Genomic DNA, 72089 nt, shown 5'->3' on the forward strand with positions numbered 1-72089 from the left:
AAGATTGGCTTAATAACCCAGTGAACCTCTTTGATTAATTTTATCAGAGGCAAATGAAGTCATTGGAGGAAGAGTAAATGCTGGTTTAGTTCAGAGGAAGCCCCTGATCTAGGTTACTTAAAGCTGTGGGTTTTTTTTTTTTTTTTTTTTGGTGGTGGTTGTTGTTTATTTTATTTTGAAATAAATTCAAAGTTATAGGAACAGTTGCAAAAACAATACAAACCATGCATGGGGTTCTAACTTGTTGCTGTGAGTGGCTCTATAGTCTGTGTCCAGCTTCTCCTTCAGTATAATCTTCTAATATGGGACTTGAAGGATACGAATTATCTGTCCCAGTTATAATAAGGCCTTTCTACCTTTTATCATTTGGAAATTGTACTTGACTGTTTTTAGGTTAAACTTGTATTGATTATGCTTTTGTATCAGAAGGAATAACTGGTTCTTCACTATCAGAACAGGAAACATCAGGTGGTATATGAGAACAGCATAGAGAGAAGGAATCGGCATTCTCATTATTAGATAGATCCCTTAGTAGAGATGTTATCCTGTGATATGTTCCTGGTTTAGTTATTATTACTCTCATTCCTGAAAATATCACTTAATTTCTCCCTATGTCAGTCTTATCATATATAAATGAAGACAATGGGACAGTTAGTCTCAGCCTAAACTTACATTAGCTTTCAAAAATATTTATGCCTATGCTCCACTTTACAGTAATTCGGTCAGAACTTGGGTGGAGTCATGGCAACAGGATTTTTTTAAAGTTCTCTTTGAGACTCTGATATGCAGTCCAGGTTGAGAACCACTAGATTAGATAGTATTTGAAGTATCTTCCCAATGATTCTGGTATCAAGAATACTATTGTAAAAGTATTTCCCTAGAATTAGAATCACAATGTTTCAGACAATCTTTTACTTTAGAAATAGTGGATGGAATCATTTTCCTCTTCTCTTAAAATACTTTTTCCTTGATGGAAATGTATATATTGGAGTACAAGAATTTGACTTTAAGAATTTTACTAAAGAAATGCCCCAACTATGATTTTCATATTTGTTGGAATGTTTACTTTTACTTTTATGGGTTCATTTTCTTAAGATGAGTTTACTTATGCTTGATAAAAACCACTTTGTGGTTTTATTCCATTAATTAGAGAAATAAACCACATGTCTTATTGGATCACTTTAAGAGATTCCTCTTCTCTTCCTTGGACTTCTGTGATGCGTTCAACTAGCAACAGGTTTTTGATGTACCAACATTCTACTGGCAAATCGTTCAGGGCAGCCACTCATATTGGGCAATTCAGGTTTCTTCTGGGAATTGACATTGGATTTGGAATTTTCTCTTGTACCTGATATGGTAAAAATTTGTGATTTTTGGTTTATGCTAGAGGAAGCATAGCATACTGTATCTTTATAATCTGAAGTATTGATAAATCTTTTGAGTGTATAAAAATAGAATAGGCATGTACAAACCTAAAATTGTTGTATTTTTCTAGGGTTGGTTTTGAAAAACAATATTATCACCATCTGTATAAATTTATTTTAAATTAATTTTTTCTGTTGCTTTCTTTAGTTGTTCAACCTATCTATTTTGATGCCTGCTATGAGATGATACAGATGAATCAGAACTAGATTTTGTACTAGGACTAGTAAGGGAGGTAAGATTTGTACATAATATGCAATTTGAAATGAGGTAAAAAAAGAAAGTTATACATCAGATACCATAAGAAATAGGAGGAGAGAAATTATCTTTACTTTCTAGGTATCAAGGAAAATTTCTTGGAGGACCTGGTACTTGAACTAATAACGAAGGATTTAAATGTAAATTTTCAAGCTTCTGGTGATACACTTTGGTCCACACAAATAGCTTGATGTTTCTTAGAGGCAATATGAGTGAAAGTTGTTATGGATACTTGTTTTTAATAGAGTACAAGATTCACAACATGGCAAGGAAATAAAAATGAAAGTAAAGAGCTTTGCCTCCAGTACCTTTCTAGTTCCAGGAGTAAGGAACAATTTCTTCTCCCTTTACATCCACAAAATCTAAGTTGTTCTTTGATTATCAGGTTCTTAGACAAGAAATTGTTATAGTAATGATCTTAGGTATCAAATAAGGACAGTGGGGAAGTGACTGAAATTTCATTAAGAGATAATTGCATTTAAATAGTTGCCTTTAATATCTATTTATGTAAAGAGTCAGTTAATAGAGGCATTTCCAAAAGGACTGCAGGGTTAGTGAAGAAACTATTTTTGACCCAAGGCTTTTCTCTACGCTTTCTGTTCCACATTCCTCAAACTCACAATCCTGATTTTTTTCTCCTTTTGTGAAAATTCCTCTCATTCTGGGATGGTTCTATTTTCTGTGAGATACCATCTAGCAAAGGAAACATATATTGTAGCACTTCTAGTGCCCAGTTTTTAAATTTTACTGCTTTTTTTTTTTTCTTCTCCAGAATATATTCCTTTATCTTAAAAAAAAAAGATCTCCATTCTATTGCTTGATAAACCATATGAATATTAGTTTGGATGATGCTTTTCCTCTATTTCTTTTAATTTCACTTTTAAAAAGAACGATAATATGTTGAGTTGAACTGGTTAGGAAAATGGGTTTAAGGCAGTTCTGAAGATCTTGGGAACGTGAATTTATAAAAACTATAATGTAAGGTTATGTTTTCTCTTTCTCTAGAGCAAAAAGAGCATTATGAGCTATCACATGCTACATTGTTAACTCATGTTTGCCTTTTTATCTTTGGGCTGAATCTTGAGGGATATGGTTAGTGTTTCTGGTAGACTGAGAAAGTGAAAATAAAGGAAATTTACAAGTCAGGTATCCAAAGATATGATTAACAAGTAACATTTAAGTATGATATTATGAGGGATATATGTATATTGGCCGGTTGCTTCAACCATTTATAATCTAAACAGTGTTCTGACACTCTTCTTAGAAACCAGGTACGTCTTGTCTCCAAGCAGTACATATTCAGCCGTCAGCTGCCTCTGAGGTCTGGCTAAGCAGTGAGGGGCTGCAGTGGACCCTCCCTGAAGACATCGCTGTTGGTGCTGGGCAGACCTCAGCATCCTTGCCCGACTGCCATATGCAAACACCCCTTGGAAGTACCTTGAGTCACCATTTCTAGGCCCATTTCATTCTCCTTGTATCTCTGGCATGTCGGACCCTCAGGTTTTAAACCACTCAGATCCAGGACAACTTACTACCAAGCAAAGCAAAGAGCCCCAGGAGGCTATGCGATCAGAAGTCAAGCATCTGTCATCTCACATATCTTGGAAAAATAGGCCAGTGGTGAGTCATGTACTTTGCATTTGTATTTTCCCCATTTTTAGAAAGTGATGGTAAAACAGTCTCCCACACAGTGGAAAGCTAGAAGGAGCATAAAGGCCAGTTCTGTTTGCCCATTTGCCTGTGCTAGCTCCCAACCATGCTTTGCTAGTGAATGATGCAAGATATGAAGTTAAGTGAGCTCCCACCTCTTCATTCCTTGACTAGACTCTAGAATACATAGCAGTGAAGCATCTGAATCTAAATGGATTTTATTTATTTTCACCCTTTTGGTGGTTCTAACATTTCACTGAGATCCACAATCACAAAACAATAGAATAATGGACTGTAAAGGATCTCTGAGTTAATTTGGTCCACTCCAGTCATTTTGCAGATTAGAAAAGTAATCACTAGAGAGAGGTCACAGCAGTTTAGTGGCAGAACCAAGTAGTCTAACTCCTATTGTCTTTCTAGTGTACCATAGTACCCCCTAGGTTACATCTTGTTTTGTTAGGGCTAGGCCCTTCTGGAGATTAAATATCTTCTTATATCAGAGGGTGCCCCTTCCGTTAATCCCCCTTAGGAGTAGTATTCTGCCTCAAGGGTTTTTTTTGTTTTTTTTTTTTAGTTTTTTTAAAATTCAGTTTTATTGAGATATATTCACATACCGTACAAACTATCCGCAGTGACTGGCTCACATAAGTTGACCCATCCATTGATACTTTTAAAGCCACTAGAAAGAGCCATCCAGGCTTTAGTTTGTATCTCCTAGGAGATTAAGTCGGAGCTGGGGGTGAGGATGGGGGTTAGGGGGTGGTTTATATCCTTCCCTGGTGGCTTTAAATGAGTGACAAGCCTAGTGGTTTTTTTTGCTAGGAAGGGAAACATATTACATTAAAGGTAATTAAAAGTTCTTACATTGTGTTAATTCAAAATTCAAGTGGGTTATGCTTATGACTTTTAATTTTTCTATTTAATTCAGACACATAGAAAAGTACCCTTTACCCACCATCCAAGTTTAATAAATGTTGGCATTCCCCACCCCCTGCCAAGTTTGTTCCACTTTTTTAAAGAAATAAACCTTCACTGATAACAGTTGAATTCCCTTTTGTCTCTTTGACCCCTGCCCCACCCCCCATCTTGGGATGGATTGTATGCTGCCTATTAAAATATGCACAAAATAAAGTGGCATCAGTTTTAAGATACACCCAAATTTTAGAGATAAGAAAACGTGAAAAAATGTGCCTCTTACAATCAATGAAATATGATGTTTTTCTTTGCACATTAAAGATATAATTCCATAGTTTTCTGGTTTTTGAATCACTGTTGAGAATTCAGCCATCAATATAATTATGTTTCTTTGTAATTGTGTCTCTCCTGTTGACAGCTTTTAATATCTCTTTCTTTGGTGTTCTGCAGTTTCATTATTGGGGTATAGATGAGGAATTCTTTTTTATTTATTCTTCTTGGGATTTGGTAGACCACTTAGATTGGTTTCTTTCAATAATTCTGAAAAATTCAATCATTATTTCTTCAAGTATTGCCTTGTCCCCATTCTCTACAATATATTCTTCTTTGACTACAATTAGATATTAGACTTTCTCACTTTATTCTGTCTTTAATCTCTCCTTCATATTTAACATTTATTTTTTTCTCTATATGCTGTCCTCTTGATAATTCCTTCAGATATATCTAAGTTCATTCATTCTTCAGCTGGGTCTAATCTGCTTTCTAATGTGTCCTTTGAATTTTAAATAGAAATTATTAGTTTTTATTTTTAGTTTTTATTTGGTTGCTTTTTCCAACACCTTTAGTTATTATTTGTGGACTTTCGTGACTTACTTGTATTTTCAAAGTTTTCTTTTATTTCTTTAGATGTTGAAACAGTTATTTTATAATCTGTTGCGCAAGTCCTTATTCATAGGCATGTTCTTTTAATCTTTTAACTTTAGAAAAATTTATTTTATGCCTTTAGTACATTAAGCACTATGTGATGCATTTAAACACTTTTTTTAGCAGTTTAGGTTAATAATGCACTTTTTCTTGGTTTCATTTAAATTATATAAACTTTGTATTGAAATTTATACTAGTAACTTGTTAGAATATTTACACCCTTTTGACAATATGGGGAGATACTGAAGTTCAGGTAGATACTCCCTCACTTTGATGCATGATTTTTTTTTTTTTAACTCTTAATTTAGGTATGGCAGAAACAAAATTGATGCTGATCTACTGAACTCAGGTTCTACTTTTTTTGGTTTTTTTTGTGTGTGTGTGTTTTTGTGTGTGTGTGTCAATTTGTGTGAAGATACATTGCATGGTATCTTTATAACCAAAAATAAAGCATATACTGGGAAAATTTTCATCAAACACCTTCTAACAGTTCTAGTTTCTATAAAGTTTTTATTAAATGTGAAGTAACATTTCCTCAGTTATTTTGTGTGTGTTTTCATGATACATCAGAAGTTACGGTTATTCAGATGTGCTGCATTTACTTAAGGCTGATGTTATAAATTGTCAGGTCACATGTCACTTGCTATTTTCCTGAGACCTACTGGGTTTGTTAGGTCAAAATGAATATTTTGTGCTTGCATCCCATTTACAGGTTCTTGATTTAGCTTTGTGTAGACCAGAACTTTTTTTATATATATACAATTGATTTTGAGCTATAGGGCTGCTCAAGCACATGTGTAGGTATTAATTGCGATTTCTCTTTGCAGGCTAATTTTGATCCATCTCTTAAAGTGATTCCCACCAGGAACCTAGCCACAAACAACAAAAAGGCAGCTGACACAGGCCATCCTGATCTTGGTGGTTTGTTGGTGAAAAACAAGAATCTTTTAGCTGAGGTATATGGATTATCTAAAAATAAAACACTATGGGAAATTATATCCTTTGTAAAAGTATGGAAAGAACATTCCAATAAAAATCTCAAAATATTATCTTAACTCCATTTTTATTTTTTATCAATATTAAACTCTGTCAACATTAAGGAACACTAAGACCTAAATTTGTCTTTGCCCAAGAACCCACTTTTGAAAATGGTGCATAGCTAAGTGCTTTTGAATTGACTGCTAAATGCTGGTGTGTTAACGTTGCTTAATGACTGACATGCTCAAAATTTATGTTATAATAACCAGCTACATGTATTAGACATTTTTAATGGAAATGATGAGTTCTCATTTTAATAGACCACTAGCATATCTGTTAGTCTTATTTAATACTTGATAAAACCTCTGAGTAGCCTCAATAAATCAAAAGACATTTATGGGAAATACCTTGACTTATTCCCTGTGATGAAGACTGGAGTGCTTATAGAAATTCTTTAGTTGAGCCCAACTACCCTCAGAACATTACTGAAAAAGACAATCTCATGGGTAACCAAGGTTGGAAGTCGAAAGGCAGTTGTCATTATTCATGGTACTATGATATGGTTGTTTATGTCTGTACTGCCTCTATGGTTACCCATCAGTAAACTTCTCAGAATGCTTCCATATTTGGCTCACTGACCAGCCCATTGCATAAGTAGCTTTCTAGGATGGCCTTATTCTCCAGATCCTCTTTCTGCCTAGGATCTTATTAATTTTTTTCCTACTATCTCATCTACCAATAGCCTGATTCCAGGTTTCATTTAAATAGATGTAAATATAGATATATAGATAAATATACAATTTTACGTATGCTAATGCTTACCCTCATTTAGCATACAGAGGTGAATGGTGCTTGAATTTAAATGGAGTTTATATAGACACAGTAAATATTACATCTTTGAGAAATCTCTTACTTTTGTTTTTTCTTTTAGAAAAATGTGATGCCAATCTCTGAAATCTGGCAATTTTAAAAATTATTGGTAGCATCCTTATTCTCCTCTACAGTAAAACTTACTATTAGTACTTAACACGTTTGGGCTTTTTGATAATTTTGATTTAATTAAAGTTTGTGGCTCTGCATACTTCATAAAAAAAAATTAAAAACAAATTGTCAAAGATTATGTACCTTTTTAAAATAAATTATGTAAACTATTTTTTAAGAACTACAAAATACTTTTTAAAAGCAACTGTCTACATGCACATAAATCACATAATTATGAATATTTTTTGTCTGTTAGTCAAACAGGTATCTGAAAGGCTCTACAAGGTCACATTTTGGCTTGGTTTTAGAAACTATATGTACTTTAAAAGTATTCCTTAGTTCATATTGGCATTTTCTACATTTAATACAGATTCATGATGTTTATTGCATGGTTTCCTGTGTTAAGGTTACTTTTTTAACTTAACAGAATACCCGAACTTCAGCATTAGTCATCTTTTCCTTTTTCTGTTATTTAATCCCACAGAAACACAAATTGTCTTGATAATGCAGTTTTTCTCTTCATTGCATATATTTTTAATTTTTTTGTTATAATTAACTTTATCTCTTTGAAGGACATACAGAAATAGTCATCATGTCTTTCTTCCTAGTAATAGAGAAACAGCTGCAAGAAAGCTATTTGAGACAAGCCAGATATAGAAGGGATAAATATTATATATTCAGTTGGTGATTGTGGTGTCTTAGTTTAGGCAATATGATATTGGGCTTAAAACCCTTGCATAGTGCTCTGTGGGCTGCTGTGGTAATATGAGTTAAAATACGTTGGAAAAATGTTACTGATATGGTGTATTAAGGCCAAGTATATTAAATTTAAGAGAAATTTAATGTGTTGTGCCAGTATTTTTTAGTTTGGTTCTCACTGAAACTTTTATCTGTGAGAGCAATATGACTATGTTTATGTAAATAAGCTGTTTTTTTTCCTTTAGCTTAGTAACGAAGAGACTAGTAAAAACCTAGTAGGTGCAGGCAGCTCTGGAGAAGGTGAATGGAGGCAATACAAATTTTGCAGTTAAGAAAGTATATATCAGAATCTACTATTTTTTAATTGAAAAATTTATTGAGATAGTTATAGATTTACTTGCAGTTGTAAGAAATAATGCATAGAGACTTCTTGTATGTCTTGTATGCTTTGTCCGGTTTACAAAATACAGTATAATAAAACAACCAGAATATTGACATTGCTCACCTTATTCATATCTCCCCAGCTTTACTTGTACTTAACTGGTGTGTGCATGTGTATGTGTGTGTATTAAGGTCTATACAATTTTAATATCTGTAAAGGTCTGTACATTCACTATTGCAGTGAAGATGCTAAACAATTCTGATACCACAAGGATCACACATTTTGCCCTTTTATATCCTTGCCCACTTCCTCCCTTCTCTAATCCCAGACAACCACTGTTTGTGCCTCCATTTCTAAAATTTTGTCATTTCAAAAATGTTACCATGTGACCTAGCAATTCCACTCCTGTGTATATACACAAGAGAAATGAAAAGATATGTCCACATAAAAATTTGTACAAGAATGTTCATGGTATTATTCATAAAACCAAAAAAGTGGAAACAACCCAAATGTCCATAAATTTATGTATAGATAAGCAAAAATAAATGATACATATGCTACAACATGGACAAACCTTGAAAACGTGACACAAAAGGCCACATATTGTATTATTCCATTCATATGAAATGTCTAAAATAGGTAAATTCATGGAGACAAAAAGTATATTAGTGGTTGCCAGGGGCTAAGGGGAGCTGTAAGAATGGGAGAGACAGCTAGTGGGTTTGGGGTTTCTTTGGGGAGTGGTGAAAATGTTCTGGAATAATATAGTGGTGATGGTTGCACAAACGTGTGAATATATACTAAAACCCACTAACTGTACACTTTAAATGGGTGAATTCTATGGTATATGCATTATATCTCAATAAACAAAAATGGAACAAAAGCAATCCAATATGACTGCACAATTCTGTGAATATACTAAACCCCACTCAACTATACCCTTTAAGTGGGTGGATTTATTAATTATATCTCAATAAAGCTGTGTTTAAAATATTATATAAATGGAATTATACATTTGTAAACTTTTGGACTGGTTTTTTCACTCAGTATTATTCCCTGGAGGGAATAAGTTGTTGGATGAATCAGCAATTCTTTCCTCTTTTTGCTGAGCAGTATTCTATGATATGGATGTACCACAGTTTAACCATTCCCCTGTTGATGGATATCTGGGAGATTCCAGTTTTGGGCTATTACAAATAATTACAAATAAAAGTTCTGAACATTCATGTACAGGTTTTTGTGTAAACGTAAGTCATTATTTCTCTGGGATAAATGCCTAAGAGTGCAATTGCTAGGTCATATGGTAGTTGCATGTTTAGTTATATAAGAAACTGCCAAACTGTTTTCCAGAGTGGTTGTACCATTTTACCTTGCCACCATCAAGGTATGAGTGATCCAGTTCTCTATAGCCTAGAAGCATTTGGTGTAGTCATTTTTTTATTTTAGATGATCTGATACATGTTTAGCGGTATTTCATTTTGGGTTTAATTTGCATATCCCTAGTGGCTGACAATATTGAACATATTGTATTGAAATATGATGATGTGATGAAAATTTAAAAAGGTAATTGCCATTTGTATATCCTTTATGGTAAAATTTCTATTCAAGTATGTTGTCCATTTTCCTTATTGGATTGTTTGTTTTCTTACTATTCAGTTTAGAGAGTTCTTTATATATTCTAGATAAAAGTCCTTTGTTGAACAATTCATTTTTATCAACACGCTGCATCTCAGTTTTTCAGGTAGCCTGAATTTAGCTAAGTGCTGAACATATTTCTGGGTTATTATCTTCAAATCCAACATCAAATTATTGGAAGTTTGAGTTCTTTGACATAAAAAATAATACAGGACTGATTTTAAATCGTAGAGTTTGCAAATAAGGAGAAAATAGAAAACTAGAACTAGTAAGTCCTTTGCAAGGCTAATTGACATCATGTGGTCATTAAAAGTGAAATTAAACTAGATCTAGAAGTCAATGCTGTGGCTAGTCTTCTGACTTTGAGATTCCTGCTTTACTTAGATACTTTCCAAGAAACCGATAGAGTGTTTTAACTCTACCTAAGATTGCCTAAAAGGTTAAGTGGTTAGCATAGCTCTAATAAGGCCACTGCATTTTGCAACTCCAGGAGGCATTATTTACATGGTTTCTTATATGAATGGTAACCACTGCAGAACAGAGAATCCCCTAAACCCAAGCATTACCCCGAGGTGATGCTGAAGGACTTGAGCAATGACTGTGAATACCAGAAGTTGGGATCCATAATAATTTTGACAGGAATAGATTTTTTTTAAATTTTATTTTGAAATAAATTCAAACTTACAGGAACAGTTGCAAAAACAATACAAACTCCATACGTAGAACTCCAGCATACCCCGACCCCCTGCCCCTGATACCCCGATCGACCAACTTTAACATCTTGTCACACCACCATTTCTTTCTTTCCCTACCCCCCATCTATCATCCATCATCTATTGCTCTGTCTTCTGAACATATGAGAGCAAGCTGCACACATCCTTGAACAAACATTATAATTCACATATACATTTCCCATGAACAAGAACATGGTTTTATGCAATCCCATTAAGTGCAGCTAAGAAGTTCAAGAAATTCAACATTGATACAAAGCTTACATTCTATATTTCCTTTTTTTTTTCCTTATGTCCCATCTGTGTCCCTTTAAGCCTCCTTTCCTCCATTCTCAGATCCTACCCAGGATCATCCTTGGCATTCAATTGCAATCTATTTAGACTGTCTTTTTTTTTTTCCAATTGTAGAAACATATATACAGTCTAAATCTTCCCATTCCAACCCCTCCCTATCCTTCCATTAGTGGAATTAATCTCATTTAGAATGTTGCAATGCTATCACCTTCCCACCATCCATTACTAGAAATTTCCCTTCAACCCAAACAGAAACCCTACACTCAATTTTTAACTCCCCATTGCCCCTTCCCCCATTTCTCATAACCCATGCTCTACTTTTCATCTCTCTGGTCATATTCTCTTATACTTTCTTTGTGTTTATCGTGGGGCTAAAATTTAACCTCTTAAATCTGTAACAATCTTGTTTTTCTTTGATACCAACTTAACTTCAATAAGACGCATGAACTATGTTCCTATACTCCTCCATTCCCCCACCTTTATGTAGTTCTTGTCAAAAATTATGTATTTTACATTGAGTCCAAAACCACTGATTTCTCATTACAGTTTATGTATTTTAGATCCTGTAGGAAGTAAATAGTGGAGTTACAAATCAAAAATACAGTAGTATTGGTATTTATATTTACCATGTGATCTTTACTGGAAATCTTTATTTCTTCATGTAGTTTCAGTCAATTGTTTAGTGTCCCTTCCTTTCAGCCTGCTCAACTCCCTTTAGCATTTCTTATAGGACTGCTGTACTGGAAATGAAGTCCCTCAGCTTTTGATTATGTGGGAATGTTTTCATCTCCCCCTCATTTTTACCCTCCAGATGTTTGTGAATTCTCCAAGTCTCTGATGGTTATTGACTTCTATTTGTATTCCATTGTGGTCAGAGAATGTGCTTTGAACAAATTCAATTTTTTTTTTAATTTATTGAGGCTGTTTTATGTCCCAGCATATGGTCCATTCTGGAGAAAGATCTGTGAATACTAGAGAAGAATGTGTGTCCTGGTGACCTGGGATGTAATATTCTATATATGTCTGTTAAATTTCTCTATATCTCTCTCTCCTTTCTTTGTTTCTCTGTCAGTAGGGCTCCCTTTAGCATCTGAAGCAGGGCAGGTCTTTTATTAGCAAAATCTCTCAGCATTTGTTTGTCTGTGAAAAATTTAAGCTATCCCTCAAATTTGAAGGAGAGTTTTGCTGGATAAAGTATTCTTGGTTGGAAATTTTTCTCTCTCAGAATTTTAAATATGTCATGCCACTGCCTTCTCACCTCTGTGGTGGCCGCTGAGTAGTCACTACTTAGTCTTACGTTGTTTCCTTTGTATGTGGTGAATTGCTTTTCTCTTGCTGCTTTCAGAACTTGCTCCTCTTCAGTATTTGACAGTCTGATCAGAATATGTCTTGGAGTGGGTTTATTTGGATTTATTCTATTTGGAGTTCTCTGGGCATTTATGCTTTGTGTATTTATATTGTTTAGAAGGTTTGGGGAATTTTCCCCAACAATTTCTTTGAATACTCTTTCTAGACCTTTACCCTTCTCTTCCCCTTCTGGGACACCAATGAGTCTTAAATTTGGACATTTTATTTTATCTGTCATATCCATGAGATCCATTTTGATTTTTTCTATTTTTTTCCCCATTCTTTCTTTTGTTCTTTCATTTTCCATTCTGTAGTCCTTGAGGACACTGTGTCATTGTTCAACTTTCTCTAATCTTGTATTATAAGTATCCAGAGTCTTTTTAATTTGGTCAACAGTTTCTTTTACTTCCATAAGATCTTCTGTTTTTTTTATTTACTCTTGCAATTTCTTCTTTATGCTCTTCTAGGGTCTTCTTTATGTCCTTTATATCCTGTGCCATGCTCTTCTTCATGTCCTTTATATCCTGTGCCATGCTTTTGTTGTTTGTCTTTAGTTCTTTGATTAATTGCGCCAAGTACTGTGTCTCTTCTGATCTTTTGATTTGGGTGTTTGGGTTTGGGTTCTCCATATCATCTGGTTTTATCATATGCTTTAAGATTTTCTGTTGTTTTTGGCCTCTTGGCATTTGCTTTACTTGATAGGTTTCTTTCAGGTTATAAAAAATACCAATCTCTAATTTGTCAGATCTACAGCTTGGTGGTGTACACTTTCTCTAACTAACCAGCAGATGGTGTCCACGAGTCACCTATTCCCCTCAAGTCAGTTCTCCCCAACTTTGTCTTTGTGGTGTGTGGGGATCTGATTCTTGTAGGATTCAACTGGTGCATTAAGTTTGGGTGTGTTGTTGGTGCTGTCCGCCCTGAATGTGGGGCATGTGTCTGGGTGGTTAGGGAGGCAGAGCGGCTTTAATAATCAAACCTCCCAGGTGTTCCTGGAGATTTAAGGCTGTTGCAAGAGTCTAAGCCTTCATTTCAGTCCTGCCACTTTTGTCTTTGCTGCTGACCCACAAGTCCTTGGTATTGGCGTAGGGTCCCTGGGATTTCTGAGCAGGTCCCCCTTCTCAGCTGTGCTCTTCCAGGACCTCTGCTGAGGGAAGGTTGTGCCACATCACAAGTGCGCACCGACCCTCCAGGGAAGCCCTGGGCTGCTGGGCCATGCAGGAGCATTCCCAGACTGATGTAAAGATGGTTGAATGGGGTGTGTTGATTTTCCCCTTTTCGCACAGCTCTGCCTTCCCAGCTCTGGGACAGTTAGCTGTGGGTGCACTAAAGGCCACTGTCCATGGCCGATATTGTGGCATGTGTGTGGTGCTGCGGAAACGCTCCCTGTCACACTGGGTTTCTTGATGCGGCTCTGGGCTGTGGGTCTGGCCCCGGGCAGGAGTATCCCCAGCCCGCCGGGGAGATGGCTGCAAGGGGTGTGGTTTTTTCTCCTTTTGGCTCCCCTCTTCCCCCTGGCCCCGAGACAATCAGCAGTGGGTGTGGGAAGGGCTATACTCCACTCCAGACACTGAGGTGTTGGTACAGCCCACTCTTGCCATGCTTTGCTGTGCGGTTCTCCCTGTTGTATCTGCAGCCGCTCCTGCGTTGTTTTTTTTTTTTTTTTTTAAAGAACTAGTCCATCTCCACATGCCAACCCATGGTTTCCCCACACTGCAGTGTGGTTGCCGGACTTTCAGCTGGCTCACTCACTTGTTTCAGAATGCAGACTCCCAGTTTCACCAAATGCATGGTCCCGGTGGATTTAACAGCCCTTGTCTGGCTGGTGCATCACTGGAACTGGTGTTCTGGGTCACATTCTGGTTTTTATCTAGTATTTTTCACAGAGGTGTTTTTTTGCCCTGTCTCACCTAGCCGCCATGTTAGGTTCCTCCCTGACAGGAATAGGTTTTTAACTCAACATTTACTGAGGTTCTGTCATGTGCAAAGTACTAAAATGAGGCACTTGGAGGGTGGGGATAGAAAAATAAATGGTCCTCATCAAGAAAATTAGAAAGTGGGAAGACAGACAAACAATGAGAGAAAACACAATGCTAGGTATGAATGTCTGGAGTTCCAGGTAGAGGATAAGCTTCTTGAAGATGTTGTGGCTGTTAAGGTGAACTTTGAAGGATATAAAGGATTTTACAGAGGTTGAAGAAAAGAGTGTAGGACTGTAAAAGTAGATTAGAGCCAATGAAGGAGCTAGATAACATATTTTGAGTTTGTAGTCAGTGGGGAATTATCCCAGATTTTTGAGAAGAGTGATATAAGATCTGAAATGACAACTGAAAGCAGAATTGGATAGACTTTGCATGTGTTCTTGGGGGCATTCTGTTCATACCAATATTATTGTATCTGTTAGGGTTTATTCTATTTGTTTTCAAATTTGTCTCCCTGGCCAAGCTTGGAAAATTTTGAGAGTTCTTAACCTTCTTTGGATCTCTAGAGCCTAGCACATGCCTGGAACATAGAAGGCAGTAAGACTTATTGTAGAATGAGTGAAAAGATGGCATAGATTTGTGCAAGATTAGAGGCAGGGAAAACATCTTAGTGGCACATCGACAAAGGCAGCTGGCATGGGAAGGAAGGAGTAGATATGAAAGACATAGTAAGCAACATAGTAGAGATGTAATTAACAGACTTAGAGACTTGAGGGGGAGGATAAAGGAAAAGGGTGAATCAAGAATGATTCTGATTTCATTAATATATCTTAAAATATATAAATGAATTTAAAACTTTCCATTTATGAAACATTTGATCTTGTTTTTTAAAAGGAGATCTTTCTTGATCAATTTCAGACAATATTTCAACTATTCTCAGGAAATTAATTTACAATTAAATAAGCAGGTCTTAAAATAGAGTCTGATTTGTAATATGCAGATGAGGAAAATCATATATTTTGATAATAATTAGAGACTGACAAATGAATGCCTGAGGGGAAGGACTAAATGCTCAAGAAGTGCTTATTTTATAGCTCCTTTGCAATTGGTAAGACTAGGAATGAAAAGTTTCCCTCATGTGAAAAGGAAAGAAGGGGGAAAATATATGATCCTGAAGTTTAGCTGAAGTTCAAAGATTTCAAAGCACTTCATTATCAAATAATGTTATGTGAGGCAGTGTTTGCTCCTTGCTCTAGAGAGACTTGGCCAAGTTTCTTATTTTACTAATCATTGGATGCTGTAATTTTTTAAAGGTCTTCTGTCCACACTATTTCAGACATTGAAACTGATTTCTCTTCAGAATTTTGCCAGAACATCCTAAAAAACTGACTGCAGATTATAAGTCCTTTACCATTTCCATTTTCTCTGTAGTAGGAAGAGTGCAATTATTCTATGAGATTGCTTAAGGATCTTGACTATAGAGCAGCTGTTAATACGCATATTTTTGGTGAAATGGAACAATATTTTTGAAAGAAAAGTGCCACTCCCAGCACTTTTGTGTCAAACTGTGTATTCATACGAAACTGGAGTTTAGTTTTCTCTCTTAAAATAATGCAGATTGTTGATCTGTTCTTAATGAAAGGTTATAAAAAGTTGGCCTTAACCATCTGAGTATTCTGTCTAAAAGACAAAGATCCTATGTCATATCAGAATAATATCCTTGTTGATGTTTATGTTGACCTTATCATCCTTAATTTTGGAGGATAAGTTTTTCTCATTTTAAAATGAACTAAGTCTTTTTCTTACAAACATATTAACTCCTGTTTTACTGTTTGTTGTCACTTTGGTTAAATAAGAAACCAAATAGTTTCACGGTAACCCATTCTCCTGTTTAACATTTTAACATAATGTTCAAACGTAACAACTTTTGATATTTTTCCCTCCCAAAATCAACCCTAAAGGATATCTTTTTATTTCAAATTGTTGCAAAGGATTTGTTCTTCCACCTTGTAAAGATGAGGTGTTACAAATAGTTAATATATTACATGAGATGTGTTTGGGAACTGTTACCAAAGTTAAAAGGGATTTTCTGACTTTCTGTTGGTTAAATTTGTATGGGAAAAATATTATTCATATATTTAGAGATTGTGTACAATTTCTAAAGACTTGACAGTGTTCTCACTGTCCTGATACTGGTCTGCATGATGTTAAACAACAATATGATGTTGTTAGTCATGGTTTTAGATATTCTTAGAAGAATGTTACAAATCATGGAAACAACCATATTTCATTGTCAGTTATACTACTTTGCACTAATGCTTCTTTAAAAGTACATGTGGTCAGCTATAAGTTATCTTCAACAAAAAGGGATTTAGAAAAGAAGCAAGGCAAGTATATAAATTATGTTAAGGAACAGTGCCCAACTGAATGTGACAACCCTGGTAAATGTGTGAAGGGAAGACGGCAAAATTTCTGCTATATAAGTCAACTGTCAAATGTTTTTAATTCTGGAAATGGCTTCATTTAGAAAATGCTTAGAAGAAAATTAGTACACAGATAGTAAGCTCTTACAATAGTCACATGTATTCCTGAGCTTTAACTGTTATTTCTAAATTCTGAGATACCTTGCTCTTTGTGTATTACGTGGTAGCTCCTGGAACTTTGGGTATCTGTGTGAAACCTGAGACTCAGACTCAGAGTTCTACAACTCTGGAAGTGCTAAAGGATTAACATTACTCCATACAGCAACTGTTAAAGAAGCTGAAAAAAGATCAACTGCGATTAGGGATGTAAATGAGGCTGATCTGGTTAAGACTAAGGTAAGTTAGAATACAGGGTAAAAGATGATATTGTCCATATTTTAAGACTTTAATTTCCATGTGAGACCAAAGGAAGAGAGATTTGTTTTGTCCAAAATATAAATTTTGTGTAGCACACTAATCTAATTTGACTTGTCTGGTCAGTTTATTTAAACAACCAATGAAGCTTTATTTGACATGGAACTTAGAATAGGGAATGAGATCTTAGTATTCTGTACAAGTTGATATAATACCCTGATGCATTTCAGGAGGAATTGGGGAAAAAGTGTGGAAATATTAAACTTCTTCACCTGGGGAATTCCAACCATTCTCTCAAGCAATAGGGACTCCCAATTTGCTCTAAAATATATGAGCCCTGTCAAATAAAAGGAAAACTTATTTCTATAATGATGCAATGCCTAAGAGTCACCTCCATGAAAATCTCCATGTTGCTCAAATGTGGTCTCTCTAAGCCAGACTCTGCAAATAAACTCACTACCCTGACCTCTGCGTGGGACATGACTTCCAGGGGTAACCTCCCTGACACTATAGGATTGGCAATAGATTCATGATCTAAAGGGGAAAAAGAAGTAAAAAAAGTTTCAACAGCTGAGATTTCAAATTGAGTCAGGAGATCATTCGGAAGGTTAATCTTATGCAGGTCTCAGCCAGATATTGCCACATATTCCTGAAAACCCAAAGAATGCCCCAGGTTCTATCTAAAATCTATAAAAAGTTATTTCCCCAATGTAACATAGTTATACCACCTAATCGTAATCTTTCTACTCCTTTTATTTAAGCCTATAATTTTCCATTTATTTAAGTTTATTTTTCAGAGACTTAAAGCCTCCAGTTTGTTCTTATGCCAGTTAAGCCCTGAAACCAGAAGTACCAGTATCTCCAAGTATGACAACCAGTTTCATTCCTTGATCCCATAAAGTTGATGCCCCTTTTCAGCATGAAGAAGTTAGAAAGGTTGCCACCCAGATATCCCTCAAGATTCAGGAATTGACAAAAGCAAAAGGGAGGAATTAAACCAAGAAATTAAAAATTAACAAATGATTCTGGTTAATGAATCATGATATAGCTGTTCTTTTTCCTTCTAGTATATTGTAGAATAGCCAAAATTTAATACATGAAATTACTGAAACTGGGTTCAGCCTTGTTTATACTTACTATTGTGATGTTTTTTCTAGCCTAGTTTCAGTTCTATTTATACTTATTATTGTGATGGTTATTATAGCCTAGTCTCAGTATACTTGCTATTATAATGGTAACAACTCCATCTCCCCTTGTTTGAGTCCATAAAAACCCTGAATTCCTTAGACTCTTGGAGATAGATTTTTGGATCAATAGGCCATCTGATATCCTGCTTCCCACTTAACAATAAACTCTTTATTTCTATGGAAAAAAAAAAAGCACCCTTAGGGATGAAGTCAGGGCATCTCTGAGGCCATGCATGCTGGCCATGATAAGTTCATTGAATTCCAGGGACTCTTCCTCACCCTAAGGAAAATTCATCTGACTTCCAAACTGTAAGATGCATTTTTAAAAAACTGCATTTACATATTTTGTGTTGTTTAAGGTAAAAAACATAATATAGAATTTGTCATATTCAGTTAGGCACTGTTCCTTAATATTGTCATAACACTTCCAGAAGTATTGTATAGATGTAGACATTTGAAATGTTGCTTTTATGTATGCATGGTGTGCATGCAAGTGAACTAAGTTTTCTTAAACTTTATTTTTTCTGGTATATCTTTGTAAATAAATGACAGTTAACTGAAAATGAGTCATCACACTGGTTTACATATATATCTTGTTTATTGCCATCTGGCCTCAACAAATTGAAAAGTAGAATGTGTTGGTGTTTTATGTTTTTAGTATTGGATGCTTCTGGGGCATTTGTTTTGTTTTCATAATAAAAAGCAACAAAAAAGTGCAAAAAATATTTCTAAGAATGACAGTACTATTCATTGAAAGAGGGAACATAGGAAGAAGAACATATTGGGAGTGGGGCTGGAGAAAATAATTTTGAATACCCATATGCAAGAGAAAAAGAAGTACAGAAAACAGAAAAGAAGTAAACAGGAACAGTAGAAAGAAACTGCCAGTTTCATGTAAGTGGAGGGGAAAAAAGTTGTGAAGGGGGTTGTATCAGTCTTGGATTTGCTGTAGAAAACAGAAAACTTTCCAGGTATTTCAAGCAGAAAAATGATTGAATACAGGAAAGTATGTGTTTACAAAATTGACTGGAAGGTCTGGGTGTGGGAGTTGGGGCCAAAGGACTCTAAACTGCAGCAGTGAAGGGGAGAAATGCATTTTTGACTTGAGCTCAAATCTTACAACTTCCTCTTCATGACTTTGTCCATGCCCTCTAGCACTTCTGCTGCATTTCAGATAGTTGTCTCAATGACTTAGTTGCTTCTGCAATTAATTAGGGAAGTTTGTGGCATGCTTTTGGATGACTTCATTGGAAGTTCCTAGGGAGCACAAACTTCAATTTAATGTACTAATAATATCTATAATTTTTGAGGGTTTAATTTGTGCCAGTTACTATGCTAGTAACTTGATTACTTGGCTTTAATTCTTGAAACCACCCTGTAAGATGGGGAAGAAAATTTCACTGATTTGCCTATGGCCAGAGTCTATGTTGTTTCTCCCAAGCATGAAGTCTTTCTACTATTTGTAAACTCTGCATTCACCTAGGGGTGTGGGTGTGTGTAAAATGGCAATGTAATAAAAAACAAGACATGAGGGTATGTTTTGAGTGAGAACATAAAAATGTCATTTTAATTTCATAGATTTCATATATATGTATATGTATGGCACCATATACGCATACTGGACTAAAGACTTATTTTAAAATACTTGGTCTTCATACTGCATTTGCTGGTAGAAATTATAGCACGTCTAATTAATGCAATTTCTTTCAGTAACAAAATATTCCTGATCTTTTCCTAGTTATTAAGCTAATGCTCTTTTATAATGCCCAGTAAAACCAAATATGTCTTTTTTTTTTTTCTGTTTTCACTCTGATCCTACTGTCAGGATCAAATGCAGCCTGTTAAAAAATGTGATTGACAAACTAGATTAAAAGTTAATGATTAACGGGCACCTGAATGTAGCAATACCTCAGTTTTTGTTTAACTGATGTAGTTTGTTCACTTATCAGACGGAAGAGCAGAGACTTTTAAAATTCTAACCAAAGATGTATCTGTCACCTCAGAGCAGCAGTGGCCCCATCCTTCTAATACTACTTGGGGTCTTCCTCAAACAGCAGCGTGTGCTAGCTCTCCTGTGTCACTTCCTTTTCACAAACCATCACTCTTGCTTCCCTTCACAACTAACTTTATGATCTCTTCTTTCCTTTATTTGGCTTTTATTTTTTTATTTTTTAATATTTCAATTTTATTGAGATATATTCACATACCATGTAGTCATACATAGTTGCCTTTTAAAAATATGTAATCAGTTTTAGCCTTGCTTAACTTTCTTGACTCCCTTCTCCACCCATTTCTCTGATGAGCTCAAGTAAGGCCAGGAACCAAGTGGTATAAACACAGACCCTCTTTAGAAGAGAGGATTGTGAATACATTGCCCTTGTGAACACATGTCTTGAAGCAAAATATTTATGGCCCAAAGTATCAAGTATTTTTTTTTCTGTTCAAATTATGGAATTAACAATTGGTACAATTTACTCTAGTAAAACAGCAATTTTAATGCTTATGAGTATAAAACCACTTATTCCAATCACTATGTGCCAATTTGATTTTACTTTTAAATTATATTGAGCACTGGAATATTGGGATATACTGTTTAATTTGATAGGTTTCATTTTATTGTATGATAATGTATAACTTAGATACCCATCATGAATTTAAATTATGAATTTTAAAAAATCAAAATTATAAATGATTTTAAGTAACATTTTGCCTTTCTCTTTAGGTCAGGAATCTTCAAAACAAACTTCTCATAAAAGAAACTTCATTGCAAGAGATGAAGTCTGAGCTAAAAAGTTACAAAGAAAATAATGCCCAACAATCTTCCCAGATAACGTCCCTCAAAGATGATATCAAGGACTTAAAGGAACTTAATGCTTCTCTAACAAGAATTAAGACTTTGAAAAATACCAATATTCAGATTCTTGAAAGAGGCAACTGGGATTTAACTGAACGAATTAAGGAACTAGAAAACCATGTAAGGTAGGGAATTCTCTACTTTGTTTTCAAACATGTCTCTTGTTACAGCTTGTAAATAGTAAATGCAGTCTATACTCCTGATTCATCACAGAATTTAAATCTGGAAGACTTTCACTTAATAAGTGATCCAATGTTATTACATTTTGTAAAAATATTTTTTTCAAGATATAATTCACATACCATAAAATTCATCCTTTTAAAGTGTATGATTCAGTGGTTGTGCAACCATTACCACCATCTAACATTTTTATCACCCCAAAGAGAACCCCCATATAATATGTAGCCTTTTGTGTCTGACTTCTTTCACTTAGCATAATGTTTTCAAGGATCATCCATGTTATAGCATGTATCAAAACTTCATTCCTTTTTTTTTAATGGAAATAAATTCACATAACATAAAAACTATTTTAAAGAGAACAATTCATTGGCATTTAGTACTTTCACAATGTTGTGCAACTACCATCTCTCTATAGTTCCAAAACATTTTCATCACCCCAAAAGGAAACCCCATTTTCATCAATTATTCCTTATGCCCCCGTCCTCCAGCCCCTGGCAACCACCAATCTGCTTTCTTTCTGTCTCTATGAATTTACCTATTCTGGACTTCACATATAGATGGAGTCACACAACATATGACCTTTTGTATCTGGCTTCTTTTACGTAGTCTAATGTTTTTGAGGTTCAACCAAGTTGAAGCATATTATCAGTACATCATTCCTTTTTATATATGAATAATATTCCATTTTATGTATGTACCACAATTTATCCATTCGTCCATTGATGGACACATGAGCTGTTTCCACCTTTTTGCTATTGTGTCACTATGAATATACATGTATTTATTTGACTACTTGTTTCCAGTCTTTTGGATATATATACCTAGGAGTGGGATTGTTGGGTCATATTGTGTTTCTGTTTAACTTTTTGAGGAACTGCCAAACTATTTTCCAGAGTGGTTTCACCATTTTATATTCCCACCGGCAATGTATGAGGATTCCAGTTTTGCCACATTCTTACCAACAATTGTGTTCTTCCTTTAAAAAAAAAAATTATAACCATCCTAGTGATTGTGAAGTGGTTTCTCATTGTGGTTTTGATTTGAATTTTCCTAATGACTAAAAACACTGAGCATCTTTTCATGTGCTTATCTTTTTTGGAGAAATGTCTATTCAAGTCCTTTGCCAATTTTTAAATTGGGGTTGTTTATCTTTTTGTTTTTGAGTTATAATAGTTCTTTATATGTTCTGGATACTAGACCTTTATGATATGATTTCCAAATATTTTATCCCTTTCCATAGGTTGTCCTTTCATTCTCTTGATAATGTCTATATTTTTTATTGTGGTAACATATATACAACACAAAATTGTCCATTTTAACCACTTTCATGTGTACAATTCAGTGTTATTAATTACATTCAAAACTTAGTGCTACCATTACCACCATCCATAACCAAAAATTTTTCATTACCCCAACAGAAACCCTGTACCCATTAAACAATAACTCCCCATTCCCTACCACCACCACCACTGGTCCCTAGTAACCTGTAATCTACTTTCTGTCTCTATGAATGCACTTATTCTAGGTATTTTATACACATGAAATCATGTTTGTCCTTTTCTGTCCGGCTTATATCTCTTGTCATGATGTCTTCAAGATATATCTATATTGTAGCATGTTTTAGAACTGCATTCCTTTTAATGATTGAATCTATTCCATTGTATGTATATACCACATGTAGTTTATCCATTCATTCATTAATAGTAAATTGAGTTGCTTCCACCTTTTGGAAATTGTGAATAATGCTGCTATGAACATTGGTGTACAGCTACCTGTTTGAGTTGCTATTTTCAATTCTTTTGGGTATATACTTAGAAGTGGAATTGCCAGACCATATGATAATTCTATGTTTAACTTTCTGAGGAACTGCCAAACTGTCTTCCACAGTGGCTGCACCATTTTACATTCCCACCAACAATGTACTAGGGTTCCCATTTCTCTACTTCCTCACCAATACTTGTTATTTTCCATTAAAAAAATTATAGCCATCATATTGGGTGTGAAGTAGTTAATGATGTCTTTCATGCACAAAAATTGTTTATTTTGATGATGTCCAATTTGTTTTTTTCCTTCTGTTGCCCTGCTTTGGTGTCATAGCTAAGAATCCATTCCAAATCCAAGGTCATGAAGATTTTCCCCTGTGTTTTCTTCTAAGAATTTTATGATTTTTAGCTCTTATATTTAGGTCGTAGATCCACTTAGGGTTAATTTTTGTGCATGGTGTGAGTTAAGGGTCCAGTTTCTGGGTTTTTTTTTTTTTCTTTCTTTCTTTTTTTTTTTTTTTTTTCCATGTGGAAATTTAGTTTTCCCAACATCATTTGTTGAAAAGACAATTCCTTCCCCATCAAATGGTCTTGGTACTCTTGTTGAAAAGCAATTGAACATAGATGTGTGGGTTTATTTTTGGGCTCTCAGTAACTCCACTGGTCTATATATCTATCCTTATACCAGTTACCATACTGTTTTGATTATTGTGGCTTAGTGGTAAGTTCTGAAATCAGGAAGTATGAATTCTCCAACTTTGTTCTTCTTTTTCAAGATGTTTTGGGTATCTGGGGCCTCTTCAAATTCTATATGAATTTCTATTTGTGCAAAAAAGGCTGTTGGAACTTTGATAGGGAGTGCCTTGAATCTATATTGCTTTGGGTAGCATTGCTATGTTAACAATTTGTTTTCCAATCCATGAACATGGGATGTCTTTCTGTTTATTTATGTCTTTTTAAATTTCTTTCATAGTGTTTTGTAGTTTTCAGCATTCAGGTATTTCCTTTCCTTAATTAAATTAATAACTAGGTATTTTACTCTTTTGGTTGATATTGTAAATGGAATTTTTCTCTTAATTTCATTTTCTGATTACTTATTGTTAGTGTATAGAAATATGATTGATTTTTGTATATTGATTTTTTTTGTACTGAAACTTGCTGAACTCATTTAATAGTTCTCATAGGTTTTTTGTGTGTGGATTCCTTAGGATTGTCTATATACAAGATCATGTCATCTGCAAATAGAGATACTTTTACTTCTTCCTTTGCAATCTGGACTCCACTTATTACTATTTATTTCCTAAATGCTCAGGCTCAAACCTCCAGTACAATGTTGAATAGTAGTGGCAAGAGCAGGTATCCTTATTTTGTTTCTGATATTAGGGCAGAAGACTTCAGTCTTTCACCATTAAGTATGATATTAGCTGTGAGTTTTTGTAGATGTTCTTATCATCAATAGAAGGAAATTCCCTTCTATTCCTAGTTTGCAGGGTGCTTTTATCATGACATTGTGTTTGATTTTATCAAATGCTTTTTCTGTGTTTATTGAGGAGATATTTGATCATGTGCCCATGATAGGAGGAGAAACAAATTACAAGGTTCCTCCCATAATAACATTTAAGAAAGTCACACAACATGAGAAGCTATTTTATTTAGATATAAATACTGTTGTAGAACATTTCTATTCTATATTGGTTAGTATGTCAGCTCAACTGATAGGTTGAAGTTTCTTCTGATAATTGTAGTCACTTTAAAAAGGAAATATATAGAATCCTGAAACTGAGTTAGGAAACAAACCTATACTCAGTTTTGGGGATTGAATCATACCCTCCACAAAAGGCATGTTAAGGTCCCAACCCCTGGTTCTGTGGGTGTGAACCCATTTGTAAATAGGACCTTTGGAGATGTTATTAGTTAAAGTGTGCCCAAACTGAATGAGGGTGGGCCTTAATCCAGTATGGCTGAAGTCTTTATACACCTGGTCCTGTGGGTGTGAATCCCTTTGTATATAGGACCTTTAAGCAAAGTCCTTATAAGGAAAGGAAATTGGACACAGAGAAGAAGCCATGGGGAGCAGCCAGAAGCTGAAAGTCAATGGACCCCAGAAGAGAAAAGAGAAGACGTTGCCATGAGCATTGCCATGTGAAACAAAGGCGAAAGAACCCAGATTTCCAGCCAGCCAGGAGGTACTGACCCCTGAAGGAAACAAGCCTTCTAACTCTGAAACTATGAGCCAATAAATTGCTGTTGTTAAGCCAACTCATTTTGTATTTTAGCAGCAGGAAACTAAAATACTCAGACTGAAAAATCAGCTAAACCCAAAAGACCAGCAGGAGGGAGAGTGGAATGTCCTTTTCTTTTGGTTGTGCAAACACTAAACCCTAAAAACAGAAATCTGGCAAAGTTCAAGTGAAGATTAAAAGCAATTCATCATCCAAATATCTCAATGATAAGCCACCACCTGAAGTTGGCTGTAGTTTGACCATAACAACTGACTAGGCATGGCAAACTCTTCAATGTATATTTGAATAAAGTTGCCAAGAGAGGCTCTCAGGACCTTTTATTTTTGCCTTTTGAGCTAAAGAGAAAGGTGATCATATGGCATACCATGATTTTTTTTTTCCTTTTTTAATGAAATTTTATTGAGATATATTCAAACACCCATACAATGTATCCAAAACATACAATCATGGCTCACAGTATCATCACATAGTTGTGCATCCATCACCAAAATCAATTCTATGACTTTTTTTAAAAAAAAATTCCATTGTTCTATCTGTGTTGGAAGGAGAGGAGGACTGGAAACAGCTCCAGTGGCGTGAACTACAGATGATACCCTGGACAAAAGATTCTTCTTAGGCCCTGTCTGGTTCTCAGCTCCTTTAACTGTTCTCTTCTTGCATTTAGTGGAGTTAGGACTAACTTTATATGCCCAACACTTGCTGCTTTTGTTCAGTTGCTTACTGAAAGGTATGTTAAAATCTCCAATTATGATTGCTGATTGATACCTCTTCCTTTTAGTTTTATATATTTTGCTTTATATATTTTGAAAGTATCTACATCCTAATTTAGGATTTTATATATTTTGCTTTATATATTTTGAAAGTATTTACATCCTAATTTAGGATTTTAATTTTTTTCTGTTGAATTGTCACTTTATCATTATGAACTGTTCTTCTTTCTCTCTTATAATCCTTCTTGCTTTTATCTTTTTTTAAAAACCAATACTGTTTATTTTTTCTCATTTAACAAGAAGTCCAGAAATAAGTCATCCGTGGTTTGAGCAGTCAAAGCCACTGGGGAGACCAGGATAATTGTGGCTTTTCCACAGTGTCATCCTTCAACTTTGGCTTTCATCCTCATACAGTATTGGCTCTCCTTTCAAGGTTGTAAGTAGGGAGGGGAGAGGAAAGAACAAAACATATAGAGAATAATGCAGGTAAGATGCACCTTTTTTCAAGAGCTTTTCCAGAAGCCTACACAGTGACTTCTGCTTAATTGTCAGTGGCCAGGGCTGTGGGACATGAACGCTATTAGTTGAAATAAAACCTAGAAGTTGGGAAATTTTAAAAAATAGCACATTTTACTAACCTGACAAAACTCATATTCTCTAGATACGGAAAAAGATGAGTATGGATGTTAGGGAAGCAACTAGAAATATAATTCACCCTTGGTCAGAGGAGAGGCTGCAAACTTACCAAAGAGTCCATTTGATGAAGATAATCATGCTCTGATTTCGATGCATTTAAATTAGATACCAGTAACAAATAGGTACTAAAATATACCCATTTTACAGTTCTAAATATCTCATTGGTCAAATAAGTTATTTAAAAAGGAAATTAAACATATTAAGAATGAAGTTATAATTAAAATACTGTACATGAACCTTTGTGATTAGGCTTAAGGGTTATCTAGAGGAACATACAATTCATAAAGACTGAAAATTAACAAGCTGGGGTCCATTTTCGTAATGAAAAACTGATAAAGACAATCCCACATTACTGGAAAATCCCAAAGGATCTGTCTCCCATTATCAAGTCTCATAGGCACAGGAAGTGAGGGGCTGTGACTAAAAGCATCTCCACACTGACTGCATCCAAGAGGATTGTCTGCAGTGCAAGTTTCACATGTTTCCTGAAAGAGGGATCATATTAATTACAATTAAAATGTTTTAAGTTTCTCCTAGTGTGCATATTCAGATATTTCATTATAATTGCTGGATTACTATAGACCAGGGTTTCTCAACATTTAACATTTTGGGACAGATACTTATTTGTTGTTGGGAGCGCCTATGCTTTATAGGACGTTTAGCAGCATTCCTGACGTCTCCCCACTTAAATGCCAATAGCACGTCTTCCCCGGCTGTAATAATCAAAATATCTCCAGACATTATGAAATATTCCCTGGTCAGTAAAATCACCTCCAGTTGAAAGTCACTGCTGTTCATCAAGGGTTGGCAAAGTTTTTCTTTAAAAGGCCAGACCGGAAGTATTTTAGCCTTTGTAGGCCACATATGTTCTCACTTTCATATTCTTCTTTCAAAATGTAAAAACCGTTTTTAACTTGTGGGCCATACTGACCTCTGCTGTAAACTTTCCCACAGTCCTTACTTTATAGGCATTTCTCTTCAGAATGATTTCTCTCATGAGGAATTCAATGTGAGATCAGAAAAAGGTTCCTCTGTCAGTTTCTTTGTACATTCTCCCGTTTGCTCTTATGACCAGAAGGTGAGGTGGTGAAAAAGTCATTTCCACATTAAATGCAAAACTCGAGGATTTCTCTCCATAAGTTCTCACATTGCAAACATATATACATTTTTGTTAAGAGCTGAATGTGCACTTTTCCGGTTTGCTAAGGCTGCCAGAATGCAGAATACCATAAATGGATTGCCTTTTATAAAGGGGGTTTATTTGGTTACAGAGTTACAGTCTTAAGGCCATAAAAGTATCCAAACTAGGTGTCAACAATAGGATACCTTCACAGAAGAGCCAATGGCGTCTGGAACACCTCTGTTGTCTGGGAAGGCACGTGGCTGGCATCTTCTTCCTTTGCTCCCAGGTTGTTTCAAAATGGCTTTCTCCCAGGATGTTTCTCTCTAGGCATCTGGGGGTACTCTCTTAGTTTATCCCAGGCAAACTCTGGAGCAGCAAAAGTCTACTTTCAATGGCCATCTTCAAAATATCTCTCTTGGCTGCAGCAGCGAGCTCCTTCTGTCTGAGTTCTTATATAGGACTCCAATGATTAAATCAAGACCCACACTGAAAGGTTGGGGCCATACCTCCATGAAAATAATCTAATCAAAGGTATTACCCACAGTTGGGTGGGTCACATCTCCATGGAAACAACCTAATCCAAGGATTCCAACCTAATATGTCTGCCCCCACAAGACTGCATTAAAGAACATGTCATTTTGGGGGACATAATGAACTTATAGCTTCTTCCTCCAAACCACAGATAAAAGTTTTCTTCTCAGCAAAAATTCTCACAGGTCTCCTAAGTGATGAAAAACTCTAATCTTCCTGTTGTTACAAAAATTGGGGTTCTCCCAAGTTACATTGTATACTTTTGTGCACAGTAAGGTGAGAGCTCATGAGGATTTTCTTGCCTTCCTTACATCTATGAATCTGAGCTTGTTTCTCTTAAAGAAGGCATGTTCACTGGAGCCTTTTCCACATTGATGACACAAAGAGCTTCTCTTCCCAGTGAGAAGAATGATCACTGAAGGCTTTCCCACAGACAGGGCATTCATAGGGTTTCTTCCCAGTGTGTATTCTCCTGTGCACATTAAGGTTAGAGCTTCCCCAAAATGATCACACTCATATGGTTTCCGTCCTGTGTGAGTTATCATGTTTGTCTTAAGGGTTGACTGGTTTCTGAAGCCTTTTCCACAGTGTCTGCATTCAACATGCTGAATGCTCATATGCCTTCTCCATGATAAATAATCACTGAAGACTTTTCCACACACAGTGCATTCATAGTATCTCTCTTGAGTATGTATTTTCCTGTGTGCGGTTAGAGTCAAGCTTGCACTGAAAGCTTTCTCACATAGGTCACATCCATATGGTTTCTCTCCAGTGGAATTCATGTGTGTCTTAAGGGTTGACTGGTTTCTGAAGGCTTTTCCATACAGTTACATTCAACAGGTTTCTTTACAATGTGAATTCTCATATTTTTCCTCCATGATATGAGATCACCAAAGATTTTCCCACATTCTTTACATTCATATGTTTTCTCTATCAGGTATTTTTTCTTGTGCAAATTAAAGTTAGACTTCCATTGGAAGGCTTTTCCACACTGTGTGCATTCACAGGGTTTCTCTCCAGTGTGATTCCCGACATGTTCTTTAAGATGTGAGGGGTGCTGGAGAGCTTTTCCACAATCGTGACATTCAAAGGGCCTCTCTCCAGTGTGTTCTCTTGTGTGCAGTAAGGTGACAGCTCCTGCCACAGGCCTTCCCACACTGATCACACATAAGGTCTCTCTCAAGTGTGAATTCTCATGTGTATCTTTTGGGAGGAGAGGGTTTGGGATGCATTTCTACACTGACTGTATTCAAAGGGCTTCTCTTTGGTGTGAGTTCTGATATGACTCCTAAGGGCTGAAGGATCACTGAAGGCTTTACCACAGGCATTCCACTCATAGGGTTTCTCCCCAGTGTGTATTCTCTTGTGGCATGTAAGGGAGGACCTTGTGGTAAAGGCTTTTTGACATTGATGACATTCATACAGTTTCTTCCATCATAAATGCTCATATGATGGGTGAGATGTGAGCTTTCTTTGAAAGCTACCCCATAATCACTGTGGCCCAGTGCGCTTTCCCATTTGCTGAGTAAGATGTGTGACTATACTGAAGACTTCAAACAAGTGAATATATTCAGTGGGTTTCCCTCTTAAGACAAGTTCTTTCCATTTCCACATGACTGGATGTTTCTTTCCCAAAAATATTGTCCATAAGAATTGACCATTTGGTTTTTTATGAAGTCCCCCAATCTGGACAAGTATCTTGGTGAATTTCTGTCTCCCCTGTCTTCAGCTTTTCTTCTTGCTCTAAGTGGGAGATGAGGCTAGGTTTGCCATGCTGATACCCCACTGAAGCTAGGTTGTTATAGTTCTCCAGCATTACATCTTTTGTATAGTTTTCTCTGTGAAGAATCCAGCAAGAGCCACTCCTTCTCAGTGAAGTCCACAGCAACATCACTGACTCCTGGGAACCAGCCCTAGTTGCGTTTAGGCCTCCAAGCCATTGCAAGGAAACATTCTAAAGATAGGAAAAGCCTTTTGAAGAAAGTGGAATTTCTGATTCCTGGAGACAGGCAGCATCCTCAGTAGACACAGCAAATGTTGGGGACAGATTGAGAGCTGCCATTCTGTGAGAGTGACAGAAAATATGCCTGAACAAGAGGGTAGTGGGACAGCCACGGAATTATTCTTCTTACTTTTGCAGTACTCTCGAAGAAGGCATCATTCCTCTGCTCATGTGCCTTGCAGCCACCGCCTCCCGAGAGTAATGGCTTCCACTTCACTGCTTGTATCTTATAATTCTTCCTGCTTATACTACTACTTTGTCTGATATTAACATAACTATACCAGCTTTCTTTTGGTTAACATTTTTTTTTTTTAATTTACATCTTTTTTCCTTTTTTTATTTACATCTTTCTGTGTGTCTTTATATTTAAAGTATATCTCTTACAAAATGTTTATTATTCATTGTTTATTTTAATCATCTGTTCATCTTGTCTTTTAATTAGAACGTTCTGATCATCTACTTCTAAAGTAGTTACTGAAATTGTTGAATTTATGTCTACCATATTGCTTTTTTTTAAATTATTTTTCCCATCTGTTTTTTCTTCCTTTATTATGTGTCTTAGTTTCCCAGCTGCTATGACAAATACCACCAAATAGGTTGGCTTAAACAATGGGAATTTATTGCCTCAGTTTTGGAGGCCAGGGGTCCAAAGTCCAAATCAAGGCTTTGGCTAGAAGGTTTTCCTCCTCCCAGGGTCAGCAGTGTTCCAGCAGGCTGGCAATCCTTGGGGTTCATTTGCTTTCCCATCACATGGTGATGTCCTCTCCTTTCTCTTCTGGTTTCCGTTGACTTCCAGCTTCCTGCTCCTCTATGTGGCTTTCTCTTCATAAAGTCTCCAGTAATTGGAATTAGGCCCAACATCATTCAATTGGGCCACATCCTAACTAAAAATAGCATCTTCAAAAATTCCTATTTACAATGTGTTCACAACCACAGGAATGAACTAAGATTAAGAACACATCTTTTTCTGAGGTACATAATTCAACCTATTACAACTCCTTTATTGCTTTCTTAGATTAATCAGATTTTTTATTATTCCATTTTTCTCCTGTATTAACTTTTTCCCTACATTATAAATTAGAAAAATTGTACGTCTATAGGAAAATCATGCGGAAAATTCAGAATTCCCATATACCCCCACCCCCAACACACACAGTTTTCCCCATTATTAACATTTTGTATTAGTGTGGTACCTTTGTAACAGTTGATGAAAGAATATAATTGTACTATTAACTATAGTCCATAGTTTACGTTAGCGTTAACTGTTGTATAGTTCTATGTTTTGTGTTTCATTTTGTTTTGTTTCTATTTTTATTCTAGTAACATTTATACCACCTAAAATTTCTCCCTCTTAACCACATTCAAATATATAATTCAGTGGTGGTAATTACATTAACAATATTGCACTATCATCACCACTGTCCATTACCATAACTTTTCTATCACCCCGAACAGAAATTCTGTAACCAATCAAACATTAACTCCCCATTCCCTTCTCCCACCTCAGCTCCTGGTAACCTGTATTCTAGTTTCTGACTCTGAGAATTTGCTCATTCTAATTATTTCATATCAGTGAGATCATACAATATTTGTCCTTTTGTGTTTGCCTTGTTTGACTCAACGTGATGTCTTCAGTGTTCATCTGTGTTGTCTCATGTATTAGAACTTTATTTCTCATTTTGGATTCATCATTTTTTAATTATTCCATTTTTCTCCTGTATTAACTTTCTGATTTTTTAAAGATTATTTCATTTTACCATTTCTGGGTCTATGCAGCCCCCAGGAGTCTTTTTCCTTCATCATAAAATATTATGTAGTGTTTCTTATAATGCAATTCTTCTGGCAATGAAATTTTCTACTTTTTTTTTTCCTTCTGAAACCATATTTATCTCTTCATTTTTGGAAAGTATTTTCATTAAGTATAGACTTCCGAGTTGGCGGTTTTGTCTTTCAGCACTTTAAGATGCCTTTCAGTTATCTTCTGACATCTATAGTTTCTGTGAAAAGTCAGCCATCAGTCTTATTTTATAACTTTGAAGGTAATATGTACTTTTTCTCTGCCTGCTTTTAATTTTTAGCAACTTGAATATTGTGTGGCTTAGTGTGGCTTTCTTTGTATTTATCCTGCTTTGGATTTACAGAGTGTATTGAATCTGTCAATGTCTTTCATCAGGTTTGGAAAATTCTCGGGAATTATTTTTTTCAAATATTTTTTCTGTCCCATTCTGTCTCTATTCTCTTTATAGGACTGCAATTACAGGCAGGATAGATCTTTTGAATGTGTCCCTCATGTCTCTAATATAATTTTTAAATTAAAATTTTCTCTTTAGATAATTTGGATGATTTCCTTTATCCTGATGTAAATTCACTAATTCTGTTGGATGCAATTCTTAGAAGAGGACAAAAAACAAACAACAACAACAACAAAAAAAAACCACGGAAGTAGGACTGCAAGTTTAACCTAGCTTCTGGGTAGAAAATATTACCAGTATCTAGCAATTGTTAACCAAAACAAGAAACAAGGAATTAGTTTTTAAAACATCTAAGCTGTTTGCAGATCCGATGATAAAACAAGTTTTACTTACACTATTCTGTGTCATATCATCATATCTGATTCCTTTTCTCCTTATGAAATTTCAGTTGAAGAATTTCATTCAGGTATTGTTAAAATAGGACTACTTGTATCCATGTGGAACCTCCTGATCATCACCACAGTACTAGTCAGATAATTCATACCCAAATTTCCCTCTTAGAAGGATGGTTTCAAAACTGACATCCAACAAGGGAACTACCACAGGACTTAACACTGGATTGTTTTTCTCTCCATTTTTCTGTCATTACATCTCTCTCTAGAAATAGTTGGGTAACTGGACAGTTGTTTTCATATGATACATTTTGATTTGATATATATGTTTAAAGTATTTTAATTGAGGGATATTTATTTTTATTATTTTTAGTTGAAATTTGAATATTGGTTGTTTCATGGTACTATTGCTATCTTACACAGGGTACTTCTTGTTGAAAGAGAAAAAGCACAGCATAAATCAGACCTTTTGGAAACAAAGTTAGCAGGTGTTAACAGATTCTCCTCTTGTATGAATCTGAAAGGACCAGAAGATTCCATTGATATGTTTACAATGAAGGTGAGAAGAAATTTTGATTGATTTTTTAAAACTTTTTGTATTGTGGTACAATATGCATAACATAAAAATCATTTTTAACCATTTTGAGTGAACAATTCTGTGATATTAAGCACATTGACAATATTTTGTAACTTTCACCACTATTTCCAGAACATTTTCGTCATTCCAAACAGAAACGCAAACCCATTAAGCAGTAACTCACCATTCCTCCCTGCCCCCACCCCTGGTAACCACTATTCTGTTTTCTGCCTCTATGTATTTGCTTATTCTAAGTATTTCATAAAGATAAATCATATCATATCTGTCCTTTTGTATATGGATTATTTCACTTAGCATAATGTTTTCAAGGTTCATAAATCAGAACTTCATTCTTTTTTATGGATGAATAATATTTTGTTGTATGAACATTACCACATTTTGTTTATCCATTCATCTGTGGCTAGATACTTGGATTGCTTCCACCTTTTGGCTATTGTGAATAATACTACTATGTACATTGGTCTTCAAATACCTATTTAAGACCCTGCTTTCAATTCTTTTGGATAGATATCTAGAAGTGGAATTGCCGGGTCAAATGGTAATTCTATGTTTAACTTTCTGCTGAACCACCAAACTTTTTCACAGAGGTTGCCCTGTTTTACATTCCCACCAACAATGTATGAGGGTTCCAATTTCTCCACATTCTCACCAGCACATATTATTTTGTTTTATTTTTTTAATAGTAGCCATCCTAGAGTTGCAAAGTGGTATCTCATTTTAAGTTTTGATAGGTTTTTGAAGAAATAAGATTTTTATTGCCTTGTGTTACTCCAGGATAGTTGTGAGAATGTCCAAATCAAGTCATCATCAGAGGATATCTGGACTCTTCCATCACATGGCAGTGCACATGGTTGGTGTCTGCTGGTCCTTCTCTCCTGGGTTTCATTGCTTCAACTTCTGACTTCTCCATCTGTGACTTTTCTCTCTCAGCTTCTCTAGGGCTTTTTTCTGTGTCTTCTCTCTTTTATCCTCTTACAAAGGACTCCAGTAAGAGGATTAAGACCCACCTTGAATGAGGTGGGTCACATCGCAAGTTAAGATCCTACTCACCAAAAGATCCTACTTACAATGGATCCACACCCACAGGAATGTTTCAAGAATATGATCTTCTCTGGGGTACATACAGCTTCAAACCATCACAGAGGGTTATAAGGTCTCTGTGATACTGAAGAAAAGGTAAAGGTGAAATAGGGCTAGGAGAGAGTTGGGAGAAGAGGTAGTATTTAGAGAGATACACTGGAGTTTTAAATTTCTGATATGGATTATTTCATGCCGGTGACAAATTCTGGGTCTTTGGATCTGCATATGGATGGTTCAAGAGGGATGTAGGTAAAAATCATTGATACTAGGGAGGCATAGAAATCAGAAAGCTAAATTTTGGATGGGTCATCTACATTGGCCATTGATATTTAGGATTATGCCATTTGTTGGGTTTAGAAGAATAGAAATCCCCAATAGCTATCTATCCCCAACAGATAGGAATTCATAGGGTGGGTAGAAGGTTTTATAGAAGCCTGGTAGAGCAGGGTGGGATGTGGACTGTTGTCAAGGATATGGTGAATGTTTTAGAATATAACCATTTGTTATGTAATCTGAATATAAAACAAGGCCCCACATAGTCCAATTTATGTATAAGGTACCATTAAAAAAAAAAAAAACTTGGCAGCTATTTTCAAAGTAGTTGAAAGCAATTCCAATCTTAATTCGCCTGTCTGAAGCAATTCACAATACCATTTTCCCTTTTTTTCTACTTCTCTCACTACTCTCTCTTCAAAAACTATCTCAGGTCTAGAGACTATGCTGCTCTGAACTTTTTTTCTTCTCTTTTATTTTGACTCTTTTTTTAGCCTTTTAATGATACAAATCCATCATTACTCAACAATTTCTAGCTATTCTTCTATTTCCCAATTTCACATGACAAGAAGTATAGAACCTGAGTTTGCTCACTCAGTTCCTAGAGCTGAAGGTAGCAAGATGGTAGGAATAAGGCTGGGTAGAATTTATAAAGGTAGAATTCTCCCATGGGAGGTGGGAGAAGGAGAATTAGAAGTATTAGCTTTCATTTTCTCCCAACATATTTATAATGGAAGCTCATGATTACAGGGGCACAAGGGAAAGGTTGGAGGAAAGAAACGTGAGGAATTTATTTAATAAAACAAAGAGCAGAAAAGAACAAAAAGATAGGACATCTTGGATGATGGCAGTGGGAGCAGAAGAAACTCTTGTCTTTTAAGTAGCTGATGTTTACACAGGTGGTTAAAAGTGATTCTTGGATATGTTTTGAAATTGAAGATGACAAAATTTGTTTATGTTTGGTTCTCACATCACTTTAGTCTTCTGTCATCTGTATTAATTTCTCAGCCTTTCTCTCATGATATTGTCATTTTTTAAAAATAAAGGTCAATTGTTTTATAGAATGTCCCTTGGTTTGGTTTTGTCTGATATTGTTTCCTCATGATAAGATTCAGGTTTTGCATGTTGGAATGGAATACTACATGAATTATGTTTTGTCCTTCTCAGGGTGTCATATCCAAAGGCACTTTACGTCTGTTTGCTCCTTATTGGTGATATTAAGTTTGATTGCTTGCTTGAGCTGTTGCCAGATTTCTCCAGTGTATAGTTATTGTTTTTCCTTTTTTCAATCAATAAGTAATGTGTGGAGGGAAACTTTGACACTAAGTAAATATTCTATTTCTTATCAAACTTCTCCCTCTTGTCTTTAGCATCCATTGATGACTTTTTTTGCCTGAATCATGGTGTGCTATCATGGGTACAAACTTCTGAATTCTAACTCTTTCATTTCTTCTCTATTATTAGCTGGCATTTTACTATAAAAAGAGATTTCCTTTCTCCTTGATTTATTTATTTGTCTAGATATCAATCAGTATGGATATGTAGATTCTTATTTATTCAATGGGTTATAATCCATTACTGCTTCTATTTATTTTTATGCTCAATTCTTCACAGATTTGTCTGGTGGGAACCCCTTCAGCCTGATTACTGTGTCCTTTTGACAGGTCCCTACAAATTCCTTTCTGGCACAAGATGGTCTATACTCATCTTATACCTTCCTTGTCCCAACCTTGGAATCAGTCATTTCTCTGAGTCTTGCTACTTTTAGTGGGGAGTGCTATTTATAAACCAAGATCTGGGAGCTAACTGTACACATTGCTATTGGGGTGTCATTGCTTCAAGGTGCTTTCAGCCAACAGAGCTAGGAAATAAAATGTATATATATTTGTATTATATATATTAGAAAATTAAGTTTATACTTATTATTCCAATTCCAATCTAACTCCATGATGTTATTTCTTCCTTTCCCCCATTCTCCCCATTTGTATCTCCCTTCTTCCACAGTGAGAACCCCAGCTCCCACAACATTAATCTATTCATTTACTTAGTCCTAAATTACATACAAAATAGTTTCAGAAGTGTTACATTCATATACATCATTATTCTTCTTGATGCACAAATTGTTCCAAACTTGCAGCCCCGTATAAGCTGGCGCCTATGTCCTTCTGACATAAACCCCAAAAAGTCTTTGAACATTTCTTTTCTTTTGGTCATGATATCATATTCCAGGATCATTTGCCTCAGACCTGGAATTGGTCATTTCTCCAAGGAACATTTATTCCTTTTAGGGGAAAATGGCTTTTAGAGACCACAATCTGGGCCCTAGAAGTGTTCATTATTACTGGTCATCATTGCCTTAGGCCTTTTCCATGAACAGAACTAGGAAATAAATTTTTTTTAGATATAGAAAAAATTTTTAATTTCATATATGTATATTTTCTTTTACTTTCATTTTCTAATGATGATTTAATTACTAATTTGCTTTATTCTATAACACATATATAATAGTGTCAAAATAATAACAATATTACTAATAACAGACTCATTGAATACAATTAAAGATTTCCATATGGGTCTTTTTGTCCCTAGACTTTATCACAGGAGTATACAGTGAAAATATTACATTGTAGATTCACTTGAAATAACTCTTCTTCGTGTAGTTATGCCAACAATGTCATATACAACTGGGTTAATTTAATTTTTAATTTGTGTGCTTATTTTTCTTTTTTTTTTAACATGTAAAACATAGATGGTTGCAAAGTCTGAACTATAAAACATGATACATCTAGGAGGAACAAGCTTTTATAATTTTTTTTTCTGCTCCCTTTCCCTATGGATAAGGATAAGTATTTAATTTTTTTATTATGGTAGTATACATATATATATATATATAAATATAAATAAATTTGCACTTTAACCTTTTTTAAGTGTAAAATTCAGTAGTATTAATTACATTTACAATGTTGTGCTACCATCGCCACCATCCATTACTCCAACTTTTTTGTCACCCCAAACAGAAACTCTGTACCAATTAAGCAACAATTCCCCATTCCCCCTCCCCCACAACACCCCTAGAAACCTGTAATGTATTTGCAGTCTGATTCTAGATATTTCATGTAAGTGGAATCATACAATGTTGTCCTTGTATCTGGCTTATTTCACTTAGCATAATGTTTTCAAGGTTTATCCATGTTGTATCAGAACTTCATTCCTTTTTATAGCTGAATAATATTTCATTTTATATTATATATATAATGAAATATATATATATATATATATATATATATATATATATATATATATATATATATATTAAATATATGTATATTTACACCCCACATTTTGTTTATCCACTCATCTGTTGGACATTTGGGTGTATCCACTTGTTGGCTTTTGTGACTAATGTTGCTATGGACATTGGTGCACAAGTTCAGTACAAGTTGGGTAAACTATTTTTAAAAATTATTTTTAGATTAATCCTTCCATTATGTCTTTTTTAAAAATATAAGCAAATACATATGTATTTTCATTCACTCCATATATTATGTGGTTGCAAAGTCTGAACTATAAAACATGACACATCTAGGTGGATCTAGCTTTTATAATTTAGCATATTATTACTCTTATAATATAGCATATTATAGCATATAATATATGCTGTAATAATATAGCATATTATTACTCTTACATACTTTGCTTTTTTTCACCAAGCAGTATATCCTGGAGATTACTGCATAGGTAAATCTAGTTTTTCATGATTAGTTTTACAAATGCATAGTACTCCCTTGTATATGGATGTATCATAGTTTATTCAATAAGCCAGGTCATCTGCCATGGAAATTAGGTTGTTCCAGTTTTGTTCTTTTGGTTTGTGTTTTGTTTTGCTATTAGAAATGGGGCTGCAATTGTCAGCCCTGTTCCTATGTCAATTTTCTATTTTTTGTCTGAATATTTATACTGTTTTTTTTTTTAATTCATTAACTTTAGAAATTATCTCTTGACTCCCCAGTATGGCAGATTAAGATTCAGCTCACCCAAATCAGTCCCCTATCTCCTTTTCCATAACCTCCCCAAATACGTATATTATTATTTGTAGTTCCTCCCACAAATTATCTTTGTGGCTTGAATTAACATATTAAAATTTCTTTCTTGTTCCCTGTACTATTGGTGATATCATTTTGTTTTATAAAATGAGGATTGTGTTTTTTTCACCCCTTCTTTTGCTGTTCTTACTGTCTTCTACTCCCTGACTTCTTTAATTTATGCTTTTACATTATCAAGATTATTATCATTAAATGATGTTCTTTAACCATAATTAAGTCTTTATGAATATATCCAGTTCCCCATCAACCTTTCGTTTAAAGATTTTAGCATTCATTGATGATCCTCTTCTGAGTCAATTATTTCGTTAGGAGATGCAAAATTCTGAATCCTAAAATTCCATCATTTTTTCTACATTTATCAGCTCACATTTCTCTGTACAATTTTTAGCTCATCAACTGGAGCTCTTTGGTTAGTTGCTTTTCTAAGCTAAATTACCTATGTTCTAAAATAATTTCTCTATACTCTCATTTCAACACCTCTTGCTGTTCTAGTTTGATCTTTCGAATATACCCTTGTTGTCTCTCTCATAACTCTATAACATTTTCTTTCTGAAAGCGTTTTCTATTAAGGTTTTGTTTTATGACTGTATATTTCAAAATAAGGAAAGTAGATGTCTTCAAATAAACTTCACCTCAAATGGGACATTTAATGTGTGTGTTGGCATATTTAGGATAAGGATGAAGCTATCCTGGCCAAGAGCTTTGAGAAAGATAACACTTTTCACCCCGATGGACCCAAGGATGGGCATAAATTGGGGGATAAATGTCAACAAGATATGCTCCATAAGGAAAAACAAGTATCTGAGTTAAAACGACCTCCATATTCATTCATCTGGGAAACTAAAACTGCACAATCCCAATATCAGAACCTCCTCAGTCAGTTGGCTGCTCTTCTGAGCAATAGTGTTGTCCCAGTGTCAGCCACAGAGGAAGCTGTGAAAGAGAGGATTCAGGAAATTGGTGCAAATGAGCAATCTTGGAAGTCTGTAAGTATACTGAGAGAAAAGTTATTCTTTCAAATTGTTCTTCTAAATACAGATTTTGATATTATCCATTTAGTAAACTCTGTGACCCTGGATTTTAAATTTGAATTTATTTTTATTACTATAGTTTTGAAAGAAGAGGTTGTCCATTGTTGTAATGGTAATATAGTGTGGCAGTTACGAGCACCGAGAACGAATCCCTGTTCTGCCTGCTGTGTGCTCTTGGGCAGGTTACTGCTGTCTGTGCTCAGTTTCATTTATAAAATAGGGGGTGGGGGGAGGTGGTACAGTTCCTGTCTCACAGTGGGGTTGTACAGATTAAATGGGTTAGCCCATGAGAAGTACTTAGCACAGTGCAGTGTAAGCTCAATGACTGTTAGCTTAAAAATAGTGTTATTGGGAAGAGAGTGTTTGATGAGCAAGCACTGGTCAGTTCAGTCTATGCAATAAATAAATTCTTTCAAATCAGTTGTTTGTTTGAATTTACTCATCGAGTCTATCAAATAATTGAATCAGGTTTAAGTGGATACATGTCCTTATTGTGTCCAAATCATTTTCATAAAATTCATTTATGTAAAATTTCACTCAAATTAAAATGAAGATAGGTATTGCTAGATAGATTCAATGTATTAGTGAAACTTCCCACACAATAAGTCTGTTCATTGTAGCATTCCAATTATTTTTTTTTACCTCTGCTCTCTTAAAATTCATTATACAACCTTATTTCTCAGTACAAACAAAAGTGTGTTATTTTTGTATATCAAAGCTTTCTGTTTCTTTTATATAAAACCACCTTTTATATTTCAAATCTTCTTAAAAGTCTTCCCTAGTCATCTCTTTATAACTTAATGTCACTACAATGTCAATATAAATAGGAATGACATGGTTTTGAAATGAAGTAGAAACATGGACCACCAGAAAGTTTTATATATTTTTTTCCTGTAGATAACTGAAGGCCTTCAGCAGGAAATTCAGATGCTCACTAAGCAACTGGAACAGCTGCATCATCTTTATGAAGAAGTTGTTCAAGAATCATCCCAAGCTGAAGAAAAATATAGGGAACGAAAAAAATCCTTGAAACGTCTAGAGGGGAAAATTGATGTTAATGACTTTTTTCAAGGTAGATTAGACTTTGACAGGAACAAGGTAAGATTTGCCTGAAGTATAAGTGTTTCTTTGACAAAGAAAATGGTCTTTTTAAGATTATAACATTAATATCTTTAATTTTACCTAATATGTAAAGTTAATACTATTTATACTTTTTAATCCTGGTAAAAGGAGGAAAATTTGCTGCAAATCTTTAAAATTATGCTTCTGATTTTATCAAAAAGCCTCTCCTCCTTCCATATCTCCCATTTCTCTCTTATGCATATATTTGGCATTTATTGTGAGGGCATTTTTAATGTATTATTTAATATACTTTAAAAAGAGGATTAGAAAGAAAGGAATTCAAAGGAATGAATCTCCATTGGTAGAAATCCAGGCAGTGACAGCTAGATGAGGTGGGTATTCCATTGATGATATTCCTCAATAATTACTATATGGCTCATTACCCTTTTAACTTTGTTTCCCTGTATCAGTAAGGATAAAGTGAGTCCTAAAAGTGGGATGGATTAGGTAGGATGTAATGCAATTTATTTTCAGAAGATCCTGAGTCTATGTTGTTACTTTTTCTCAGAATTGCCTGTCATACTAAAACCTGCGTTACACTGTTTCTATAAACTCTATGGGCCAAGGTTATAATCTTTTTTCTCACTCATCACTCATTTCAGTTATTATTTATTATTTATTGAGCATCTAGTTTTTAAAAACTTCTAGCAGTTAACAAAGTGACATCAACAATGTGTACCCTACAGAGTCCAAGATGAATCTAACTTCTTCCTCTGCTCTTAAATATGTAAATGATGATTCACTCCCATGCAAAAATTTTAAATCCTATATTAAATTTAAAGAATATACAAGTAATACATGTTTCCACAACCCTTGAAATCATGCTAAAAGGTTTGAAGAAAACAATAATAATCTTCCCAAACCCTCTCTGTGCCTATATCAACTCAGTAATCAATGTGTATATCTTCCGCAACTAATGTGATGATTATGGAAATACTTAAATACATATATGTGGGTGGTGGTGTTTTTACAAAACTGGGGCCCTACCAGTAAAACTACTCTTCAACTTCCTCTTCTTAGTAAGAACTAAGTACCTCATGGTCATCCCTTATGTCAGTAAATATAGATTCAACTCATTCCTTTAATAGCTGCAAAGTATTCTACAGTGTTCATGTAACAATTTATTCAGCCAGTTGTCTATTGGTGGACTATCAAATTATTTCCATTTTTTGATGCCACTACAAATAATTCTGCAGTAAGTATCTTTTAATATATGTATCTTTCTGTATTGGTGCTTTTTCCCCCTATGGGTTGAATTACAGGATGATAGTGGATGACTATTTTAAATTTTAATAGCCATTGCCAGAACACTACCTTCCAAAAGCAAGAGGAGTTCACTTTCCCAATAGCAATATAAGAATGCCTGTTTCCTTTTTGTATCCTAGCAAGCACTGGATGCTGTCATTCTTGTGTGAGTATGTGTTGGGTTAAAATGGTAAATATTTTACCTTTGCTTGATTACTAATGAGTTTGAGCTTTTTTTTTTTTTCTGTGCTGCTGACCACTTGGATTTTCTCATCTGTGAATTGCTTCCCCAGTCCTTACAATTCAGACATCAGATGCAGAAATTGAGTTAATCAGACTCCTTAGTTCATGATACATTATCATCATGGGCTATGGAAGTTCCCTCTCTTATTTATTTATTCCTTTTTTAGCCCCATTTCCCACTCCCTTCTTTCCAAAGGCAATCAGTCTAATGTGCTTAATGTGTATCCTTTTGTTTCTATATGTTCTTTGAAATATGATTTTTGTGCATATATTTTTAATTTGCATAAATGTTATTGTGTTAAATATCTCATTCTATTACTCACCGTTATATTTTTAAGATCCATCTTACATTGTTATTTGTTCGTCTAGTTCATTGCTTCTGACTACTGCATGGAATTCTATAGTGTGCCTATCTGCCACATTTTGCCTGTTTACTCCTTTAGTGATGAATATTCGGGTTACATCCATCTTTCTGCCATCACAGACAACATTGCTATGAACATCCTTGTACTTGTTCCCTTACAGACCCATAAGAGAATTTCCCAGGGATGTGTACTCAGGATTGGAATTGGTGACTCATAAGGTATGCATACACCTAATTTGACCAGTACTGCCAGCTAGCTCTCACAGAATGGCCACATCAGTCCATAATTCCTTCAGGGATGCATGAAGGGTCTCATATTTCTGCATCCCTGCCATTTCCTGACATTAACCAGCTTTCTGATTTTTGCCATTCCATCAAGTATAAAGTTATGGTTCATTTAATTTGCATTTCTCTATTACTGAGTTGGAGGGTTTCCTTTGTGCTCTTCAGCCTTTTGACTTTCTTGTTTAATGAATTGTTCGTTTTCTTAACCCATTTTTCTCTTTGGATTCCTGTCTTGTCTGATTGATTTCTAGTAGTTCATCTGCGTAGCGCCTTTCTCACCCTGGCCAGGCTCCGAGTCCTCCGCAGGGTGGCCCTCCTAGTCAGACACTCTTTCTGCCCTGTCTGGGCTCTGACACCTGCTGTGGGCCACGGCATTTCCCTTCTCATTGCGTGCAGTTGCCTCCCTTGTTCTGCCTACCTAATGGCCGTAGGACTGAATTGTTCAGAAAGGAAAAGGAAAGCAACAGAGAAGACTAGGAAGAGGAAGAAGAGGAGTAATTGGCTTGTGTTTAACCTTTCAAATTTTCTGAAATGCACTTATTTAAACTATAATTTTTCTTTCAAGAACTATTTAACTCTCTTCCACAAGTATTGACATGTACTGTTTTCCTTATCTTTTGTTTTAAATATTTAATTTCCTTTACACATTCTTTTTTAACCTGATTTATTTAGTGATATATTTAAAATGTTCCAAATATAAAAAAGCTATTTTTGTTATTAATTTGTATTTTATTACATAATGGTGGGAGACCTATGACCTTGGGAGTTCACTGAGGCTTTCTACATGGTCTGATGCCTGGTCTATTTTGGTAACTGTTCCATGTGTGCTTATAAAGACTGCTCTCCTTTGGGTGTTAAGCTCTTTATATAGCTCTTGAGCGTATTATTCATATTGTTCAGATTTTCAGAATCTCGTTATTGTTGTTTGCTCAATTCGAAAAAAGATATGTTAAAATCTCTCAAGTATGATTGTTGATTCATCCATTTTTCCCTGCAGTTCTGTCAGCTGTTGCTTTATAGATTGCTGGGGCACATGCATTTATGCTGCTTATTTCTTTTTGCTGTCTTGTTCTTTTAACCGCTATAAACATTTTTTTTGTCCCTTGTGATAGTCTACCCGAAATTCTCCAGTTACAGATAGTATGGTTGCTAATGTAATTTTCTTTTGGTTCATATTTGCCTGATTTATCTCTTCATCCTTTTATTTTTCTGCCTTTCTCTTTGTGGTTCAAGTGTCTCTTATGGACAGTATATGTTGTATTTTATTTTGTAATCCAATCTGAGAGTATCCAATTAGCAAATTTAATACACATACTTATTGCAGTTATTATTATTCTCTTGCTTCAGTCTGGACTGCTTGCTCTGTAGACCTGGGCACAGTGGATGATCCTGTGGTTTATTTTCTCCACTACTGTGGTAGGGTTACACTGTTTCCTGAATTTCATGTCTTTCTATTTTTTTTGGCTTACTTTCGTATTTTGTCGGAATACAGCCTCCAATGGCTTCCTAAAAAGTGGTACCTTACAGGGATACATGTTTCTGGAGTTCTTACATGAATGAGAGACTTTTAAAAAAATTGCTCACACTTAATTGACAGTTGGGTTTAGAATTTATGTTTATACAGAAGTTTAAAGGCATTACTCCATTGTCTTCTAGTCTCCAGTGCTGCAATTGAGAAAAGTGGTGCCATTCTGATTCTTGCTCTTTAATGTTATTTTTTTCTCTATTTTTCATGTGCATTATGAAAATTTATGAAGTATTGAAGATTGAAATAATAAATATTTTATACTTATTACATAATAAAATAAATAAATATGAATAAAATTAAAATCACAGTTATCTTACTACTTGTGAGATGACCAGTGTTAACATGTAGGCATATTTTCTTCTAATTATTTTCCTATGCATATTTTTAACATAGTGAGATAGGCATGGTTTTTGTAATCCTGCTTCTTTCATTAACATTAACATTAGTGTTTTCTCTGTGTTGATATTTTTGAAAACTTGATTTCTAGTTAATGTATAATAATCTATATTTTATTCATTTTTTGACATTTGCATTGTTTATATTTTTCCCTGTTAAATAATGTTGTAAAGAATATGTTTCTGCATGAATCTTTATCCAAATCTTTGATTATTTTTTAATTAAATTCAGTTTTATTGAAATATATTCACATACCATACAATCATCCATGGTGTACTGATGATTTTTTTAATACATTCCTAGGAGTGGAGGTACTAGTCAAAGGATGTGAACTCCTTGAAATTCCTCATATAGATTGCCAAATTGTTTTCCAGAAGAGTTGGGCTAATTTGTTACCCCCATTTACAAAACTGTCTGTTTAACAGGTACCTTACCAGCACTAAGTCATTGCTTTTATTGTCATATTTTATTTTCCCAATTATTTTAATAAAACATGTTTCTGGTTAAAAAATATTTTACATATGTAAGTATTGTTAAGCCTGCAATTTTTAGTCTAGAGTAGATCTGGTCTTCTGCTAGAGTAGCATGCCGTCTTAAAGTACAACTTCTTTATTTCAAAACCATTGATTTCTGCAAAGGAAAACTGCAAGACTAAGAATTCCCATATAAGTGAGCACGACAAGAAATTCAAACAACTAGAAAAAGACAACAAGCAACACATATCCTTGAATATCCAGCAAAATTTGCAGACCACTACAACTCAAATATTGGAGGAGAAAATTCAGAAACTTCAGAAACAGCTTGATGATTTGAAATTGTCAAATAAAAATATGAAAACTCAACTGACAAAAGTGAATTTTCTTAAAGTAAGTAGGGGAAGGGAGACTCAAAAATTTACATAAGCTTTTGTCTTACTATTTTAGTTTCAAGTGTCTCATTGGCCTTTTAAAAAATTAATATTAAAACTTTTTACATACATACTCAAAATACATATATAATATTAAAGCATATAGAATAAAATTGAATGCCTGTTAATCAATCATCAACTTAAGAAAGTATTACCAATTCCATCAAAGCCCCATGAATCCTCCTCCCTGCACTTCAAAAGTAACCAGTATTCTAAATGTTCTGGTTATAATTCCCTTGCTCTTTGTTATAGGTTTAACTAAACTGTAGTTTATGATTATAGTTTTACTTCATTTAGCCTTTCATATTGGGGTAATAATGAAAAACTTTAGTCAATTTTTTGGCTTTTCTTTGGATCTTTCCGTATCAAGCTTCAGTTGCAGTACTTCAAGCATGCCTTATGCTGTGAGCCAAAGGTGCACTAAATGCTTATTAACTGATTTGCCAGTTTATCAGCAATATTCCTTTTTCTATAAAGCCAGTTATTTTCTCTATTTCTGTATTTGATTAACATAGATTGTAAGACCTTTGAGGTCATTGAATACATGTTAAATCTCTTTAAATCCCAAGTGTCTAGCTTATAAAGGTGTCCAGTGAATGTTGGTTATTGATGAATATGACGGTAGAGAAATGCCTTCTTAATTCAGAATTTGTGGAGTTTTCTTTTCCATTATCTAGCTTTTCACAAGAAAAATATAAAAAAGGGAAGGAAGGAAGGGAAGGAGGCAGGGAAGGAAAGAAAAAAGGAAAAAAAGGAGGATGGGAAGCACGACTTATCAGGCCTGTCTGTTATTTAGAAAAAAGATCTAATCACAGCCATTTCCTTATTCCACTCTATGCCCTCACAGGACAAAACAATTGAAAGGCTCAGACAATCTTTAACAAAGGCTGAAACAATTAAAGAGAAGGCAGTTATGAAAACAGACAACTTGAAAACGACCGTAGACTCTGCAGAGCAAGATGTAAGATCGGACAAAGAAAGGGCCCACCAGATGTCAGACACTGCCACCCGTGAGCCCTACACAGTAAAGAGCACATTTCATCACGTATCAGGACAAGAACAAGAGGTTCTTTCTTCTTATTACTTTATTAAGACTCTTAGTTGAAGGAATACACACCCAGCTCAACCAAGACTCTAATTTAGACAAAAGGAAATTGACTCATGGGATCAAAGATGAGTTAAACATCCAAAACCTCTGTAAGGGCAGAGATGCACCTGAGCCCCCAAATCAGCACCTTTCTCATCATCTGGAAGTCTGTCTTTGTGTCAGCTTCTGTCTGTCTGTTTTTCTCCATATGACAGGAGACTTGGCCACTGACTACTGCAAAGTTTTGTATTTAGTGTTTCAGTGACTGAACAAAGAATTTCAAGAAAGGGTGTTAGATCAAGTGCCTATCCCTGTTCAATCAACAGTGGTGAGGGATGGGATATATAATTATTTTAGCTTTGGTTTGAGAACATGTCCCCTGACTAAGAACCAAGAGTGTAGGGTCATGTGAAAGAACGGAAGCTCTGTGGAAACCATGTGTTTGGGGCTGGGTCACTTTCTAGGACAAGAGGGCAATACTTCTAAACTTGCTTTGCTTTTCACTGTATTTTTGAAGCAGATATTTTAAGAGCATCTCTTAAAGGCTAATTGATAATTTGAGGCTATTGAAGAATTATTTGTCACATCTCCATATATTAGTTGCTTAAGAAATTTGAAAATTTAACTTATCTTAAGAGGTGCTTAAAACATAAAGTCATGATATCACTTTTGTCTTTTCTGTCTTTTTTTAAACTTCTGCATGTTCATTTTCTTGGTGTCCCTTACATTTTCAGTAAAATCTCTTGTCCTTTGAGCACCTTGCAATTCGTTCTTCATTTCAGAGGAGATTTTTGTCTTGTTCTTGCCTAAATTCGGTCATCACATCATCCTTATCAGTATCCTAGACATCTTGGACATCTTTATTGCCCATTTATATTCTGAATTATTAAATTTCTGATTCAAAATAAAGTAGTTTGATTTTTTTCCACATGTCTACATTCTTTGTTTAATTGACAATTCATGTCAAGGTGTGATATCAAACATGTTTCTATGCTTCATGGCTGCTTTTTGGGGAGACTATTTTCATCACCAGAACAGTTAGGATGTATTGCCTTCTATTTGTTTCTTAAAGTAATTTTGTATGGCTATAGCTTGCCATTTCTCTAATTTTGAATTCCTCTGAATTGTCCTTGTCTTGCAATTTCCATTTAGGGAAGTGAGGAGAGGGGATTTGCTTGCTAGGTTTAACTCGATCTTGTTAATCACTGTGTGTTTTGTTTTTTTTAAATATAATTTCCATTTTATTTTTTTTCCCCAGAGATTAGTTTTTCTTCAGTATTGAAGGACTCAGCCCTTCACATGGGCTTTGGTGGAGGTCATGGGGCAGCACCCACAGGTCTAAAGTGGGGTGGGGGTGTTCGGTCCTTCTGGGCTTCAGGGGAATGGTCCCCAACTGTCTTGCTGTGAATGGCACAACCCACACAATAATGTGATTTCACATCCAGCTTGGGAAGCACATAGACATTGAAGACACTTCAGAAATATCCCTGACAGCTGCAGTCTCTACTCTATTTCAAATGATGAGCTTCTTAATGGCCTTCTCCTTGAGCATGCAGTACGTGTAGTTCGTGCAGCAAACAGGCTGCACTTGGCCATGGGCCATTTTGGCACAACTGTTGATCCTTCTTTTCTTTGTCATCTTGGAAGTGAGCACCTGAGAGCCACTATAGCTTCTGGAGGATGGTGGAGAGATATGTATTTAGGGGACTGCTATTATCACCCAAGTCAGAAGTCCAAAAAGTAATTACCTTATTACAATGGCAAAACAAACAGCAACAAAATTAGGCTTAGTCTATAAAAGTGTAAAAATAAGAAAAAAATCTTTAAAATATAAAGGAAATTTTAAATAAAGATTTCTTATAATAGAAGAGACCATTTTTTCCCTAGGAGCTTAAAAATATTGTTTGGTTATAGAATATGTTACATTTCATAAAGAAATGTTTAATTAAGACTAAGTTTCTACAACCAATTTCATTGTATGTAGTAGGAGGGTTACCAAAACTAATGCTATGTCTTGGTGTTTGTGGTGGTTCTTATAGCTTGTTGGCTTCCGAGAAACTATTACAAAGATGTTGGGGTTTAATGTGAAAACTGCAGACCACGAAATTATCAATCAGCTATGTCTCATTATACAAGCTTACGAAGGAGCTAACAAACCAAAGATTCCTTCTGATAGTGAGATTCATCAGGATAACAAATAAAGAAATTCTACCTTTTCATCCTGCCAATGGGAACTCAACAGATATGGACATTTACTCCAGTATCTTGATTGTGGCTACATTATGAATAAAATGCAGTGGAAAATTTTCACTTGAATCTCTTCTCTCCTATAATGTTTGGCATTTAACTCTTCTTTGTCATATTTTTTCTATAGTTTTATTTATGGTTTAGTCTGGATTGTTTCTTGTAATATATAATAGATATACATTTGATGATCATTTTAAGCTGGACGTTAGTCAGAACTTGTGTTTCTAGTTGGAATATTTATATCCATTGTTAACAATCTGTTTCTAGAATGAACAGTTTATTGGGTATGCAATCCCTCTTAGGGATCCAGGTAAAATTATCTTCTATAGCTTCTGCAAGTATCTTATCTGTTTAATTGACTGAGAGTGTGGAAATCAGATATGAAATGTTCAGGGATGGAAAAGTCATTGAAAATTCTTGTAAATGTGCTATAGACTGTACTGTGGTTTTTATTTTCTTAATCAGTGTTTAATAGTGCCCACCAGTGTCTTCTCTAATGGTAGGCTGATCTCTATGTCAACAGGTTACTTTAAAAATGGTTTACTTTCTAATTTATTTCATTTAAAATAGAAAACTGCTCACTTTCCAAGGTAGTTTTAATTTACCCAAGAAGTCTTCTGTGGGAATAGGTCAGTATCTGGACAGACCTGTGGGGACTCAGTTCCAGCTGTGGTCATTTAAAATGTCTCCTATTCACCTTAGTTTTGCAGGGGTCCTCAGGGGAGGGATCAGGTTACAATGGACCTTATAGAAGTAAGAAAAAATTAGAGTCACTCACCTTTTAAATGGTCACAATCATGGTTCACAACTGTGTGTGAGGTACCCTGATGCTCTGGAGTGATCTCTCAAAGACATGCCATGGAATATTTCAAATTTTAGAGGGAAACACAATGATACTTGTCTTCTGTCCAGAAAGAGCTTGGACTACTAGCTCCAGGTGGTTTTTACTTTCAATGTTAGATTGCTCTTCATTCCTTTCACTGACATCTCTTTGTGATAGAAAATGCTGAAAGGCTCCCCAGGACTTGTAAATTTGTCACTAAGAGAAAAGCCCAGCAGCTCACTACAAGGAAGTTGAGCTGCAAACTTAGGGAACGAAGGGACCCTTTCCCCAGAATCCAGGATCCCTGCTGCAAGTGAAAGAAGCTCACTCGCCTTTCCTCTCAAGAATGCCTCTGCCTAGCAAAAGAAAAGTGGGGTCACCCACCTGCAGTTCAACCTGCTTAAACCGTAAGAACCACCTTCTTACTCAGGATTCTCCCAGAGCCATGGCCCAAGGGCCAGCTGCCTGCTGCAGCTTCAGTACACAGGAGCTGGGAGGACTGTGCTACCCCACGAGCCAGGCAGGCTGGCCCTCTTCCAGGACTCGCCTTCTCTGAGAAACTGCAAGCACTGTATGTCACCTCCTTGGAATCAAGCTCTCCATGAAAGTCAAGGTGCCAAGGTGCAGCAGTCTCTGAAAGCACCACCTTATGAGGACATTAAAAGTCTTCCATAAGAACAAAGGGGACTTAATCTTGTTCCTTTTTGGGGTGGTGAAAATGTTTTTGAACTAGATAAAGGTGGTAGTTGCAGAACATTGTGAATGTACTAATTACCCCTGAACTGTTTGCTGTAAAATGGTTAATTTTATGTGGCTTAAAAAAATTTTTTATTGTGGTAACATATACATGAAATTTCCCATTTTAGCCACTTTTCATTGTACAGTTCAATATCAATTACATTCACAATGTCATGCTAACATCACCATCATCCATTACCAAAGCTTTTATCTTTAAGTGTGGTAACTTATATACAACATAAAATTTCCCATTTAAACCACTGTCAAGCCTACAACTCAGTGGCATCAGTTACATTCATGATGTTGGGTTCCCACCACCACCATCCATCACCAAAACTGTTCTATCACCCCAAACATAAACTCTGCACCCAATAAGCATTAACTCCCCATTCCCCTTCTTCCCTGTTCCTGATAACCTGTACTCAACTTTATGTCTCCAAGAATTTGCATGTGAGGAAAATCTAGACAATGTTTATCCTTTTGTGTCTGACATTTCACTCAACATGATGTCTTCATGTAGCAGGTATCAGAACTTCATTTCTTTTTATGAGTGAATAATACTCCATTTTATGTACATACCACACTGTGTTTATCCATTCATCTGTTGATGGACACTTGGGTTGCTCCCAGCTTTTAGCTATTGTGAATAATGCTATGAACATTGGCATAAAAATATCTGTTCAAGTCCTTGCTTTTGATTCTTTCTGGTATACCTAGAAGTGGGATTGCCAGGTCATATGGTAATTCTGTTTAATTTTTTCTGGAACCATAAAAGGCCACACCAGTTTACATTACCATCAATATTGTATAAGGGTTCCTATTTCTGAGTCCTCGACAACACACTTCTGGTTTCTTTTTGGCTTTTTGTTTTTTTAAATAGCTATTCTAATGGGTATGAAGTTGTATCTCCTTGTGGTTTTGATTTGCATTTCCCTAATGGCTGATGATGATGACCATCTTCTCATGTGCTTATTGGCCATATGTATATCATCTTTGGAGAAATGTCTATTCAAGTCTTTTGCCCATTGTTTAAACTGAATTGTCTTTTTGTTGTTGAGTGGAAGGAGTTATTGTCATATAAATTTTACCTCAATTTTTAAAAGTAGATAAGACTGACTAAGAGGAAGAGTGGTTCTGACTATAAGGGTCCAGGCAGCCCCAACACCTTGGCAGAAACATTTTGGGGCCACATAAAGGGTTGTGTTGCCCCTTCTGGGACGGGAGCCAGTGGCATAGCCATCAGGCAGCCCACCAGCAAACGCTAATCCTGCCCTGGCCTCCTTTCCGGGACTGCAAAACACCTGCACGCGCACACACACACACACACACACACACACACACACACACACCGGCCGGGACTGCAGAACACCTGCACACACACACACACCGGCCGGGACTGCAGAACACCTGCACACACACACACACACACACACACCGGCCGGGACTGCAGAACACCTGCACACACACACACACACACACACCGGCCGGGACTGCAGAACACCTACACACACACACACACACACCGGCCGGGACTGCAGAACACCTAGACACACACACACCGGCAAACGCTAATCCTGCCCTGGCCTCCTTTCCGGGACACGGACTTACGCACCCTGCTGGGAGCCCTCGCCTGAGACCCAAGACACTAGAGACATGGGAAGTTGCCTACGCGGAGACTGTTCAGAATTCCCATCAGAACTCCCCCAGTGGACGCAGCCAAACTGAAGATGCCATTGCCTACACTGCCACCCTGGACAGTTCAGCCCGCGCGCTAAGCGATAGCTTAGCAAGTTCTCCGTACAGCAACTGCGCTCCGCGGAAATACGAGGGTCGAACACACGGCCCAGGGGCTGAAGAGCGTGTGGGGAGTGGAAGCATAATGGAATGGGGTTGCTGGGGCGACGGAAAGGCGGGAGAGAGCGAAGGAAATCGGAGGTAATTGGAGCAAGTGATTGTCTGGTGGAAAGAGCCACTCCAGCTCGAGCTTTTGGATAAGGCGGAGGGGTTTGAGATGACGTCAGGCCTGGACGATTCCAGCCAATAGGTGAGCAGAGCAGTAGGGCGGAGCTGGAGGCGGGAGGTCTCGCAGGAAGTCTTGCGGTCGGCGGAGGGGCGTCTGCCGGAAGCGTCTGGGTCAGAGGGCGGGAAGAGACTCTGGTAGCTGGGCGGAGTAGGTTTTGGACTGTTTGCAGCGTGGGTATCTTTGCGAAGACGCTTGCTAGTGTATAAATGTCAAAGTCTGGAGAGTGGGGCGGCTTGCGGCTTTTTTAGCCTTCTCACGCACCCGCGCAGTCAGGCTTGAATCGGGGCCCCCAACCATAGTTCTAATTCGGAGGGTTTGGGATGGCTCCCATAACTGTTTTTAAAAGCCCCTCTGGAGAATCTGATGCTCAGCCAAGGTTGAAGCCCAGTGTTTTAGTCCCTGCTGAGCTGGGAGGGGCGTCAGCTTTGCAAGCTTTGGCAAATCCTTCACAGCAAATCTAGGTTGGAGAGCAGACCTGGGCCTTATCAGCTAATTGCCAGTTGATCAAGTTCAGGAGGCTGTGGATGCTTTGACTGTTGCCCAATAAGAGCAGACACTCTCTCGCCATAGGAATCCACTTGGAGAAGAATCTGGATTGGGTGTTTGCTTGGGGACCATGACAGGACAGAGACAGCCGGGATGCTTGTGAGGACTGGTAAAGCAGGGTGCTGAGCCCAAAAAATAAGCCTTCTCTGCTCCAGGGATAATTCTTTCAGTGGAACCTGGCTGGGTTCTTTCAGCACCCAAATTACAAAACAGTCATCTCAATAGAGTTCTGAAGAAAAACTGATCTGTTAACTTTGGACTTGGATGCTGACTAGATATCCGGGTCTTGTATAAACCCTTTCTTAGGGTGGCCTGTTTCAGCTAATGGCAGAGTTCATCTGTTGTACTTGGTTCATTTCTGGACTTTTGGTGGGTGGTTTTACCTTATTCTTAAATCTGAGGTTATGTTACCAGAACCCTGAATATGGAATTAGAAAATCTCTCCCTCTTTTTTATTGACAGCTTTTTTTGTGGTATAATTTACAGACCATAAAAATCACCAATTTTAAATGTACAATTCGATGACTTTTTAGAATATTTACAGAGTTGTGCAACCTTCACCATAATAGAATTAGAGAATCTTTGGTGATTTTTCTTCTCTGGAATTGTCTTTACTTGACCACTCTCTTTGTTTGCACAAGTGGACACATTAGAGGCATAACTTAATCTAAGGGCTTCTGAAGATGTTTAATACTTGAACAGGTGAAATTAATTGAATTGAAGCAGATGTTCTTGGTAAATTGCAGGTAGTGGAAGTTTTGTGACTCCTAATACAAAGAGATACTGAGTATTTCAGCTTGTTTAGTTTGCTGAGTGTTCCAGTTTGCTAGAGCCGCTGTTATGAAAAATACCAGAAATGGATTGGCCTTTATAAAGGGAATTTATTAGATTACAAATTTACAGTTCTAAGGCTATAAAAGTGTCTGAACTGAGGCATCAACAAGAGGTTACCTTCACTGAACAAAGGTTGATGGTGTCCGGAACACCTCTGTCAGCTGGGAAAGCACGTGACTGACATCTGCTCTTCCTGGGTTTTGATTCAAAATGGCTTTCTCCAATGTCTCTGGGCTTTTGTCTTCGCTCCTGTCTCTCTCAGCTTCTGTGCGTCCTTGCTTCTTTCTCCCAGGGTGTTTCTCTATAAGTCTCTGGGAGTCCTCTCGTAGCTTCTCCGGAGCAAACTCTGGGCTTCATCTCTTAGCTTGGCCTCTCCATTTGTCCTTCTTCCCACATCTCCAAGCATCTCCAACTGTCAGCAAGTGTTTGTGTCGGCTCTTGAGCTCTCTTAAGTAGTACAGTGACCTAATCAAGACCCACCCTGAATGAGCGGGGTCCACACCTCCATGGAAATAACTCAGTCAGAGGTTTCACCCTAATCAACAGATTAATCAGTCTGCCCCCACAGGATTGCATTAAAGAATATGGCTTTTCTGGGGGTCATAATGTATCCAAACTAGCACACTGAGGAAGATGGCATAAACCCCACTTTATAGATGGGAAAATAGACTTTGAAAGATAACTAGCCTAAAGCTGCATAGCTGTGCTTGGACTAGGCTACAAACCTGGATATGTTATCTCTGAATTTGTTACCTTTGCCACCTCAATAGCCTGGTTTTCAACTACAATATCTATGTATGGCCTGTACAATTCATTAATTCATTGAGCAAATAATGATTGAGTGGTCACTGTGTGCCAACAGCATGATTGTAGGTGCTAGAGATAATCAAGGTAAATTGACAAAGTTCCTGCCTTCAATTAATATCTTGGTGGCAGATAAATGATCAAGTAAAGAAATATATACTATAATTTTAGACATTGAGACATGCTATTTTTTTTTTTTTTTTGATAGGCATTCTAAGAAGATAAGGAGTAGTGGTAGGAGAGGACAAATGCTGTTTTAGAAGTATGGTATAAGAGGCTTATCTGGGGATGTGATTATGAGCGGAAATAAGAATGAAGTGACAAGGTTGGGATTAGGAGAAAGAGAGAAAGCAAAGATTTTGTTTGAGCTGATGGAAAGATGGAGTTGCCGTTTACTGAATTGAAATAAGGTAACACTATGGAAGGATCACATTTTGATAGTAGGATTGTGAATTCAGCTTTTAAATGTTTTTGATGTCTGTTAGGCATCCAAGTGGAGATGTCCATGAGATTGGATGAGATCTTGACAAAGGGAATGGGTATAGATAGAGAAGACGACCCAGGTCTGATCCCTATAACACTTTAATGTTTGGAATTCAAGGAGAAACCAGAAGGGAAGATTGAAAAGGAGAGTCCAGTGGGGTTATGAGGAGAGCTTGCTGCCTTAAGAAACAAGTGAAGAAAGTGTTTAATAGAAAAAGGGATAATTAAAGTCAAACGTTGCAAATTGGTCAAATAAAATAAAGACTGATAGTGGTCCTTTTCTAAGAGAATAGAAATACACAAAGTCTTTTGATTCAAATGTTTATTCAAACTCTCAGTTATACAGAAACTGTTATCTCCTTTTTGCAGGAGTGTAAATTTTTACAACCTGATTGAAGGGCAGTTTGTTAGCTAAAATTTAAGTGCATGCTTCCTTTGACCAAGTAATTGTGGGAGTTTTATCCTACAGAAATAGTTATGTATGTACATGCTGCATTGTTTACAATTGTAAAAAAATTAATGCAAATCTCCATCAAGATGGATGCAGTTGTTAAAGGAAAGGTAGATACAAATGTAGAGATATGAAAGATAGCTTTGTTGAATAATAAAGGCAGGTTATCTAATAGAATGTATGATATCATCCCATTTAGGTTAATGTTAATATATCCATAGAAGGCTTTGTCTGATCATACTATCAAAAATTGTTTCCTCCTTTATCTTCCCTGATTACTGTCACAGTACCCCCATTTTATTCATAGCACTTATCACTATCTAAATGTATTTTATTTTTATGCTTGTTTTATAAAGCAATTAATTTTTATGCTTATCTGTCCTGTAATAGTAGAAGACAGGCTGTAAAAGACTTTTGCTTCTCTTGTTCATCCTTTTTTTTTTTTTTTTTTTTTTTTTTTTTTTTTTTTTTATGATTTTCTCCTTTATTATGCAAATAGGTGAATTGCAATGATATCTTTTAATGTTAAATGATCTTTGAAATCTTAGAATAAACTCAACTTGGTTGTTATGTATTATCATTTCTACGTATGCTAGATTTGATTTGATTTACTAATATCTTTTTTTTTTTTTTTTTTTTTTTTTTTTTTTTTTTTTAAATCATCATTTTATTGAGATATATTCACATACCACGCAGTCATACAAAACAAATTGTACTTTCGATTGTTTACAGTACCATTACATAGTTGTACATTCATCACCTAAATCAATCCCTGACACCTTCATTAGCACACACACAAAAATAACAAGAATAATAATTAGAGTGAAAAAGAGCAATTGAAGTAAAAAAGAACACTGGGTACCTTTGTCTGTTTGTTTCCTTCCCCTACTTTTCTACACATCCATCCATAAACTAGACAAAGTGGTGTTTGGTCCTTATGGCTTTCCCAATCCCATTGTCACCCCTCATAAGCTACATTTTTATACAACTGTCTTCGAGATTCATGGGTTCTGGGTTGTAGTTTGATAGTTTCAGGTATCCACCACCAGCTACCCCAATTCTTTAGAACCTAAAAAGGGTTGTCTAAAGTGTGCATAAGAGTGCCCACCAGAGTGACCTCTCGGCTCCTTTTGGAATCTCTCTGCCACTGAAGCTTATTTCATTTCCTTTCACATCCCCCTTTTGGTCAAGAAGATGTTCTCCGTCCCACGGTGCCAGGTCTACATTCCTCCCTGGGAGTCATATTCCACGTTGCCAGGGAGATTCACTTCCCTGGGTGTCTGATCCCACGTAGGGGGGAGGGCAGTGATTTCACCTTTCAAGTTGGCTTAGCCAGAGAGAGAGGGCCACATCTGAGCAACAAAGAGGCATTCAGGAGGAGACTCTTAGGCACAAATACAGGGAGGCCTAGCCTCTCCTTTGCAGCAACCGTCTTCCCAAGGGTAAAACTTATGGTAGAGGGCTCAACCCATCAAACCACCAGTCCCCTATGTCTGTGGTCATGTTAGCAACCATGGAGGTGGGGTAGGCGAATACCCCTGCATTCTCCACAGGCTCCTCAAGGGGGCACTACATCTTTTTTTTTTTTTTTTTTTTTTCCCCTTGTTTGTCTTTTTTCTTTTTTTTTTTTTTTTAACTTTCCCTTCTTTTTTCAAATCACCTGTATGAAAAAAAAAGTTAAAAAGAAAACAAACATACAATAAAAGAGCATTTCAAAGAGACCATAGCAAGGGAGTAAGAAAAAGACAACTAACCTAAGATAACTGCTTAACTTCCAACATGTTCCTACTTTACCCCAAGAAAGTTACATAATATAGCAACATTTCAGTGAACTTGTTCCTACTACAACCATCAGAAATTAACAGACCATAGTCATTTCTGGGCATCCCCAGAACGTTAAATAGCTTATCTGTTCTTCCTGGATTATTGTTCCCCCTTCCTTAATTGCTCTCTACTGCTAGTTCCCCTACATTCTACATTATAAACCATTTGTTTTACATTTTTCAAAGTTCACATTAGTGGTAGCATATAATATTTCTCTTTTTGTGCCTGGCTTATTTCGCTCAGCATTATGTCTTCAAGGTTCATCCATGTTGTCATATGTTTCACCAGATCGTTCCTTCTTACTGCCGCGTAGTATTCCATCGTGTGTATATACCACATTTTATTTATCCACTCATCTGTTGAAGGACATTTGGGTTGTTTCCATCTCTTGGCAATTGTGAATAATGCTGCTATGAACATTGGCGTGCAGATATCTGTTCGTGTCACTGCTTTCCGATCTTCCGGGTATATACCGAGGAGTGCAATCGCTGGATCGAATGGTAGCTCTATATCTAGTTTTCTAAGGAACTGCCAGACTGACTTCCAGAGTGGCTGAACCATTATACAGTCCCACCAACAATGAATAAGAGTTCCAATTTCTCCACATCCCCTCCAGCATTTGTAGTTTCCTGTTTGTTTAATGGCAGCCATTCTAACCGGTGTTAGATGGTATCTCATTGTGGTCTTAATTTGCATCTCTCTAATAGCTAGTGAAGCTGAACATTTTTTCATGTGTTTCTTGGTCATTTGTATTTCCTCTTCAGAGAACTGTTTTTTCATATCTTTTGCCCATTTTATAATTGGGCTGTCTGTACTATTGTCATTGAGTTGTAGGATTTCTTTGTATATGCAAGATATCAGTCTTTTGTCAGATACATGGTTTCCAAAAATTTTTTCCCATTGAGTTGGCTGCCTCTTTACCTTTTTGAGAAATTCCTTTGAGGTGCAGAAACTTCTAAGCTTGAGGAGTTCCCATTTATCTATTTTCTCTTTTGTTGCTTGTGCTTTGGGTGTAAAGTCTAGGAAGTGGCCTCCTAATACAAGGTCTTGAAGATGTTTTCCTACATTATCTTCTAGGAGTTTTATGGTACTTTCTTTTATATTGAGATCTTTGGTCCATTTTGAGTTAATTTTTGTGTAGGGGGTGAGGTAGGGGTCCTCTTTCATTCTTTTGGATATGGATATCCAACTCTCCCAGCCCCATTTGTTGAAAAGACCATTATGGCTCAGTTCGGTGACTTTGGGGGCCTTATCAAAGATCAGTCGGCCATAGATCTGAGGGTCTATCTCTGAATTCTCAATTCGATTCCATTGATCTATATGTCTATCTTTGTGCCAGTACCATGCTGTCTTGGCAACTGTGGCTTTATAATAAGCTTCAAAGTCAGGGAGTGTAAGTCCTCCCACTTCGTTTTTCTTTTTTAGAGTGTCTTTAGCAATTCGAGGCATCTTCCCTTTCCAAATAAATTTGATAACTAGCTTTTCCAAGTCTGCAAAGTAGGTTGTTGGAATTTTGATTGGGATTGCATTGAATCTGTAGATGAGTTTGGGTAGAATTGACATCTTAATGACATTTAGCCTTCCTATCCATGAACATGGAATATTTTTCCATCTTTTAAGGTCCCCTTCTATTTCTTTTAGTAGAGTTATGTAGTTTTCTTTGTATAGGTCTTTTACATCTTTGGTTAAGTTGATTCCTAGGTACTTGATTTTTTTAGTTGCTATTGAAAATGGTATCTTTTTCTTGAGTGTCTCTTCAGTTTGTTCATTTCTAGCATATAGAAACATTACTGACTTATGTGCATTAATCTTGTATCCTGCTACTTTGCTAAATTTGTTTATTAGCTCTAGTAGGTGTATCGTTGATTTCTCAGGGTTTTCTAGATATAAGATCATATCATCTGCAAACAATGACAGTTTTACTTCTTCTTTTCCAATTTGGATGCCTTTTATTTCTTTGTCTTGCCGGATTGCCCTGGCTAGCACTTCCAGCACAATGTTGAATAACAGTGGTGACAGCGGGCATCCTTGTCTTGTTCCTGATCTTAGAGGGAAGGCTTTCAGTCTCTCACCATTGAGTACTATGCTGGCTGTGGGTTTTTCATATATGCTCTTTATCATGTTGAGGAAGTTTCCTTCAATTCCTACCTTTTGAAGTGTTTTTATCAAAAAGGGATGTTGGATTTTGTCAAATGCTTTTTCAGCATCTATTGAGATGATCAATTGATTTTTCCCTTTCGAGTTTTTAATGTGTTGTAATACATTGATTGTTTTTCTGATGTTGAACCATCCTTGCATGCCTGGAATGAACCCCACTTGGTCATGGTGTATGATTTTTTTAATGTGTCTTTGGATTCGATTTGCAAGTATTTTGTTGAGGATTTTTGCATCTATATTCATTAGGGAGATTGGCCGGTAGTTTTCCTTTTTTGTAGCATCTTTGCCTGGTTTTGGTATTAGATTGATGTTAGCTTCATAAAATGAGTTAGGTAGTGTTCCATTTTTTTCAATGTTTTGAAAGAGTTTGAGTAAGATTGGTGTCAGTTCTTTCTGGAAAGTTTGGTAGAATTCCCCTGTGAAGCCATCTGGCCCTGGGCATTTATTTGTGGGAAGATTTTTGATGACTGATTGGATCTCTTTGCTTGTGATGGGTTGGTTGAGGTCTTCTATTTCTTCTCTGGACAGTCTAGGTTGTTCATATGTTTCCAGGAAATTGTCCATTTCTTCTACATTATCCAGTTTGTTGCCATACAGTTGTTCATAATATCCTCTTATAATTTTTTTAATTTCTTCAGGATCTGCAGTTATGTCACCTTTTTCATTCATTATTTTGTTTATATGGGTCTTCTCTCTTTTTGATTTTGTCAGTCTAGCTAGGGGCTTGTCAATCTTGTTGATCTTCTCAAAGAACCAACTTTTGGTGATATTTATCCTTTCTATTGTTTTTTTGTTCTCTATGTCATTTATTTCTGCTTTAATCCTTGTTATTTCTTTTCTTCTACTTGGTTTAGGATTGGTTTGCTGTTCATTTTCTAGCTTCTTCAGTTGATCCATTAGTTCTTTGATTTTGGCTCTTTCTTCCTTTTTAATATATGCGTTTAGTGCTATAAATTTCCCCCTTAGCACTGCTTTTGCTGCATCCCATAGGTTTTGGTATGTTGTGTTCTCATTTTCATTCGTCTCTATATATTTAGCAATTTCTCTTGCTATTTCTTCTTTAAACCCACTGATTGTTTAGGAGTGTGTTGTTTAACCTCCAGGTATTTGTGAATTTTCTAAGTCTCTGATGGTTATTGACTTCTAATTGTATTCCATTGTGGTCAGAGAATGTGCTTTGAATAATTTCAATCTTTTTAATTTTATTGAGGCTTGTTTTATGTCCCAGCATATGATCTATTCTGGAGAAAGTTCCGTGAGCACTAGAAAAGTATGTGTATCCTGGTGATTTGGGATGTAATGTCCTGTAGATGTCTGTTAAATCTAATTCATTTATCAGATTGTTTAGGTTTTCAATTTCCTTATTGGTCTTCTGTCTGGTTGATCTATCTATAGGAGAGAGTGATGTGTTGAAGTCTCCCACAATTATTGTGGAAACATCAATTGCTTCCTTTAGTTTTGCCAATGTTTCTCTCATGTATTTTGTGGCACCTTGATTGGGTGCATAGACATTTACGATTGTTATTTCTTCTTGCTGAATTGCCCCTTTTATTAGTATGTAGTGGCCTTCTTTGTCTCTCAAAACATCCCTGCATTTGAAGTCTATTTTATCTGAGATTAATATTGCTACACCTGCTTTCTTTTGGCTGTAGCTTGCATGAAATATTTTTTTCCATCCTTTCACTTTCAATTTCTTTGTGTCCCTGTGTCTAAGATGAGTCTCTTGTATGCAACATATTGATGGTTCATTTTTTTTGATCCATTCTGCGAATCTATATCTTTTAATTGGGGAGTTTAATCCATTTACATTCAACGTTAAAACCGTGAAGGCATTTCTTGAATCGGCCATCTTATCCTTTGGGTTATGTTTGCCATATTTTTTCCCTCTCTCTATTAATATCCTTTATTGTACCCATACCGAATCTCTTTAGTACTGAACCTTTCTCCAAGTCTCTCTGTCCTGTCTTTGTTTCTCTGTCTGTAGGGCTCCCTTTAGTATCTCCAGTAGGGCAGGTCTCTTGTTAGCAAATTCTCTCAGCATTTCTTTGTCTGTGAAAAATTTAAGCTCTCCCTCAAATTTGAAGGAGAGCTTTGCTGGATAAAGTATTCTTGGCTGGAAATTCCTCTCTCTCAGAATTTTAAATATATCGTGCCATTGCCTTCTCGCCTCCATGGTGGCTGCTGAGTAGTCACTACTTAGTCTTATGCTGTTTCCTTTGTATGTGGTGAATTGCTTTTCTCTTGCTGCTTTCAGAACTTGCTCCTTCTCTTCTATGTTTGACAGTGTGATCAGTATATGTCTCGGAGTGGGTTTTTTTGGATTTATTCTATTTGGAGTTCGCTGAGCATTTATGATTTGTGTATTTATGTTGTTTAGAAGATTTGGGAAGTTTTCCCCAACAATTTCTTTGAATACTCTTCCTAGACCTTTACCCTTTTCTTCCCCTTCTGGGACACCAATGAGTCTTATATTCGGACGCTTCATATTATCTATCATATCCCTGAGGTCCATTTCGAGTTTTTCAATTTTTTTCCCCATTCTTTCTTTTATGCTTTCATTTTCCATTCTGTCATCTTCCAGGTCACTGATTCGTTGTTCAACTTCCTCTAGTCTTGTACTATGAGTGTCCAGAATCTTTTTAATTTGGTCAACAGTTTCTTTAATTTCCATAAGATCATCCATTTTTTTATTTAGTCTTGCAATGTCTTCTTTATGCTCTTCTAGGGTCTTCTTGATTTCCTTCATATCCCGTACTAGGGTCTCATTGTTCATCTTTAGTTCTTTGAGTAGCTGCTCTAGGTGTGTCTCTTCTGGTCTTTTGATTTGGGTGCTTGGGCTTGGGTTATCCATATCGTCTGGTTTTTTCATATGCTTTATAATTTTCTGTTGTTTTTGGCCTCGTGGCATTTGCTGTCCTTGATAGGGTTCTTTTAGGGTTTGTAGACCAGTTGAAGTCCTTATCTCTAATTTATCAGATCTACAGCTTCGTGGAGTACACTTTCTCTAACTAACCAGCAGGTGGCGTCCACGAGCCACCTGTTCTCCACAAGCCAGATCTCCCCTGCTTAGCCTTTTTGGTGAGTGGGGGAGTGAGTCTTGTGGGGCCCAATTGGTGTCCCAAGCTTGTGTGTGTAGTTGGTGTTGCCTGCCCTGTATGTGGGGCGTGTTTCTGGGCAGTCGGGGAGGGGGGGTGGCCCTAACAATCAAATCTCCCTGATGATCCTAGAGTTTTAAAGCTACTGCAATAGTCTAATCCTTCAGTTCAGTCCTGCCACAGTTTGTCTCTGCCACTGACCCACAAGTCTTTGGTATTGGCGTATGGCTCCTGAGACTTGCAAGTGGGCCCCTCTTCCAGGCTGTGCACCCCGGGTCCTCTGTTGAGGGATGACTGTGCTATGTCACAGGTGAGTGCCGTCCCCCCAGGGCAGTTCTGGGCTGCTGGGCTGTGTTGGGAGGCTCCCAGTCTGCTCAAATGATGGCTGAATGGGGCTCTGTTAATTCACACTGCTCCCCCTTCCCAGCTCTGGGACATTCAGCTGAGGTTGCAGGGAAGGCTAATGTCCACGCCCAGTTTTGTGGTGTGTGCCTGTTATTTGAAGCACTTCCGTCACACTGGGTTGTCTGGGGCAGCTCTGGGCTATGGGGCTGGCGATGGGCAGGAGTGTTTCCTGTCCACCAGGATGGTGGCTGTGAGCGGACACCCCCCTTTTCTTGGGAAGTTGTGTTGTTTAGTGAATTTTCTCAGCCACTGGATTATTGCCTTTTGTCTCAGAGCTCTCTTATTTCTGCTCTTGACTTGACGTGCCCAAATTTCAATTCTTTGAAGCTTTCTGTATTGAGCTTCTTAGAGTAATTGTTTTAGAAAAAGCAAAAAGGATTTAAAAAAAAAACAAAAAAAAAAAAAAACGGCCCTCCTCAGAGATCTAATGGGTTATTGAAATGCTAATAGACAAAGCAACCAGGGCCATTAAGGAAAGGTGCCCTGGGCAGAGAGATCAGCCTTGCTTCGGGATTTGCATATGCGCCTCAAGGCCTGATCTCCGCCCTTCCCCTTTCTGTGTTCACCAGAACTCCAAAAATCCTCTGCTTTTACTTTGGAGCTTCTCGTGTTGTTTTCCTTCTATGCCCGTCTCCTCTCTGCTGGGCTGGCTGCTCTCAGAGTCTCTGGTGTCTGGCCTCAGTCTATCTATGGTTGGAGTTTGAATCAGTAGAATGAGTTTCCGATGAGAGCAGCCACTGCAATTCTCCCTTCTCCTTCCTGGAGCTGACAGCCCCTCCTCCCCCGGGACTGAGCCTGGCAGGGAGGGGCGCGGGTCCCCTGGCCGCAAAAACTTACAGATTTCGCTGATCTCAGCAGTTCCACGTTTTCATGAGTGTTGTATGAAGTATGCCCAAAGACAGATTGCTCTGTGGTGTCCAGTCCACGCAGTTCCTGGCTTTTTACCTACTTTCCTGGAGGAGTAACTAAAACATACAGCTCACCAGTCTGCCATCTTGCCCCGCCTCCTCTTGTTCATCCTTTTATACTCGTGCTGGAAGATGTAATTTTTAAAACCATTATTTTAGAGAAAACAAACAAACAGTATTCCTCTGGTGGTTTTAAATAAATCCACAAATTCGTTGACAACTTTCCCTTCAAAAGGTAGAAACTAGTTGTCTTCCTCTTGAATGTGGGCTGGATTTGGTGACTTTGTGGGGGGAGGGAGGTGCTCACTTTTTATTACACTGATCACAAGAGAAAAGTTTGAATGATCCAACATTGTCATGGCTGAGAATAAATTGTATGTTGTTGGTCTGACGCAGAATCATTTAGGTTCGACACTTGGCCTTTGAACAAAACACACAACAAGAACAAAATAATCCTGGACTACACTAGAGCATAATGGTCAACTATTAAACATTTCCAAGCTAGTTGCATATGGGATGTTTTCTGAAGATAAATGAAAATGTAGCTAGGATAGAAATGTGTAATGCTCATTCTCACACAGGAAGGGAGGCTAGAAAAGGATTATGCATTGAAATGATTAGCAAGTAACAATTTTGTGTATTTCTCAGCAATTTGAGGCAGACATGAATGAACAGGAATGCTTGGAGGATGATCCTGACTGAAAAACATTTCAATATATCCACAGTTCAGTCAGATGCTATGGTATTATGTAGTATAAACAACTGTTCAGTGATACTTCCATTTATTGTACTTATAGGAATAATTTTTTTTTTTTCTATCTCATACATGATTGAACACCTATTTTGCTTTAAAATTTACAGTCATTGAAGAAACAATGACTGTAAATTGAAAATTTTCAATTGAAGAAAAAACGGTTTGTTTTTCTATTCAAGTGACCAAGCCGCTGAATCTTAAAGCTGCAGCACATGTTGCATCTTATTATTTTCATTGAACAGTAAGACCTTCTGTTTTGATTATTCTTGGTAAATAGTAAATTTGTTTCTCTGGTGGCTTTCAAATGCCATCATGACAGGTGGTTTAACATAGTGGCTGCTGCTTTCAGGGGGTTATATTAAATGAATCCTCATTTCCAGTACAATCTTTCATTGAAAGTCCATCCATTAGGACTTCTCTATCGTGGTTGGTGAAGGAACTCTGCTTTGCTGCCAGGGCTTCATTCTGCTGAATATGATATTCCTGAAATCTCATGGATATTCTTTGTGTCGTTTTTAAATATTTCTGTAAGCAGTGTTCTGAACAGGTGGTCTCTTCAGGTTTTCTCTTGTTATGAAGTCTTTAACACAGTCCAAAAAGCAGGTTTCTGTGAGTTTGTTGTAGGTTCCAAGAAATCCTTTAAACTGTTTTATCTGATCAGCTTCTGGCATTGTGCAGCTATATTCTTTGGATATGTTAGTATGTTAGTCAGCTTTTCCGATGCAGGAGTTCCCTTTCTGTTCTGGAAAAGTGGTTGTCCAACCTTTGCTTGAATGACTCCAGTGAGGTCGAATTTCTTCCTTAAGCAAAGGCTCTTGCGTCCGACACCAGTACAAGGCTGTAGGACTGCGCTGCGGTCAAGTCTGGGGGCGGTGGTCTGGGGTCAGGGAGGGTACTGAGGTACTGGATGGAAGAGCGTGACTTATTTTTAATGAGTAAAATATGGCTGAAGTGAATAGGTCAGAAAAGGCATCATCACTTCCGTCTTGCTTTCCCTCTTGTATCCCCTACTCTGGGATAAACCAGCTGTCAAGTGAGGAAGATATATCTAGCAGTATAACTCCCAACAGCCAGGGAAGAACTGAGGCCTCCTGCTAACAACCATGAGTGAGCCATCTTTGAAGCGGATCTTTCAGCCTGGGTGAAGCCTTCAGATGTCCGTGTCCCTAGCCGACAGCTTGGCTGCAACCTCATGCAACACCCTGGGCCAGACCCCTCAACCAAGACATTCTTGAATTCCTGTTAGGTAGTAAATGTGTGTTATTTTAAGCCATGAAGTTTTGAGGGTAATTTCTTAAGCAGCAATAAATAACTAATATGGTTCTTTACAAATAATACATTCTTTTGGTTTAGTTAGTATCTATTACTCACATTCCTGAGAAAAAATCACGTAATTTCTCCCTGCCTCAGTGTTATCATATATAAAATGAAATAGCGGAACAGTCGCTCTCAATCCTATCTTAACATTATGATTACCTGGGCAACTAATTAAGATCAATCAGAACTCAGGGTGGGGCCCAAATGTCTAAATTTTTTAAAAGCTAACATTGAGATTCTAACATGTAGAACAGGTTGAGAACCTCTAGTTGATCTCTGAGCTGCCTGTTGATTCTGCTATCCCTAATGTATAATTGGAATATATTTTCACTGCTGTAGAAGTATTTTCCTGGAAGTAGAGGCTCAAATTTTCAGATAAATAGCCTTTTGCTTTAGGAATGGCAAGGCAAAAAAATATAAGAAAAGGAGTCTTTTGTCCGCAGTAACTTTTTAGTTCTAATGGTGAGAAGCAGTTTCTTCTCCCTTTTCGACCACCAAAACTTAAGTTCTTTGATTTTCTTTGGTTTATCAGTGCCCTCCAGCCAGCAAACACATTTGTAGTTGAACAAGTTGTATTTCATGCTCATTGTGATGGGGAAGACTACATACTATGGCAATTCATGGGGCATCTCAGTGAAGGTCATTGGAAAGGACTTACAGGATTGGGGCTCATACTAGATGATTTTGTGGAGAGTGTAAGGAAACACATTTTCTCTGGATCATATTTTTTCAGAGAGCAGGGAAGATTGTAGGAATAACTTTATCAAGGAGGGAAAACTAGAGTGAGGCTAAAGCTGAATTAATAAAGCAGTAGTCACTCTTAATTGGCCAGGGTAGGGAGATGTTTGGTCATGTTTGCAATTTGGACAATATTCATGCTTTTGTTAAGACATGATTACAGTAACCTTATCCATTATGGTTACTGTGTGGCCTTGTCTGAAGGAGGTCTACTTTGAAATTGTTTATGTTCAACAGTAATCACCAAGGCCTAGTAGTAAGTGTCAGGCCTGCTCCTAGCAATAATACTGAGGCCTAGCTGATAGTGTCAAGACAGCTCTCAGATATCAGGGGCTGCTTTGCTTTTTTAGGTCCCCCTTTTTGGCCAAGGGCAGGGGAAGTCAGGCCACAAGACAGTAATCCATGATATCCAGATTCTCACTACTGTCAAGATTTTGCTGATCAGGATCAGAAGGGTATCAAGAATACTCTGTAATCAAACTAGGGTTAACTTCTGTTGCAGGATGAGTTGTTGAATAATTTGACATGACAGTGGCTGTACAGTAGCATTTAACTCAGGACCAGATACAGGGACCAAAACAAAGAGGTAATTATCAGAAACGAAATTATAGCCCTATTAACATTTGAAGTCAGGTGTCTAGATTATAAAATCTAGTCTGTGAATCCAGCTGTACCTGTTTTGAGAGCCAGGTGGCTTTTACTTTTAGTATAATCACTGACTGTTCTACTTGTCCTAGAGTATTTATATAGGTGCAACAAAAAGTATTTGCCATAGCACAGACTTCCCCTTGGCTAGCTAAGAAGAAATCAAGGGCTATGTGATTTTGGTGACAATTTCTGTGACAATTCTGGCTTCTGCACTTTCAGGGCAGAAGTAGTGTACCTTAAGAGCAGAATTCTCTTAAGGTTGACGTATTTCAGAACATCTTTTTAGTTTTATTATTCCCTTTGTGGGGATTGCAGTTCACAGAGTACCCATGAAGGGGGAATCAGTTATCCCTCCTGAGAGTTTCCTGAATAAATTGTTTTTGCCTCAGTTTGGAAATATCTGAATATCCTTCTCGAGGTATGAGCCACTCAATTGATCGTAGTTTCAAATATCTGAAAGTCTCAAACAATTTACTCAAATACACAGAATAAGATTTTGTGTGGCAAGTATAAACCTGATGTTCATATAAGAAGTAGTACTCTGTTGAGGACAGACTCTATTTGAAATATGAGTATCATGCATCACAACGGAAGTGAGCCAAATTTATGTCCCTTGAGTGGGTCTGTTTTTTTGTGTGTGTTTGTTTTTTTGAGTGTAACATTGTATGTGTAAATATGTGTTATATATATGTATAGATATTTGGAGGCCACTTCAACCAGTTATAATCTAAACAGTACTCTGATACTCCCTTTAGAAACCAGGTATGTCTTGTTTCCAAGCAGCACACATTCAACCATCAGCTCCTTCTGAGGTCTGTCTAAGTAGTGAGGAACTGCAGTGCAATTTAACTGAAGACATTGCTGTTGGCATTGGGCAGACCTCAGCGCCTCTGTCTGACTGCCATATGCAAACTCCCCTTGTAATCACCTTGGATCACCATTTCTGGGCCTATGTCATGCTCCTAGTAACTCTAGCATGTCAGAGTGGTTTTTAAACCTCTCAGATCCAGGAAGACTTGCTACCATCCAAAGCAAAGGGCCCCATGAGGATACATCATCAGAAGTCATGTGTCCGTCATCTCACACATCTCTGAAAAATGGCCCAGTAGTGAATCATGTACCCTGGCACTTATAGTTTCCGTGCTGTTAGAAGGTGGTGATAAAACAGTCTCCTACACAATGTAAAGCTAGATGGAACACAGAAAGTCTAGTTTTGTTTGCCAATTTGTCTGTGCTAATACCCTTTCCATTTTTTTTTTTTTTTGCCCGTGAAAGATGCAAAATATGAGGTTAAATGATCTCCCACCTCTTTTCATTCTTGGATTGCCTCTAGAACAAGAAACGGTGAAACATTTGTATCTAAAGAAAACTTCAAAATGGATTTTATTTATTATTGACTTTTTGGGTAGTTCTGACATTTGGTGAGGGCCACAATCACAGAACAACAGAAAAATAGACTTTATAAGACCTTTGAATTAATTTGTTCTCACCAAGGCATTTTGCAGATTAGGAAACTAATCACTAGAGAAAGGTCACAGTGGTTTAGCGGCAGAACCAAGTAGTCTAACTCCCATTCTCTCTCGAGTGTATCATATTATCCCCTAGGTTACAGCCAAGATGGCTGCACATGGTGTAGAAAGCTGCCCCCACCTCGCTTGTCCACCTGCTTATCCACCAGTGCCTGGCACAGGGGCTCTTGGCTGCAGGTCTGCAAAGGGCTACTACCCCAGCCAAGTGCTGAGGAGGGTGCACAGGGCATGGAAGGCTGCTCCCCTTCCCTGGCGGCATTCTGGGCTGAACGCTCCCCAGTCTTAAACACAGTCTCTCAGCTTATCCAGCCATGCACTGAGTTTGTGGTGAAGTCCCTGCCCAGCTGGTGAACCCTGGAACTGCTTTTCTGGAGCGCTTTCTGTCCTTTATCTAGTGCTTTCCATGGAGGAGAATTTTGCTCTGTCTCTCCTAATCTGCCATCTTCCCAGAAGTCTCATCCATTTCTCTCTTTTTTTTAACGAACTAAAACTCTACACCACCTTCTACCTTTAACCCCCCCGCCTTGGGAAGGATGATATTAAAAATTTAATAACAGGTAGGAGGATCAGGCAGTGACCAGTCAGAATCTTTGCCACTCCTAGAGCTGGGGCATGTCCTGTAAGTCCTGCTTTTGAGCATTAACTGCCTTGGTTATTGGAGTGTAGGGAACCAAGTGAGATTCTGGGGTGGTGAGAGTTAAGGGTGTCAGGGTGGCTGCTGTTTATGGACCCACATTCAATTCAAGTACAGGATGAACTTCTTGCCTACTCTTCCCTCTTTTCAGTGATATTGATTATTCTGGAGTAGGTGTATAGCCTTCCTATTCATGAGTTTAATACTTACTGTGGTGGTTTGGAGCTATTTATCCAAGAAAAACATGTTCTTAAACTTAATCCATTCCTATTAGTGTGAACTCATTCTAAGTGTGGACCCTTTGATGAGGTTACTTCAGTTAATGTGTGGTCCAACTAAATCAGGATGGGTTTTAATCCTATTACTGGAATTCTGTATAAGCAGAATGAAATTCAGACAGACAGAGAGAAAGCCACAGGAAGCAAGAAAATGAAGGTCAGTGGAACTGGACGGTAAGGAAGATTCCAGGAGAGGCCTCCATATGTTTATTGCTGTGTGACAGAGGAGCCCAGGACAGAGGATTGCTGGCAGCAAGCCCCAATACACCAGACTTCAGGAAGAAAGCATCACCTTGATGACACCTTGATATGAACTTCAGCCATGAGCCAATGAATTCTCACTGCTTAAGCCAACCCATTGCATGGTATTTGCTTTAGCAATGAGGAAACTACATATATATGAATGGTTTTATAATTTTTTCTCTGTTTTTGAGATTTACATTAATTGTATTCTAATGCGCACATCTTTCTGTCTTGCTATTTACATTCAATATTATGTTTTTGAGAATTTATTCTCTATTTTTAAATTGCATCTTTTATTTTCCCAGCCCAAGCCCTCTTCCCCAAGGTGCCAAGGGGGTGGGTGGAAAGCTAAAAACTATAAAATTTCTAAGTAGGTTTCCTTTCAGTACTGAAATGAGTAAGTAAAAGTGAGTGGCAAACATTTTTAAATTTAGAAATTTATTGTTTAATCCACAAGCTTTATGTAGCTTTAGTTAAAATTTTTTTAAAAAGGGCATGTCGGGGACCGCCCGCTGCAGGCTTTTCTGAGGAGTTGGCTGGATGCTGAGCTGTTTTAGAGAGTGACATCAGCAACGTGGCAACATAAACAGCTACTGAAAACTTCTCCCCAGAGATTCAGCGGAGAAAAAAGGACTATTCTCATTTGTTCAGAACTTTGGAGAAAAGTATACACTGGAGAAGAATTCTACAAATGCTGAATTGAAGAAAGAGAAAAATATCAGATAGGAAACTTTCATTCCAGACTGGCCAGTCCTCTCCCCACCCCGTCCCTTGGTTCCACACAACTCAGGAAGTGTTCAGAGGCGGCAACTGGGATCTTTCCCACCTACGGACACAGACTATAAAATCTCACAGACAGACAGATCCCCACCTATATCCAGACACAGAGAACCAAGCCCACAGAATCCCATGGCAGGACTTAAGCCATGGGGGAGGATGGAATACAAAAGGCAGCAAGGAGGATTTTCTAAAATGGAGGAATAGAGAGTGAACCACAAAATCTTCCCTAAAAGTAGCAAGCACCCAGGCAAAGGCTACCCAAATAAATTGTTTTGGGACCAAAGGACCAGGGGAGAACATTTCAGGGCCCAGATCGGTGAAGGACAAAGAATCTGAGAAAAGATGAACAGAGACTGTTTCCAGCCTGGGTGCTGGTGCCCATCCCCCACCCATGAAGAAAGTCAGCAGGCAGCCTGATCCTGGCCTAGGGGATGGCTGCAGACTGGGGCACCTGGGGGAATCCTCCACTGCAAGTAAACTGGAGGACACAGTCCCACGTTGAGCCAGATTTTAGCCAGCTAAGTCAGGACACAGGAACCCCAAATATTCAGCCCCACCTGGTCAGACTCTAGTCTGGGCTCCAGGAGGTAAACAACTTCTCAGGACGATTAAGTCCTGAACAGTATCATCTGCTGGGCATGCCGGAAAGTGCAGGGGAATTATGGGCTTTTCGTTTTTCAGAGCCTCTGCAGACCATATCCCAGGCCCATTGGAGGTGGT

At 36.9% G+C, this 72089-nt stretch overlaps 1 protein-coding gene and 1 pseudogene across 1 annotated transcript; one reads left to right on the forward strand and one right to left on the reverse strand.

Moving 5' to 3' along the window:
• Window positions 1-245: 245 nt before the first annotated feature.
• Window positions 246-50972, forward strand: LOC119532622 (coiled-coil domain-containing protein 170-like). The gene is made up of 13 exons (XM_037835037.1): window positions 246-1657; window positions 2945-3300; window positions 5997-6125; window positions 20885-21141; window positions 33272-33407; window positions 34221-34379; window positions 39574-39888; window positions 40831-41031; window positions 42441-42466; window positions 43069-43126; window positions 45755-45982; window positions 46871-47089; window positions 49150-50972. The coding sequence occupies exons 2-13, from the start codon at window positions 3166-3168 to the stop codon at window positions 49309-49311; spliced, it is 2025 nt and encodes a 674-aa protein (XP_037690965.1). The 5' UTR covers window positions 246-1657; window positions 2945-3165; the 3' UTR covers window positions 49312-50972.
• LOC119531368 lies at window positions 48406-48749 on the reverse strand (annotated as a pseudogene).
• Window positions 50973-72089: the final 21117 nt, after the last annotated feature.

The sequence above is a fragment of the Choloepus didactylus genome, chromosome 4, assembly GCF_015220235.1.
Source record: "Choloepus didactylus isolate mChoDid1 chromosome 4, mChoDid1.pri, whole genome shotgun sequence".
Classification (NCBI taxonomy): domain Eukaryota; kingdom Metazoa; phylum Chordata; class Mammalia; order Pilosa; family Megalonychidae; genus Choloepus; species Choloepus didactylus.

Coding starts and splice junctions, on each gene's coding strand:
- LOC119532622 (XM_037835037.1), top strand. CDS start 3,166: ATGTCGGACCCTCAGGTTTTAAACCACTCAGATCCAGGACAACTTACT. Junction 6,126..20,884: donor ACAAGAATCTTTTAGCTGAG/GTATATGGATTA, acceptor CTTTCTCTTTAG/GTCAGGAATCTTCAAAACAA. Junction 21,142..33,271: donor GAACTAGAAAACCATGTAAG/GTAGGGAATTCT, acceptor TATCTTACACAG/GGTACTTCTTGTTGAAAGAG.